At 35.5% G+C, this 72,089-nt stretch overlaps 1 protein-coding gene across 1 annotated transcript; it reads left to right on the forward strand.

Annotated features, from left to right (window-relative positions):
- The first annotated feature begins 27,519 nt into the window (after positions 1 to 27,519).
- On the forward strand, positions 27,520 to 50,893 carry LOC149413415 (von Willebrand factor-like). Its single transcript, XM_089645306.1, has 3 exons — positions 27,520 to 27,574; positions 29,084 to 29,249; positions 50,782 to 50,893. Exons 1-3 carry the CDS (start codon positions 27,568 to 27,570, stop codon positions 50,843 to 50,845), a joined length of 237 nt encoding a protein of 78 aa, XP_089501432.1. The 5' UTR covers positions 27,520 to 27,567; the 3' UTR covers positions 50,846 to 50,893.
- Positions 50,894 to 72,089: the final 21,196 nt, after the last annotated feature.

The following is a 72,089-nucleotide window of genomic DNA, read 5'->3' on the forward strand; positions in this document are numbered from 1 at the left end:
TTTACAGAAGTTAAAAATTTTGTTATTTATAAAATATATAAACTTCAATTTGAATCGAAAAATAATTAATGGCCACACAGCGACCAAATTTCTGAGAAAAAAATGAAAATCTTCAGCACAACAACCACACAAGAAAAAAACCCAGAGTCATAAGTCGTTGATCTACGGAACAATTAAGGTATTTGTCGAATTACCAGTGGAAAATAAATAAAAAGAAAATATAAATCTCACTAACTATCACGCCGTTTTCGCAGAGGTAGGCGGATAGGACGAACCGCCAAACAACTCGGTCTTGGCATACACTTCCTACCACAACACAACCTCTTCTATTATTCTGACTTTTGACATGGTCTGACTAAAGTACCTGATTCACCTGATCGTGCCATGTCTTCCTCGGGCGTCCTTAACTTCTATGTTGTTATTTTGACACACTTTTCTTCGTTCATTCGCTCTACATGTCCAAAACATCTAAGCGTCCCTTTAGATCTTAATCATTACGCTTCACCAGCCTTGCATTCTTTGAGAATCTCAATGAATTCAAATGAATATACATAGTTTTACCACACATACGCCTCAGGGAGCTCATTTCTACAGCATTTAGTCCAAAATTAAAATTACGAAAATTTGTGATTAATTTATACTGAAAAGAAAAGTATTCAATATATATATATATATATATGCACAAGGATTATATTTTAGGACGCACTTTGTTTGGTTTTAAAGGTCACTTCAATAAAAAAACACTGCGGGTTATATAATATTTGTTTTAGTTTATTTACACTGGTACAATTTACACGATGATAAGGCGCTTTTGATTTTCTACCCGGTTTCAAAGGACGGCTAGTTCTGTGGCGAACTGCTTTGTTCCGCTGATCAAAATACAAGAAGTAATTCTTAAAAAAGAAACCAAAAAAATCGTAAATGTGTTAGTTTAACCCAGTAAAAATTCAATGACAGAAGCCTATTTTAGGTAACTTCTGATTAGTTTCCTACCTTATCAATGGAGAAAACTGCTTGACCATGTAATCAGTGTAGTTTAATTAAGACGACAGAGGGTTCAGCCGAGCTTCAAACCTAATTCTCATAATAAGGTCAGTAGTAGTTAAACATAATTGATTGCTTTTTTACATTAGCTCACACTGTGTTGAGGGTATTTTAGGGAAGGAGAGAAAGTTCTAAGAATAAAAAATGTAGAAGGTGTAGGTAGGAATGTGAGAGTCAATGTGTCCAGGAGTGACGGACGTATGCATCCACACTTCCCACTGTGGTGCAAAGTGATGGGTCAAGAGAGAGTTTGGCTGGAGAGATCAAAGGTCTCCCTCAACTGGTAGGTGGGCAAACGTATCCGCCACCAAGACCTGGTCAAACCTCACTCCATGATTCTGGGTACCCTTGCTAAGCCACCAAACGTAGCGAGCACTTGGGGTGACCTAGTAGTGGGGTTGGTTATCCAATAAATGGTTCCCCATACCCGCCTCCCAAATTGAATACATACGAATCAATTTAAAAACCATAATTAAAATAAATATCTCTGAAAGAAAAACCTGCATACATTGACTCACCTAGAGCATACCTTTACTGCCCAGTTTCTAGAGCCTGGTCTCCGCTCTCTGCTGCCACTAAACTCTCTCGTGCGGTTATCCCGTGGACATAAAAGTGAATCCATTACTATAAGCCCGGCACCCTTTATCTTCGCAGGTGCAACCAACTGCCTCCTCAGATATGTGTGGTGTACTGAGTGGCCAGTGAAATCTTAATATTTTCTGATTGCGTCTCACTTTGATTTTTTTGTCATTCCTATCAACCTTTAAACATATTTCCTTCCCAAAACCTCCTCTCTTTCATTTCTATAAAATGCCTTCATTTCAAAATACCCTCCTGTGTAAAGCGTATGTAAAAAAACGTGATTTTTATTAGGTGTTTTTGGAAAAAAACAGAAATTCTAGTCGTCAGTTCAATTCACGTAAAATATTTAACGTCATCTGAAAGTGTGCACAGGTCTTTCGCGGCACCCGATACGTTGCAGAAGAGATATGAGAAGAAATATTATAGGAAATGAAAGGACTTTATCAGACGGGAGGGCTAAATATTAAAGTGCCGGTATCCTGGACCCAAGAACTAGGTACCGGAGAGCAGGTACAGTCTATTTAAGAAACTGTACAATTTTAATACGTTGAATTCTTATTTTTCTAATTACTCTAGCAAAACTGGAAAGTCGATTTTGGAACAAATTATTGTAGATTCAAATGTAAGGTTATGTTAGACTTCCGAATTGACATTGGACACAATGGAGAGAAAGCAATTACGTACACCAATTTAATTTAAAGGTTTTTTTGTCTTTATTTTTCTTTGCAAAATAAGTTTATCTTGCAAAAATAATTGAAGAAGAAATATACGAAATAAAAATATATAAATACATTTCAGCCTTATAAGCAGGTAGGTATTTACTTCTTTGTCGATATTTAAATTAAAAGTTATAACTTGTACCCCTCAAAAAGCTGTGCTTGTGTGTATGGGGGGCTGTACTGAAGGGTTGTTATTAATTTAGGTACTTAATAGGTAATTTTTTAAATTGTGATTTAACATCCGATGAATGATTAATTTGATCTGTAAAAGTACATTGGAAAAATATAAATGCTAAAAAAAAATAAAAGTTAGATTTTTAAAAATTATTTGCATCTTTAGAACATGACGTAGAATCATCTCCTTCAAAGTACAACTAATGTCTGAACTCCATTTGGTAATAATGTGAAAAATATTCAATGGGATCAAATGATCTTTTAAAATAATTTATTAATTTTATTTTATCTATTTGTACATCGAAGTTTACACAATGTTAGGTCATGTCATGTCTAATTCTTACATTATATTATTTTATTCCTTTGTACAGTAAACAATTTTGTGTATTGGCTTTGTCCATTTTTGGTAGCCTAATTTCATTGCACGTTCTTGTATTATGTCTGTAAATGTCCTTGTTGTATATAATTTGGTTTGAAAAGTATTTTGGTAATACGTGGTTTATTATTGTATGTATAAATATCATCATATTCAAGGTTTCACTGTTAGCCAATATAGTTAATTGAGTATTTAAAAAAATTATTATTTCTCTCTATTTTTGAGAATTTGCAATTTATTTTGAACTCTGTCGTTAAATAATAAAAGAAAGCAGTGGTTAAAATGTTAGGAAATTATTAATAACATTATTTTACTTTTACGACTGTTTTTGGATGCATTTTCTTGGCAGACTGTGGCGGTTTTCAGGATACAGGTTTTCCAGGTTTAATAGAGTACGGAAGGAAACGTGATTCAGAGGATGAATATTTAAGGATGCATTAAAATTTGATTTGATCTTCTATGGGGGCATCGATCGTTGCAATGTTTCATTTTGCAGGAAGTGTAATATGCCGGCAAAGGAAATAGGAAGGGGATATTGGAAGGGTTATGCAAGTGGACGTAAAGGGATATGGGATAGGTTATGCAGGGGTTATTGAAACAGTTCATATTGGAGACTGAGTAGCAATTTTCTAAAGTAAGGCATAGTTAAGATGGAAATGAAGTTTAATATTTTTTATGGTTTGTGTTTTAATGACAAATGTTGGGACAGAAGTGGTTTTTTATGCAGTATATATTGCATGTGGTATTAATTAATGGCAAACATGCAGTGGCTTATTCATATAAGAATATGCAGAAAATACCCATAGGTTTTGTGTTTTATGTGACTACGCGAACTAGTCACAACTACTCCCAACCGTCAGAAGATAGTGAGATCTATCCAGTATCTCCAATAAAGGTATTTTGTGAGGCTGGGAAGGAGGGGAAGATTAAGATCTGGTCACCAAACACGGCTAAAGCCATTTCAAGCAACGTTTCGATTCGGAATAGTGGTATTTCACCAGGTCCATAATGATAGCATTTACCACTCTACGTACCTACTGAAACGTGCCGCAAATGTACCTAACATATGTTATTTTAAATGGATAAAATGTGAAATAATACAGTTTATTCAAATAAAAATTTACTTAGGAACGAGGGTATAATAATCCGCCACTTCCGGATTCGTAGCCAAAGATCGTAACTACTCAACCACGGAGACTGTTAGCCGTGTTTAGTAATCAAATCAGAATACTTTATTATTATTCTACTTATTCTTTTTAATTTTTATACTTTTTAATTTTAATATTATTTAATTTTTAATTTTTTATAATTTTTAATTTTTATACTTTTTAATCTTCATACTTTTTAATTTTTATACTTCTTGGTTTAAAAAATTCTCTCTGCTTAAGTATATTTTATATACACTTTTTTTCAGTAATGAATGAATGCACATCTTGGAAGCGGAAATTAACCCGCTTCCCGACATCCGATCGAGTTGAAACTGGGCAGATTGAATAGTTGTCAATAAAAATGCATTCTATAAACTTTTGGTGTGCAATCACGCATACCCAAGCGGGTATACATTTCTCTGAAATTGGAAGATATTACAGCAGTTAATATTAGAAATTTGCTTTATAATTTTTGCACTTCACTCTTTGCGCCTTTTATACTTTTGGTGTACTTTTTAATATTATTTCCTTTTATTTTTATTTTAGTCAAAACAACAGTTTACAATATATATGGTTTATACATGTGTAATTTTTTTCTCAGTTAGGTTTCTAACTGAGAAACAAACTTTGTTTTTTATCCCATTAAACATATTTTTTATTACATTAATTCCACACGGGAGGCCCGGGGAAAATAAAATCCCTCAGAGACTATATCATATTTGGGAAAGCTGTGTGGAGGGTTTTTTAAGAAAAATAAGGAGAGGAAGATGGGAAAGAAAAAGGTATTAAGGGTGGGTAGGAATCTGGGAGTCATTGTGTCAATGAGTGACGGGCGTTTAATTTCATGAACCCGGGCACCCCTGCTAAGTCACCAAACGTAGCGAACTACTAGGGGAGAAATATAATAATAATAATAATAATAAAAACGTTTATTTGACAATAATTTTTTACATGTTTGCATATAGTTTGTATACATACATTTAGATGATTATATTGTCAAAAGGGCAACTGCTCAGCTGTACATTCCGGATTTCTCCGGGAATGTAGCTGGTTTTCAGCAGTGCCTTTAATATAATGTGTTATAAATCGATAAATACAAATTTCTTTAAAATAAAATAATATATAAATTCAGGATTAAATTTACATAAAATACATAGATAAAAATAAAAAAAAATAATAATCACAAGTAGGTGTCCCTTTCATTTTAAATTCGATCAATGATGATGTTGTGCGGTTGACTGTGCTGTCAGCAACCATTCGCTGCAGAGCTTCTTAAAGCACTGCAACGATGTTGTTGTTCGAATAGGCAGTGGTATTTTATTCCAAAGTTTTGACGATGAGTAGCTAAAACTACCCTCAAAAACAGCAGTTTTATGTTTGGGGAGAACAAGTAAATGGTCTCTTTGGCGTGTACTATGTGCATGTGAGTCACGGGACCACTGCAGTCTGTCAAACAGATAGGAAGGAACCTTTGAATTCATCAAGTTGAACAGTTGACACATTTGATGTAACTTCCTTCTGTTCGACATATTCAGTATTCGATGCCGATAGAGGTAAGGCGAGATATGCTCGCGTCTCGGGACATTATAGCAATATCGGACACATGCATTTTGGACTCGTTGTACTTGTTTTTGGGTTTTTTTCAATAAAGATGGACCGTAAACTGAGTCTCCATAGTCCAATATTGAGAGAACAAGACTATCAGTAATAATCTTGCGTAGTTTCACTGATATGTTATCTCTTATATTGTACAATAGACGAAGCCTCGAGTAGCACCACTGTGACCTGTTTTTAACATGTTCATCATACCTCAATCTACCGTCCACCATTATTCCAAGGTTGCGCGCAGCATCAACAAAGGGAACGGTGGTTTCATGTATTTTTACAACATGTCCTCCATTTTTTACGCATGATATTTTTTGCTTAGTTCCCATTAATAAAGCAACAGTTTTTTGAGGATTGAGAAGTAACGCGTGCTCCTTTGCCCAACTGCAAACTCTACGTAGGTCACCATTTACCATATCCACTGCCACATGAGTTTTACTTACGTCAAACGATAAATATAGTTGTGTGTCATCAGCATACATGTGCGAACCACAGTGTTCAATAGATTGCATCATGTCAGCGGTATATATAGCAAAAAGCAATGGCCCTAGTATCGATCCCTGGGGTACCCCTCTTGTTATTATAATGTCAGATGAATATTTTAGAGTCCCATTACTATCCTTGCAAACTGTGCGCTGAGTTCTATCTTTGAAGTAATTTTGAAACCATTTTATTGCTTCATCGTCAAAACCAAAGTAACGCAACTTTGCAATAAGTAATGGAATGCTCAGTAAGTCAAATGCCTTAGAGAAGTCCAGCAGAACTAGTATCGAGGCTTTGCCTGCATCAGTGGAGGCAAGAATATCATCTGTAATACATTGCAGAGCTGTTGTAGTGCTGTGGCCTTTACGAAACCCCGATTGATGACGAGGTATAATCCCGCATGTTTCAGCGTAGACTACTGTTTGCTCAAACACAACTTTTTCGAGTACCTTGGATAATGCTGGTAATATGCTAATCGGTCTGAGATCACTAATACTTGAAATTGGTTTCTTTTTCGGAATTGGTGTGACTAAACCATTTTTCCACAGTGCTGGAACTATACCTGTCCGTAATGATTGGTTAATAATGGTTGTTATAGTGCTGAGTGCATACGGAAGTATGAGTTTAATCATTGAGATACTTATTTTATCGCAACCGATAGCGTTTGATTTGATAGTATGAATGTGTTTTGATATTGTAGTTTCATCAACTATTTGAAGTGAAAATGATTTTGCTATAGAGTGATTTTGTGTATTATAATGGTTGACTAAAATTGGACTATGTTCTAGATTTTGACTGTGATTAATAAAATGATTATTTATGGCTTCTGGGTCATTTAAATGTGTTGGTATATCTCCGACTTTGTCTTTAACATGAAGGCAATTTTCTAAAGATTTCCAGAGTTTTTTTGAGTCATGTACATTATTATTGATGTTATATTCAAAAAATGCTTTTTTTTCTCTTTTCATGGAAGAGGTTACTAGATTTCGTAATTGTTTATAATAAGTGTAGTGTGAGTCTAATTTTGATTTTAAATACCTGATATACGCGCGATCTCGAATTTTCATCATATATTTAATGACATCTGTTATCCAAGGTTTGTGTTTGTCTTTAATGGTTATTGTCTGTTTTGGTGCATGCGTATCGTAGATATTCAATACGTACGCATTGAAGTGTGTGACCATACTGTCAACATCATTCAAAGCGCTTATGTGTTGCCATGGCCCGTTAGCCAAATCGGCATTTAGCCTATTCATGTCTATGTCTTTAGTGTTTCTGTAAGTTATTGTTTTTGGTATATATTTTGGTTTTGAAAATTTTAAGTCGCATATAACTAAACCATGGTCGCTTATAGTTTTATAATGGTAAATTTGTGTACGTGTAACTATTTCAGGTTTATTAGTGAATACCACATCTATAAGTGTCGAGGAAGTACCTGTTACTCTTGTTGGTTCGTTTACAGTTGGCGACATATTAAATGCTTGCAATGCATCTATTAACTTTTTTGCATCCGGTTCCTGTTTGTTTAATAAGTTTATATTTAAATCGCCAAGTAAAAAAAGTGTTTCACACTGAAACATGTGGTCAGATAAATTATCACTGATACAATCGATTGCGTCATTGACGAGGTTTTTACAAGTTCTGTATGCTGTGCCTAAACATATATCGATATTCGGAGCCTTAATTTTAAGCCACATTTGTTCCAAGTACTTGTTTTCGTGTGGTAGTATAACGCTTGATAATTCACGACGTACATAGAAACCAACACCTCCCCCACGTTTAGGACGAGGGGAAAGATATAAGTTATAACCCGGAATTGCTCTATCAGTTGTACCTCTGCTCGCATCAATCCAAGTTTCGTTCAAGGCTAATGCATCGATTTCGTGTTCTCTAATATAGATACATAGATCATCAAAGCCTGTACCAAGCGATTGTGCATTTAGAAAACCAATAGTCAGTCTACGTTTTTTATTATTATTTGGAGCCATTTATGTAATATGCAATCATCTTGAATGGTAAAGACAAGATATTGTAATATACAGTATTTGAACATAGAGAAGTTGAATGAAATAACAACATGGATAATTTAAGCAAACACAGCACAAGATTTAAATAATCTGGAGGTAATAAATAAAACATAAGGTTTTTAGCGCATGAGAAGTTAATGTAATGAACGTGTAGGAATTGTAAGATAAAGAGACATAAGAATAGAACAGAAAAAATAAAGTTGGAACTCAATACCACTGCCCGTCCGGTAAAATTAATAATATAATATGGTTGCCATAATGTCACACTACGCGCATAACAACAGCAATATAATAAATCGAGATCATCAATATTGGTAATACTTCGTATATTCTGGTGTACAATTTTTAGACTGTACGATTCCCAACAGTATTTATTTATGTCTTTAGGATTATCAACTACATAATTGTTGCATGTGAGCATAGATTCATCGGGAATTTCAAAAGAATGTTGGATCATTTTTAGAGTAAGTTATCTGTAAGTAAACCCACACGGTAATATTAATTTGGGATGGTAAATTTATGTTTTTGATGTGTGAACAAAGAGTACATAAGTTTGGTTGCTCAGTTATTGACATAAAATAATATACATAAATTATTGTAATACATAAATTGTGAGAAAACATTAGCCATTTCATGTTCTTCGAATGGTACAAATAAAAATTGCAATTGGTATTAGTGGTGAATTGAGGGTTAGCTAGTAATTTCTTATAATAAGGAAGTAAAGTAGCGGGGTCAGAGAGACACAATGATATAGTTGTAAATTTGTCATATAAGAATTTCCTGATAATGTGTGGGTAATATAAATGCACCACGATGTTAATAATTAAATTATTAATTGAAATGTCTGACATCGTGCTTATTTGGGGATTGAACAATGCAATATTGTAGTATTTTTTTGAAAGGAATAGAAATATCATGAAATATAGGAACACTCTGATTAACATTTTGAAAAGGGATACAGGTAGTATGGGTATGATTGCATTTGTGAGTCATAGTGCAAGTAAGATATTCTCAGAGGTGATATGTATAGCTCTCGATTCCGTGGTTTGGCGTATATATACTCGTCCCGCTTTTACCCATACGAATGCAAATTTTTTATCAATAGCCGTCTTCTTCGCTAGGTAAAGTAGGCGTTTATTGGTTGAAGTCAGGTGTTCCGATATATATACCGGCGTGCGCGGTCCGGAGAGTCCTATTGAGGTCGTGTTGAGTTTGTCTTCCTTAGTCACAGCATTCATATTGTACCTTTTTACATCGTTTAAAAAGACATCTCTTACGTGAACGTGCTTAAACCGCACAATTATAGGTCTGGTTTTTTGGGGGATTGTCTTACCCGGAGACCTATAGCTGGTCTCAATGTCATTTTTCGTAGTGCTTGTTTTTATTTCTTGATTTATGTTAAATAAAATATTTGCCAAATTCTCACCTTCAACCTCCGGTATACCTCTTATTTCAGCGGCAAAATTTTTTTGTTGCCGATCTTGATCGTCGATCTTTAATTCGAGCATAGTTAGTTTTGCCTCGAGTTCTGTGTTTTTTTTTTGAATGGAGTCTATGCTTTGTAGTTTTATCAGAGATTTTTTAAAGTCTTCTTCAAATCCCTCCATTTTGCTATTAAAGAATGTTAGCGAGGCCTTGAAGTCCTTGAATTCATCGAACATTTCGTATAATTTCGTCTGGACATTCTTGAATCCCTGTAGCTCAGTCTTGATTTGACGTAATTCATGTGTAATTAGGTCGAGCTGTGTTTCACCTACTTTAGTGGTGCTGGCCGCTGGGGTCTCCTTACTGGAAATAGAAGTAGAACGCGCCGTACTGCGCGTTTCCGTCTTGCAGCCAGTGCATTTGGTATTATTGCGTTTTTCTTGGGAGAGTTTTCGGTAATGACCTTCACTTACGCCACCGCAGGCGAAATGTAGACTCTCCTTGCAGGAGGAGCACCAGAACATTGATTCCCTCGTGAGTATGGGTTCCGGGCACTTGCTGCAGGTGGTGCTCTCCATATTGCAGGGAGTTATTATGTATTACACTGAACAATCGACACAGAAACTGAGTTGTAAAAAAATTATATTTTAGTATTACAGTTTTGAAGGATTTGTATTAGAATATTATATTTAGTTTATTTTGTTGTTAGATTTAATATCACATTTATTTTTAAAATTACAGTATATATTTGATTTAGTATTGGATTTATTTTGTATGATTTATTGGATTGCCATCTGTTGGACAAAATGTAAATCAAACTTCACAACGTAAAAAATAAAAAATAAATGTTTACTCTGGGTTTCGAACTCACGTCCCAGGAAGGTAGATCGGAATGTGTCGGCGCCTCTCACCACGCTGCCAAGTACCGATACACAATTAGCGTGCTTTAATCCAATATAACTGGTAGACTTGCGAAATAGTCGTACAAAAGGTCTAAATTGTGGTTTAGTTGTTTGACACTTATATAACGACTGTTTTTTTTTTTAAATAAATCATGAAATTCACGTTCGCGCACAACGGGTTCACTGGTTTAGTAGTAATTATTTTTAATGTTTGTTATTTAGATTCACTTTTCACTATGTTTATTACGATTGTTTGTTACCTTCTTTTGTATGTCAGAAGGTGTTGATATAAAACACAAATTTAATGTCGGTTTGTCGTTTTTTAGAATAGCGCAGCTCACAGATAGTGCGCAAACGCAAAAATGATTATATTCACTTGAATTCTAACTTTAATTCTAACTTTAAGATTGTTTTATTTTTAAATTAGTTTATAGTAAAATGAAATGCGACTGGTCGGTAGGTAGTATTTTTGTATGATGATGATATATGGCAGAAGTGTTGATTATCCAATTAATGGTTTCCGGGGCGGCGTTACCCATACCCGCCTCCCAAATTCAAATTAATTGATGAATTTAAAGTGGCACAGGTAAAAAAATGTACGTTTACATATTTAAGAGTTAGGGTATTTCACATATACAATACATTTAAATAATTACAAGTTTTTAATTTTTCTTTACTTCATACTTTTACACTCTTTCTTTTTTAATTTTATTTTTATTTTTATATTTTAAAAAAAGAAAGACAAACATTACAATCAGTTACGAATAACCTGACAATATTTGAAAATCTTCTACTATCACCGCAGTAAGCGGAAAATGTTACTTGTGTTGTGATGGAGTGTCGCGCGTCGGACCTGGGGGGGCCCTGACTTTCCCTCGGCCAGCTCAGAAGCGGGGGCATGAGACGTCTCTCTCATAGTCAGGGTTCGGGGTCAGCGCGAGGCTCAAGAATCCATATCCCACCGTCTACACAAAACACTCCCATACAACCGCTATCCCCAAATGAAAGAGGTTAGGTTTTTATAAATCAACATTGTATTTGAGCGGCAAAATGGACATTACATGGGTGAATGACAATAGAATACAGGTTGTTACATCCTAACTAGAATTATCATCAAAGGGTTCCCTAATCTCTCTCTGGGAAATAATTAACAGCTCTCTCTAGACCGACAGGCAGCGTGGACGAATTTAGGTTATTAGCGGACACATTCAAGGGTAATAGGAAATGTAAGAGACTTACAGCATGGTGTTGTCGGGGTATCCTGTTGATTGCAGGACGGTGCGCCGTGTTTCAAACAAACGGTGCCAGCCTGTCGATGTTCAAAGCGCGACATTGTCGTACATTTGGCTTCTCGACCGAGCGGTGCGAATTGGAACGCGGGCGCCGAAACGAACACACGTCCAGCTAGGTCAGAGGTCGGCGCGTAAGAAGGAACGAGGAGGTCGGTCGCCGGGGGTGGGGGGAACTGTAGCGGATCTTTTGCGCGTTACGATTGACCCAGCAACTAGCCTGATAATTCCCGCTACTCAAGTTGGCAACTGTAGGATCTTTGCGCCTGAAATCTGTTATATGACACCTCCCCCCGCGCTCGTAAAAAAAGGCGACGTGGTAATGGAGCATCAGGGTTAAAAGATCCTCTATGTGCCTCCCTTGGGGTTTTTTGACAAAACAAGAGTTGCCCTTAGTTTGAGAGACTTGGATGGCCAGAGAGATGCCTAGCTAAAACATAATGACTAGCTTATGCCATAGGCTAGGTAACAATATTTGTGGGGAGAAATGAGGAAGGGTACATAGCATGTTTGGAGCAAATAATTTTGGGGAGAGAGCAGGTGTGGAAACAACAAGTAAAATTATGCAATTAGAAAACAATAGACATGGTTATGCAATTGAAAGACAAAAGACAAAATTATGCAATTGAAAGACAAAAGGGCATGGTTATGCAATTGAAAAAAAACAATAGACAACATTATACAATTGAAAAACAAAAGGGCATGGTTATGCAATTGAAAAACAATAGACAACATTATACAATTGAAAGACAAAAGAGCATGGTTATGCAATTGAAAAAACAATAGACAACATTATACAATTGAAAAACAAGAGACGGAATGTTAAGGTGTGATTCTAGGGTTTCATTGGTCTGGAAGCTAAGTTTGCGTTGCGTTGGTTTTTTGGTTTCGAAGAGTTGCGAAGGAAACGAGATTTCACTGACTCTAAAAGATTACATTATCACTGTAATCTGACCCATTGAGATAACACTCAGGAGTACACTTAGGCCTTGGAAAGAACACTTTGCTTCGTTGTGGGCGTTGATGTTTGCGAAGTGGGGCTGTGGTTTGCGGGGCTGCGGCTATGGTTACAGTGGTCATTGGAGAGAGTAGTCCAGGTTCCGTAGTTATGCCAGTACGAGTCCTATGTGCTATTATGGTGGGCACGGATCGTATGTGTTGGTTATCGGAGCATAATGTAGCTCAGGATAACTTTTTAGAGATGCGCAGTTTGTGTTTACTGGAGGGGCAAAGGGTAATTATGTTTCACCCATGACCTGGTATGTGTCACTGCATGACAGAGCAAGAGACGGTATAACTGGCATTGGCATTGAGGGCAAGAAATTTGAACTCCGGGACTAGCGTGTCCGAAAGGTAGTTCAGAGTGTCATAAAGTATAGTGGGACAACTCGGCTTGCAGTGGTGTGACAAACGTCATACATATGAGTGGTATTGTCTGTGGTTTCAGGAACAAGATGGAACAAGTGTGTAGCGAGTAGTAGTCGAGGGGCCTTTGTAACCACAGCGCAGGCTGCTAGGAGGTGAGGCTCAGCTTGGCTGTTGGAGATGGCATCCGCCTGGGCTTCTTTTTAAATCCGGGGGGAATTATTATTAAAGCAAATTTCTTGAAGTTTACCTGCCTAGGGACCAATGAAGAAAAGTTTGGAGAGAAACAAAATGTGTCCAGAAAAAATAAACAAACGGGGTTTAACTGCCGGTCCGGAGAGTGACGAAGAGTGTGAGAGAGAGGTAGAGAGAGGTTCCTAACTAGTTTTGATTACATAAACATTATCCTTTATTAGGATGACTTGGCGTTTGCCGAATGACAAACTGTCTTGGTTGAAAAAACAACCGGCCTTCTTTGGCCTATGTTAACATACAGGTGGTAACATTTTCGTAGGATTTCAAAGAACAAGACAAAAAAATTCGTGAACGAGTCACGGCAACAGCAGGGAAACTAATTCATGAATAAAGGTTGTCAGAAAAGACAGACGATACGCCAAGTGCGTATCATACATATTCAAAATTCATGAATGTGTTTCGTTGAGGAGAGAAAAAAAAATGACAACATACGTGAAAGGTGAGGTAGGAAGCCTGTTGGTGACCGGAACAATTACCGATTCGAACTCGAAGTGAGGGCGAAATATGGTCGACAACAGATTTTCCACTTCATACATATGCCTGAGGGCATGGGGGTAGGGAGGGGGAGGAAAAAGGACGGGAATTGAGTTACGAAATTTGCTAGAGACTGGACTAATTTCCAATTCAACCTCTATGTGAGAGTGAAACATATTCAACCAGCAGATTTCCTGACTCTTTACATTTTAATAAAGTGGATTAATTTTAAACAGTATTTGAATACACATTGTACTAAAGAGGCTAATCTTTTGCGTGTATTTGGCAAAAGATTAGGGGTCGTTTTAAACTTCTACATGATTGTGAGAAAAGACAGACCCTAGTTCCAATTTCACAAACCTGGGATTCTTCTTATTCGTTTCCCAGACGACGAGTTTAGTGGTTTTGTGCCCATCGATTAACTCCTGCGGCACTATGCCCCATAATTGACAGTGAAGCTGAAAACTAGTCCTTTTGGGATAGTAGATATTCCTGGGCTTCTTTTCTTTTTGGAAAGCAGCAAAAACAGGAAGTCCACGGGCATTGGCGTTGAACAAAGAGGTTTCTGTGAAATACTTACGTAGTTCACATATAAAGGTTTGATATTATTTCGTTCGCACGATTCATGGTGAGTATTGTAACGTCTTCACGTATAGTGTACGAGTATGCAGTATATGCAAGGTACAACTCAATTATAGACAGAAGTCAAAGAGTGTAAAAACAGTTCCTTAAAGGAGATGACGATGTCGATATTATGTCGTTCACACGAATCACGGTAAGTATTATTATTACGTCTCCACGTCTCGTGTACAGGGTTGTACACAATTATACACAAAAGCGGTTCTCATGACATGTTAATGACACACGACCAGATTATACACAAGGGCGGTACTCATGGCAAATTAATGTCACACGACCAAATTATACACAAAGGCGGTACTCATGGCAAATTAATGTCACACGACCAAATTATACACAAAGGCGGTACTCATGGCAAGTTAATGTCACACGACCAAATTATACACAAAGGCGGTACTCATGGCAAGTTAATGTCACACGACCAAATTATACACAAAGGCTATAAATATTAAGTAATTGTAACGAACTTCTCGTGTAGTGGTGGATTTTTTAAGGATCTCTCCTATCGCGTGACAATTTTTTTACATTTAAATATAATTCAACAAAAGCTAGCAGTATCATTTGATACTGTTTGCAAAGATTTGTTAGATTGACTAACTCCGTAGCCTGGAGAGGCGTACGATGGAACAATAGAGAAGATAAACAATTTCAATGTTACTTCATTTGTTACAAGGTGCAAGATGATGGTAGGAGGTATTTCTACTTACATCGTGCGAAGGGTGAGAACAGGCCCATAATGGCTTTACATACTGTTCATTGTAGCGTGCAATTGGGTTGCAAACACTTGGTTAAATGGTGAGACAAAGGTTGGGTGTTTATATTATGCAACGATGATCGAACAAAGTCCTGTTGATTTACGTTGTGATATAATTATTTGCGTTCGAAGATCAGGATAACCGTAAGGTTTTACTAACCTGTCCCGTAGGGTTGAAACGTGAGGTACGAGACATACGTGACGTAACAGTAGAGAAAAGAAATCGAGATCTCGTCATACAATAAAAGACCTTAATGGGTTTTACATACTTTTAGTTGAAGCGAATCCAGTTATGGTATGTGGTTTTATAGGACCGACATTTGGTTTTCTTTTATAAATACAATTTCCCAAAATGGATGTGTCAAAATCCGATTTTTGGTAAATGTGAGCTTGGGTAGGACGCCATCAATTTTTGAAAGGAAAAAATTGAAAAAAAATGAAAAAAATTATATACATACAAAGAAGACAATTATGTGATTAATTGCTACTTGGTTTTTGCCTTTGAGACCACTATAGGGTTTTACATACTCAAGGTAACGTTGAATTGGACAAGAAAGAATTAATGGCTGTACTTGACAGGTTTTCTTCTTTTTTAAAAAAGGGTCGGTATTTAACACTTTGGAATTTACAAAATCCGAACTCTTTTGGATGGCACTCTTATGAGTGATTACCAATCGTTATTTTACAAGGAACAAAAACAAAAGTGGGGTGGTTCTTTCTAACACGACGAAGGGAACAAAATGAAACGAAAATGGGGTGACATGACATAAACATTGCATAGTGTAGAAGTTGAGAAGCAAAAGCGGGTTCGCGACTTTCCGGCGATTGTAACTCGAAAACGTGTCTCTATTCTAAAATGATCAGTTTCAGAACAGGTGAGAAAATAAAACGTAAAAAGGGAGAAAACGATTGTCGTGAGGGAAAGAACGTTATTACAGGAATAATATTTCATGGTCATAATATGTTAATATACATTTATTTACAAAGGTAGGTTAAACTCGTTTTTGACGAATAGGTTGACATGTAGTTGACACTTTACACGCCTAATTATGGTAAGACTTCATAAGCTTACAATAGTTTGTGATAATACACAATGGGTTAGTTTAAAGTTGCTGGGGTGGTGGGGCAGTTTCAACTGTCTCCTCACTTCCAGACTTTACAATGTCCTTAATATGGTAATTACCAGTATGTTTGCCAGAGGAGTCGGACAGGTAGTAAACTAAGTCCGATATTTTTCTTACAACCTTGGCTTTGACAAAACGGGGTGCCAGCTTGGCAGAGAAGTACAGGGCTCCTTGAGAGAGGGTGTTATTCCTTCTCCAGACAACATCGCCTACATTAAAAGTGATGTGTTTCCTACGTAGGTTATATCTGTCCGCACTTTTTTGGTGGGCCAGCAATAGGGCATCAGTAACTTCACTATAAATGGCAGTAAGTTCTTCCAAACGATGAGCGTAATCAACGGCAGGATTGCTTGTGGAGGTGGTTGACGTGGGGAAATTCGTGTTCCAGTGCAATGAACCATGTACCACCTGTTCCATACCGTGTTTTAAAAAGAAGGGGGTGTAACCAGTGGATAGGTTAACAGTGTTATTCATGGCAGCTTGAATTTTATCTAAATTCTTACACCAATTACGTTGGTCTTTGTCAACCAAAATGGCCAGAGCTGTGTTAATAGTCTGGTTATACCTTTCGACAGTGTTATTTTGGGGAGTGTACAAGGTATTATAATAAATATCTTTAATCCCGTATTTAGCAAGGAAATCTTTAAATTCTTGTGCTATAAACTGTTTTCCGTTGTCAACTATTACGGTTTTGGGTGTTCCGTAGGGTATGAAAATGTGTTTTTCCACAAGTTTGACAATGGCGGCGGCGTTGGCTCTTTTTAAGGGGAAGATCCAACAAAATTTGGTAAAGATATCCACAATGCTGAGTATATGCATGTGTCCAGAATAACTCCTGGGAAAAGGTCCGACGAGGTCCATAGATAACGATTGGAGGGGTCTATCAGCACGTTTGGGTTTTCCCATTAGGCCGGCAGGGGGTGCCGTACTATGTTTGTAAGCTTTACATGTTTCACATTTGGAGATGTAGTTGCGAACTTGCTTGAAAAGACCAGGCCAGTAATACTTCAAGGAAATCTTTTTATACGTCTTGAAGGTTCCTGGGTGTATAGAGTCGGGGGCACTATGATTGTTGATGATTACTTGTTTTCTCTTTTCGAGGGGCACAACGAGTTTCCAAGAGTAATCTTCAAGGATGGACAGTGGGGCCTTACAATTGCGATATAGTTGTCCTTTTTTTATAATAAAATTGGGAAACTTTTGTTGATTGTTTTTGCATCCTTCATAGATTTTGAGATACCATTCATCTTTTGTGGATGGGGTAGAGGCAATTGTATCGATGTTTAATGTGGCAAGTTCAATTCTTGACAGGGCATCTGGGACAATATTGTCCGCACCTTTACGGTGGATGACATCGAAAGTGTATTGGGACAAGCGAGAAGCCCAGCGAGCGAGTCTGCCGGAGGGATTACTTAGAGAGATCAACCATTTCAAACTACTATGGTCTGTGACTACAGTAAATTTGCTACCGTCTATGTAACCGCAAAAATGGTGAACAGAATCCAATACTGCCAGTAACTCTTTTTCGGTGATTCCGTAATTTTTCTCGTGTTTATTCAAGGTGCGGGAAAAATAGGCTACCGGGTGTTCGCCATCGGGGAATTCCTGAGTTAGGACTCCACCGATCCCTACGTTAGAAGCATCCGTATGGAGGGTAAAAGGTAGTTCAAAATTAGGACAATTCAGGACAGGGGCTGTTTGAAGAGCATTTTTTAAAGTCGTAAAAGCTTCTTCGGCTTCAGTAGACCAACGAAAGTTGCTGATACCTTTACGGATACCAGTAATTTTGTTTAATGGGGCCGAAATAGTGGAAAAGTCTTTAATGAATCTCCTATAGTAACCTGTAAGTCCAAGGAAACCTTTGACTTCTTTCGCGTTTTTGGGTCGGGGGAAATTTGCCATTGCTTCCACCTTAGTAGGATCTGTTCTCAGACCTTTTTCGTCGACAATGAATCCCAAATAACGCAGGCGAGACTTACAAAATTCAGACTTCTTTAAATTGATGGTTAAACCAGCAAATTTAAGTTGTTGAAAAACTTTTTCCAGCATTAACAGGTGTTTTTCGAAGGTGTCACTAACGATGATGAGATCATCAAGGTAGCAGAATAGGTTGTTGTCAACTTCAGGGCCGAATAGTTTGTCCATCAGCCTCTGTAGTTCGGCGGGGCTATTTTTTAGACCAAAAGGTAGCCTTTTAAAGTGGAACATTCCCCTACCAGGTACAACAAAAGCAGTTTTTTCGCAGGATTCCGCATCTAAAGGTATTTGCCAGAAAGCTTTGCTTAGATCAATGGAAGAAATGAATTTGGCATTGCGTAATTTGTCTAAAGTTGCGTGAACGAAAGGCAGTGGGTACGCGTCGGCTTCAGTACAAGAGTTCAATCGTCTACTGTCGAGGCAAAAGCGTGCAGAGCCGTCTTTTTTTGAAACCAAAAGGGTTGGGTTGGTCCAAGCACTTCTGCTGGGAACTACCACTCCCATTTTCAACATTTCATCAAGTTCATTTTCTAAAAGTTTCAATTTTTGGGGGGCTAAATTGTAGTAGCGTTGCTTGATTGGTGGGCCGTTGGTTTTGATGTGGTGTTTTACCAAATTAGTTAAACCCAGTCCGCATTTTTCGAAAGATATTGATTCAAATTTGTTGATCATTTCCTTTAATTGGAGAGCCTGGTCAGTGCTTAGGTTTTCGTGAGGAATTATAGTGCGAATCTCACCAACTTGAGCGACCGGAGGTTTTTGGCCAAGAGTATTAAATACTTGTGGAGCAACGTTAAAAGCCTTCCAGAAGTCAACGCCAAGGATGAAATTCTGGGATATAGAGGGTACTATTAGAAAGTTAATTGTAACTGTGTTATTGTTACATTTAATTGGTAATTGCAGAGTACCGATGACTGTCTGGGGAGCATTGTCCGCAGTTGTCACGAGTGTAGGTTTGGAAAAAACTTTAAAACCGTTGTTAACAAAAGGCAGGTGGGCATTGTTGCCAAGGCAACTAACAGATGCACCACTATCTAGTAGTCCAGAGAAGGGGACATTGTTAACGGAGAAAAGGGCATAAGGTCTTCCATCTTTAGCTTGTTTGCAACAAACCGAAGAAACATTTAAGGTCTGGTTAAAATATTTAATGTGTGATAACCAATCAGTCCATTCCTTAGACCTTGGTACAGAATGAATACCTGAGAGGTTATTATTTAGTTTTTTGGTTTTCTTGCGTGAAAATTCGGTGGGGGTTTAGAGAAATCCACTTGAGGTTTAACAAAGTGAGGGTCTTGCAACCTTTCCATGTTATTTCTTGATTTTTTGAAAATTTCACGCAGTTCGTCGCGTGGAGGAGAACGATCCCTGGAGCGATGTCTCTTTAAGGTTCTGGGTTCTTTAGCTTCCAGAAATTTGGCCTGCTTGAAACAAGTGGTAGCTAGGTGACCTACTTTTTTGCAAAAGGAGCAAACTTTTTTGTTGTCAAATTCTGGTTTTAATCCAGAAGGACGGCTTGGTACAGTGATATTGTCCGTGGTGGTTTTGTTGTTTTTCCTGTCTTGGTGGGATTCCAAAATGAGGCAAACTTCGTTTAAATGGGCCAACGACACAATTTTCTGTGAGGTGATAATGTTTTCATATCTTTGTAGGAGGCCATCAGTTATAACTGGTAATAATTCGGCTTCCGAGACAGGGTGGGAAAGTTTGATGTTGATGGATTCGGCCCTCTCTATGAATGTTGCCACAGTTTCGTTTACTAATTGTTTAATGGATAGTAACGATAATTTAATTCTGTGTTGGGCCTCTGATTTGCCGAAGCTAGTGATCAGGGCTGATCTGAGTTTATTCCAGTCCTTGCATTTTGATTTTTGTATTCGGTGCCACGGGATTAATTCTGGAGATATTAGTTCTATAAAGTTTTTCTGCAGTACGTCAAATGGAACATTTTTAATTGAGGCCGTTTCTTCGATTCGGTCAATGAAATCCAGTACATCAGAAACACCGTTATATTTGATCTTCCAAGGAGTGAGATCGTATGTTTTTTCTTGTGCCGTGATGGGTGCATTGTCTTGTTTTACTGTAACATGTGTCCTGGTTTCTTTGTTAGAAACGGGGATTTCCAAAACTGGGATATTGGGTGCCTTGTCTTCACTTGCAACGGATAGGTTTATTTTCCTGATGAACTTCTTGTTGAATAACAAAGCGTATGCTTTCAATGCTGACTTTGATTTGTTTAGTGGTGATATTCCTCTGTCTTTTAAGACGGCTTGTAGGTGCACTTTGGATAAGTTGTGTACATTGGGAATGACACCCATGTCCAAAGATGTAGCCATTTGATTGGAATTCATTGTTAAAAATGGTTTAAAAAAAGGAAAAAAAAAACTCCGAAATTCTTCTAAGTCTTTTTGAAGAAAATTTGCCCAGGGGGACACTTTAGGATTTGCATTATTTAATTTTGTGGGCACTATTCGCACTTATATTCACTGCACTCGAGGAAAGGCACGAAAAAGGCACAAAAAACAGCACTTTAGAAGCGAAAAAAAACACTTTTGATGGAAAGATTTTATATTTGCTTCATTTACTGGCACTAAATCGTGAGATTGAACACACGTTCTTATTATTGCGTCGAGAAAGCACTTCTTTGCAAAAAAACACTGCACTTCTGAAGTTAATTTGAAACAATTCACTTAAAATCACTTTTATAACAGTCAATGCTGAAAAAAGAATATGGACAAACACCGTACCTATATAATTAATCGGGATAAAGAATTATTTGTGTTTTACAGGTTGTAGCTGATATACTTTTAGAAATCAGCTTCGATGGGCCGTTGGGTGTATTGTGCTTTTTTTTAAATAAAATCACTTCCGGTGTAAAAATTGGCTTCACAGTTCTAAATCCTGACTGTTATTATTACGGTGCAATTTGTGCCGAAATTAAAACAGTGGGTTTGTTTTGTTTAAACAAAGAACACAGAATCTATGTTATTGAAGAAACATTATGTTCAAACTTTCGTTATCACAGCGTTTTGGCGGGAATTTCGTGCGTCTCTTTTATTCGTTCGAGAGGATTCCTACCGTTATTTTTTCGCGGCAAAATGCGCTTGGCAACAAACAAAAGTTCTCGCGGCGAAAATGCGCTTGGCAACAAAATTGCATAGTACATGTTTTCAAATTGGGGGCAATCGTAAAGGCAATTTTGTGCAGTCGGGAAGGATATGTTTAAAAAAAAATTCTGCCCTAAGTTGGTCGCCAGTGTCGCGCGTCGGACCTGGGGGGGCCCTGACTTTCCCTCGGCCAGCTCAGAAGCGGGGGCATGAGACGTCTCTCTCATAGTCAGGGTTCGGGGTCAGCGCGAGGCTCAAGAATCCATATCCCACCGTCTACACAAAACACTCCCATACAACCGCTATCCCCAAATGAAAGAGGTTAGGTTTTTATAAATCAACATTGTATTTGAGCGGCAAAATGGACATTACATGGGTGAATGACAATAGAATACAGGTTGTTACATCCTAACTAGAATTATCATCAAAGGGTTCCCTAATCTCTCTCTGGGAAATAATTAACAGCTCTCTCTAGACCGACAGGCAGCGTGGACGAATTTAGGTTATTAGCGGACACATTCAAGGGTAATAGGAAATGTAAGAGACTCACAGCATGGTGTTGTCGGGGTATCCTGTTGATTGCAGGACGGTGCGCCGTGTTTCAAACAAACGGTGCCAGCCTGTCGATGTTCAAAGCGCGACATTGTCGTACATTTGGCTTCTCGACCGAGCGGTGCGAATTGGAACGCGGGCGCCGAAACGAACACACGTCCAGCTAGGTCAGAGGTCGGCGCGTAAGAAGGAACGAGGAGGTCGGTCGCCGGGGGTGGGGGGAACTGTAGCGGATCTTTTGCGCGTTACGATTGACCCAGCAACTAGCCTGATAATTCCCGCTACTCAAGTTGGCAACTGTAGGATCTTTGCGCCTGAAATCTGTTATATGACAGGAGGACTTGGCCAACTGAGGAATTGAACACACTACACCTGTGTGGGAACCCAAACGCGATGCCGATTCGGCTAATGACCGGTAGTTCCTTGCTTTACATTTGTTATTTTTTGAGTACCTACATGTTCTTACTTATATAATGCTTTGCCGTAAATGTGAAAATCTATATAAATAAAAAAATTATGTTCGTTTGTTCACAATCTTAAATCTCCCAAAGTTCTTCACTGATTGCTTTGAAATTTTGACTTAACGTTTTTTTTTTATTTTTATTTTTATTATTTTTTATTTATTTAAATTTTTAAAGATACAGGTATATGCAGTCCCACAAAGCTGTCACACATGACGGCTTGTCTGTAGGTTCTACAAATAATATATATAAAACATTTTTAATTTTTAATACATGTATGACACAAAATTATACAATAAACAATATCACAAAATAATATATATCAAAGTACCTACCTATATACAAATTATTTAGGCAGGTACGTTGAGATGTTCAGGAATACATCAATAATAAAGTTCAGAGATACATTGATTCGTCGCTTATTAGCCAACGCTTAGTGTTTTTGGGGCAGGGTCTCTCATTATTCTGAGGTTTAAAATAATTATTAAATTCATTAATTTCATTTGAATACGTGCGTGTTTTTGCATACATACATCATATAGATGTCACCTGTGACAGGTAAAAAAACGCCATCTGTTAGACGTGAAAGCAACACGTTCTATTGTTTTTCTATTATTATTATTCTATTCTACACAGATATACTGAGTCACAGCACCGCGTGGCGGATTTCAGCTAGTATAAAAATAAATAAATTTCTTTCAAAATGTTTCAGCTTCACTTTTGGTATTTGCCTACCTAGAAACGTAAACATAATAAATATTGAAGAGACAGCATTTAATCTTTGACTAGAAAATGTAATGATAAATTAAAGAAGTTGAAAGTTTCATGAAAAGAAAAGAGAGAGGGCTATTCTTTAATGGTTTATGTCTCCAACTTTAAGAAGACATTAAACTTTATTCTTCCACCTGTGAATAAAAGGGACTTACGACGGACGCGCGTCCAGAATATGTATTGAGAAGCAATTGTTATTCAGATTAAGGAGATGGTCAATAACTTGGTTGGCTGGACGCTAACTCTGTGACCCCCAGCCTTAATTCAAATTAACAAAAAAACTTTCCGTTTTTTTACCGATATCTAAAGATTTTCAAAGGCTTATGTTATCTTTATATTTATTCATGTTATACAGTAAAAGATATTAAAAAAACGGTTGCTGTGCGTTAGGTTTTTTCCTTATGAATAAATAATAACCCTTTGATGCCTATAAAACATTAAATTCTAATCAGAAAAATTTTCGAAAAATAATGCGAAGCTGAAAGGGTTTACAGTGTAGCAAAGAGGTTCCTATTATTTCTGACAACGTTTTATTTGAAATGTTTAAAATTATGGTATTCAATTGTTGGGTATTTCGTAATCTATATAAATAATTATTAATGTTTGTTTGTTTTACCGTATATACCTACTCAAAAACTACTTGACCAATTTCGTTGAAAAATTCAAAGATTGTTCTTATTAGTATCAGCAGTGTTTAGAGAGTTGTTTAAATGGTGGAAAAAGTCCGGGACGCCTGATGAAGACTTAATACATTAACTTTGCATTATAATGAGGGTTCCATGATAACTCAACACAGTGACAATTCAACACTTTTTTAAATGATATAAAGTCATTAGAAATGATGAAATTTTTTTTTTTAACCTAACCTATCCTAACCTAACCTATTTAACCCAGTTAATAAAGTTTTTTTTCATCACTTTCCATGACTTTATATAACTTTTTAAAGATGTGATGAATTATCATTGTGATGATTTATCCGGTCACCTATAATGAGATATGGAGTTGAATACTCCATAATGATTTTTTTATTAATAACTATATTCTAAGAAGTCAGGGACCCCCGATAAAGACTTGGCACGATCAAGTAAAAAAACTCTTACTAATAATATTATTTCTTCCTTAAAAATGTACCAAGTTAGGTACATTAGAATTCACAAACTTAAAAATTTACTTTGAACTATTCATAAGTCCCCGAGCAATGCCGGGTAAACATCAGCTGATTATTGATAAATTCCACTCTGTAATATAATGAACAGTGTAAATATTTTGGGTTCAATATCAGGTGTGTCAGTATTGGTAGTATTAAGGTAAGTGTATACCTACTTCACATCGTGCATATTAAAATGTCATATCTTAGCCGAATAGTTTGTTCAGATGTATGAACATGGAAATTATTGACCTTGTTGAGAACGGATCAGGGATGTGCTATAGTTTACTACTGGGAAGCGAAATTACTATCTAATTCCATGTCTACCTATAAACGGTGTCCGGAATCTCGTAGTACAAGCGGGAAATTGGTGAATCTACATCAAATAAGAAAACCCAAAAAAACCTCTTTTTACTTGAACATTTTTCTATTTTTTTGTTAAAAAGTGTTTTTGTACAATATTAGTCTACGCTTCGACGCATTTAAAAAGACATAAAACTAATATTTACTCCCTAGCGACCGATTTTTTTCAAATTTGATCAAAAAAATTTCGATTTACTCGGAAACGAAAGCTCAAATTACAAAACGTTACTAAAAAAAATCGACTTCAAAGTTAATGTGATTTAACATTACCCGCTGGTACTTCGAGTTTCCGCATACCGTCTATATAAATTTGTTTACAATATTCATCAACTTTTTTAAAAAAGGAATTCCATCTATGTATATAAAAATTATGTTTGTTTTTTTATTTGTCCCATCATCATCATCATCATCATCATCACTTTTGGCTCTACAACCCCTGGTGGGTCTTGGCCTCCTCAAGAGTCTTCCTCCACTCATCTCGGTCCCGCGCCAGCTCTCTTCAGTTTCGAAGCTCCAAGGCAGACAAATCTTTGAGGACGTTGTAGCTCCATCTTAACCTTGGCCTTCCCAGGCTCCTTCTCCCTATCGGTCTTGAGCTCAGCAGGGACTTTGGTTCTTGATGCTTGGTCATTCTCTCCACATGACCTAGCCACCGAAGTCTTCCCAGTTTTATGAACTTCTTTGTCCCATATAGACTCAAAAACTATTGGACGTATTTCGCTGAAAATTTAGTTCTTATTAGTGTCAAGAGTGTTTAGAGTGTAGTTAGAAAGGCCGAATAAGTCGGGGACGCTCGAGGAAGACATGGCGCAATCAAGTGAAAAAAACTTATAAAAAGTAAACTTTTAAATTGTTGAGAATAATATTATTTCCTCCTTAAAAATAGACCTAGTTTTCAGGTACACAGAATTCACAACCTCTAAATTTTACTTCAAACTATTCCTAATCACGAGCTATGCCGGGAACACAGCTAGTAATGAAATAAATTTTAACGGTTTGGTTTTATTTTAATGCCTGTATTAAGCTCACTTTGAAATGTGGTGCAAAAGAATATTTACATCAGATGACGTTGCATTGTTGACATCCTTGCTACGTCCCTCACAATTATCCATGGCCCTCCTTCCGCAGGCATCCGATACTCGATATATAAATTTAAGGTTTGTACACATGAAAACGTTGCCGACGTGTTGTAAACTCGTTGGCGACGCCAGTCTCTCGTGACCAGCCGGGCGAGGCTATTTCCATTTATGTTGTGGTAGATATTTTGTAACAATGGGTGTTCGTTGGTTTAATGCTAGGAACAAAGCAGTCAAAAAAGAATGACAGGATATAAAAATTACAGTGACAGCAACCGTTTGGTTTTGATTGATTTTATGAAAGCATTCTAGTATTATATAAATCAACGATGATTGGTAGCGACGCGCGTCTCGTGATTTCAGTGTACGGACGTGTACGGACTGCGAACTACAAGTAAGGCCCATTGTCCACACAGTCGCCTTTTGTAGGATGCATGTAACCTACAAATGAAGATAGGCGTATTTTGCATATTTTTTATGTCCACGCTGCTTCATGCAACAGTCAGTCACGTTACAAAACGTCTCAGTTTTCTTTCAACTAGCATCGAGAAAGCACATCTTTTGTTGTGAAAATGTAAAGTGATGATGATGATGTGATTATAGCATGTAATTTTATTAGAAGACGATGAAACAAGCGAAGAAAGTACTGGATTCATCCATACATCGAAAGAAATATAAATTGTAGATTGTTTGTTTCTGCCAGAGAGTTATCAGAAGATGATTCTGTATTCCAATCATTTTACCGAATGACTAAACATGCGTACCAAAATTTAGTCTCTACTGTTGGACCACTGATACAAAGACAAAATACTGCAAGCGTCCGTCGAGTAGTGACATGTTGTCGCACTCACCGCATTACGAACGCATGACGAGTGGCTGACGCGACGTTGCCGCTTCGTGGACACAGATTTCATTGTTTCTACGCAAGATACAAGCATTCGTCTTGCAATCGTCAATTGACGAAAGCGTGCGTATGACGTGCGGTTACGTGGACAATGGGCCTTATTTGCGACGTGAATACACTACAAAAATATTGGATATTTGCGTATCCCTATGGAAAAAAGGTCTACGACAAGTTCGATACAAGCTTGTGGCCGACTATACTGTTACAAACTCTAACCTAAAATGGAACTATGCTGGGCATCTGGTACGTATTCTGGTGGCATCCTTGGTTGTGAAAAGAAGTAGAGGTCACTCACAGATGAGATAGGGTGACAATTTCTGGAGAATTGCAGATTCCACGTGGTAGAGTAATCAAATTAAGTTATCAAGGATCGGCAGTCATGGAAAAAACCAGGAGGCTCCCCAAGAAACGAAAATAAAGTTCTTCGGGGCAGTATGACAACTACTGTGTTTATTGGAATGACAGCCCTGATTAATTGAATAATTGATTGATTAATTAAGGAAACATTTATGTTCTCATTATCAAATTACCGTTAGTGTTTCGTAATCTCTTGCGGTAAAGTATTCATCTGAAAATATAATTATTACATGAAATGTGGGCGAAAAAATATTTTTTTACTCTGCTGATTGTCATCGTTTTTATTTGCGAAAATATGGGTAAGTTTTGCATATTTATTATGATTTTATTATCTTGTATATATTAATTAAACTATATTGAACAAACAAATTTATTTTCTTGCATGCTCAATGTACTTTTACCCATTTGGATGGGCAATGTGGCTGGCCAGGCCGTATTAGAGGTGTTGGCTATCAAACTAGTTTTATACAATGGCAGGTGTGTAGATAGTGTGTATGAACATGTCAGTATGTTTTATATGTATATATAACGTGACAAACACCTGTTTGCGCGTACAGTGCCGATGGTGAGTTTTTCTTTTTCCGCCAGAATTCTGGCCAAATCGAGTGAAGTAAAAAGTTATCACAGTATTCTCTATCACAATTCTCCAACTTCTCCATCCTCTTCTTGCAACCCAAACAAGCTATACATCATTTTTCTTAATTTTCTTTTTTATATTATAGTAATGTACAGATTCTATGTCCGCAAACTGTAAAATTCACCCGCCATAACACAGGGTCATCCCTAGCATGGAGGGTGAAATATCACAAAAAACCACATGTAATCTCTAAATCACGGATCAATAAAATAAATAAATACAGGTTTTTCCAATAAGCGGTGTTATTTTGATATTCAATTGTAAAAGATCAATGGTTTCGTTGCTTGTGTGGCACGTAAAAAAAAAAGTACGTAAAATCTTGTTAAAAGTAAACGCTATCCAAATCAATACCATCCAATTACGGCAGTGAAAAATCAATAATCATCTCTCGATAGCGCAATCCATTCACCGTAACTGTTGCTCCAGCCTCATTTTCGAAAAAGTAAGGTCAAATGACTTCGCCGGACCATAAACCGCACCAAACAGTCACACGTTAAGGATAGAGAGGATTTTTTACAATAACTCTTGGGTTTTCCGAGCCCCAGATGCGTCAATTTTGCTTGTTGACGAAGCCACCGAGGTGCAAATGGACCTCATTACTCAAGATGATTTGCATTTGATTCACACAAGTGAATTTTAATAATTTAAATGCGTTGTTGAAGCGTGTATCGTTCCATTTTTATTAATGACATAGTTTCTACTTGTCAAATGTTAAAAAAATGAGAGCTTTAAAAGTAACATCTACCGAAATAGCGGGCTATTCAAAATAACACCTCTTATTGGAAAACCCTGTAGTATACTGTTCGGTAAAACGATACTATATCCAAAACCACTCGTGTACTTTGATTCGATTCACGATCAGCATCTGGAAGTTTTCAGGTGTAAATAAAATTTCTTAGAAGGTAGTTGGTATCCTAATAAAAGACCAACGAGAACAGTCCTTGAAGTTTTTGTTTTATTTTTTTAAATTCTACCATTCGTCGCAGCTCGCCGAGTTGTATACTATATTGATACCACTTGCCAAAAAATCATGGAAAAAAATCTCTTTTGATAATAAAAATGGTCTAGCCAGGCCAAATTGCCCATTAGAGGGTTAATACCCAGCCTTCAAACATATAGGAGCGCAAACAGAACACTTATATTTGATTTATTTACTAGAAACATGAATAATTCATATTCTTGTTATGTGAGAAATGTGACAAATGTCACAACATGGAGATTCAAGGTATTATGCATATTTTTAAATGAAATCAAAGAGAATTGGTTATTATTTTGTTTTATTCGAGGAAAACTTCTTGCAGCTGTTTCTTATAAGACAGCATTGAAGAATATACATATTTTGCTTTCAGGTTTTGTGATAAGTCCTCTCTGCCCGCCTATCCAGGTTTACAAGCTATGCAACTCCCCTTGTCCTCAAACCTGCAGAAGGATTGTTTTCCCGGCGACTCCTTGCGGTGTGTCCTGCGCAAGGGCTTGCATGTGTTTAACCGGATTCAAACGGATGGACAATGGAATGTAAGTATTGTATATTCTAATAATTAGATTTGTACAACATTTTTTTAAAAATTATATTTTGTTTAAACCGAGAACTCCACGGAAGAATGATTACATTGATATTGTGAATACTTAAGCTGATTAAGCAAATGCATAAATTATGATAACTCATTATTTACATTTTTTAAACAGTGCTGAACTAATTTGGTTTTATATGAGTCAAAATTTAAAACGAAAATATCAGCGACATCTATGTATTCTCTCTATAACAGAATTTAACTCAAAGTTATTGCTGAGAAATAATATTAAGTTGAAAAATGTGGACAGTCGATATAAGAAAAAAATTGTGAATGAGACAATTTATCACATTCTCTTTCCCGGAAATTAAGTCAAAAAGCGACATTGATTTTACATAAGGCCGATTGGAGCCATCGCCAAATTACGAAGTCTGTGCTGTCGTCAAGTCAACTTGCTGTTCAAAATCTAATCATTCTGTTTATTTAATATGTTTGCGGTAAAACAGCACGTAAATCAGCTGTAACAATGAGTATCAACAACAGTCGTCGCCATTTGCCAACTGTTGTTGTTTGATGTCACTGACTTGATAGCTCAAAATCCATGCATAAAGGCATGTTCTGTAGCTACCCTTGTCCATACATCACCCTCTACCTCAGATCATTTTAATGTCTATAATCTGAACACTTTGCACACCGCAAACGCTAACGCGCACTGTATGTATCGAGAGATATGGTCGATTTACGACTATTTTTCTCCAACAAATAAAGAAGGAGGTAGCTTCTTTAAAAAGACCCACCGCTCAGAATCCCTAAAGGTGATAATATAGACGGTTCCATGATAACTCAACACAGTGACAATTCAACACACTTTTAAAAAGTGATATAAAGTCATTAGAAACGATGAAAAAAAAATAACCTTACCTAACCTAACTTACTTAACCCAGTTAATAAAGTTTTGTTTCATCACTTTCCATGACTTTATATAACTTTTTAAAGATGTGATGAGTAACATTGTGATTTTTGTTGTTCTAATAATTATATTTGTTTTTGGGGTGCTATGCCGTGTTGCGCTAACTCTTTCTTTAAACAGCAACATGGCATAACACCCCAAAAACAAACAACAAAAATGCTTTTGGCCGTGAAAATCTAAAAACTTACCTATCATTGTGATGATTTATCCGCTCATTATTATAGACCCTGAAGTTCCATCAGGACTTCCTAATCAATAAAAAAAACTAAGTTAGTGATTGAATCGATGAGGTACTCTGACTGTCGATAAATCATAAAGATCGGTTCGTATTTATTTTATTGTTAAATAGTTCGGCTACATCAGATTGGGTTAGATTTGAAATTGGTTTATTTAGGTAGGTTCAATTAATTTTAGGTTTTGTTAAAAACATGTCGAAATTACCATAAAATTGTCTTAAATACTTACTGAACGTAGAATTTGTGAGAGCAACAACAGTATCGATCCAGACACCGCAGTCTTGACTAATGACATTGTTTCTGAATATTATCACATATTATGCGAACTTGAATAAATTATTTTCGTTTCTTCTGATAAATTTGGAGTGCCACAATGTCATTGGATCTGGACTCTGAAAGGAAATATTGTAATCTAATAAAATGACAGAGCACTTCATGGACAGAGGAAATAGCATATTTTTCGCACTTCTGCGTGAAATTGGAATAAATTCGACATACAACAAAGTATGAAGACAGAAAAAACTTTTGACATCTTTATTATTACATGAAACGCTTTACCCACATATAAAATAAAGAAGAAATTCGAACACAAGCGAACCCTTCTTCCCGTTCCATCAAATAATCTGTTGTCAAGTATGTTTCGATACTCGTTATGTTGACGGAATAAGAAACTAGGTTCCATGATATTTCATCAAAATGATATTTTGATGAAACGTTGGTATTGTTAGCATCATGTTTATAATTATGTATACTTTTAGAATGTATATTCTTAAAACAATTGTAGGTATGGGTTTTAACAATTAGGTCTCATATACACCGCATTTTGTCTATCATCTGCCATTTCCTTTTTATTTTTTTAATGTGATACCGCACAAAAGTCTCAAATGCTTCCCACCATCTGGAGCCACTTAGACCATGGTTTTCCCAATTGGGGTATCTTGTAAGGCTGAAGGTTATGGGGAGGGAAGGAGAGGGGGGAAGGAAGGAAGGGGAAGTATCTGGCTATTCAGATTCGGTCACTAACTAACTAACCATCACGCCGTTTTCTCGCAGGGGTAGGCAGAGAGGACAGACCGCCAAACAACTCAGTCTTGGCACACACTCCTTGCCTCATCCACATTCATACATACTCTTCTATTATTCTGACTCTTGAAATGGCCCGACTCAAGTATCTGATTCACTTGGTCGTGCCATGTCTTTCTCGGGCGTCCCCCACTTCTGCTACAATTCACATTTGAATCGTATATTCTCCTTACACTCCTTTCTTTGCTCATTCGCTCTACATGCCCAAACCATCTTTGCGTCCCTTTCTTGATCTTACTCATTACGCTTACATCAGCCTTGCACTTTTTGCGGATTTCCACATTCTTCACACGGTCATAAATGGTTTTACCACAAATCCGCCTCAGGGATTTTATTTCAACAGCATTCAATCTACTTTCATCCTTTCTTTGCCAGTTCCATGTCTCACTTCCATACATCAGGGTAGGTACCAGCACTCCATTGTGGACTGCTAACTTCGCTTCTTTGGACAATTTTTTGTTAGCGCCAACTGCGTTCAGTCCTCCATTAATGGAGTTACCTGCATTTAGTCACTATATATGACCACTATATTCGGTCACTATATACGGCCAAAGCCATTTCAAGCAAAGTTTTAAGTCTGAATGTTGGTCTTATACCATGGCGATACGAAGAGTGTCTCACATTCTGGAAGTGCCGCAAATATACTATATACTATTTCAAATGTGTGATTCGTGAAATAACTAAAAATAATCCAATAAAATTTACATGCGCGACCTTTAGCTTTTCCCTACGACGACGGAGGCTGCTAAGATCCTGATTCTTGATCTCATCGCCATACACCAGAGTTGATACCAGAACTCTATTCTGAAATGCCAACGCCATTTTATTTGATCGCGCCATGTCTTTCAGTCGCATTCCGGATTTCTTCTTCCATGTACTTGCGCATCAAATGGATTATTAGAATACTTCTATTTCCTCATTTATTTCCCCGATATTTTATATACCTGAAAATGAAATGGATATCAATTAAAGATCAACATACTAACACATCGTATTTATGCGCAAGTAACACATGTATTGAAATCACAAATTGTCACAGGACTCATGTTAAATCCCTTTGACACCTCGTTTTCAAATCGCTCAAAACTATCGATACTTTGTAGCTGACTACCCCAACTTCCACCACCCGTCTACTTCCTCCCCGAATCATCCCTTAACACCGGAACATTTCTTGTATCCCTCTTGACGCGTGTCTCAAGAAGGGTTAAATTTACGGGCGCCAGTTTTTAGCCCTAACCCCCCTTCTCAACCCCCCGAGTTAGTGACACATTGTCCCGTAGCATTTTACAACTCCCAACAATTTATTTCACCCACTGAACAGAAAATTCCGAGAAGTGAAGGTAATCTAAATGGATTTGAAAGAAAAATTATGTTGCCAATTTGCATAATTTCGATACGTAAAATGTACGGTAAGTTTCAAAAGAAAGGAAAAATTGATAAAACGGAACTCAAATAATTTTTTTTATGGTTTAAAAAATATAAATAAACATACCCTTATTCACATAGATATAGAATAAAAAACGCTGATTCTGAAAATATAAGTTTTACTAGAATTAATAAATCGTAACTTAAAATAATTACACACGTAAGATACTTAAACGCTCTGTGATTGGTCGGCGGCTTTTGATATAACTTATGCCGATACGGGTCGACGCCACGCGCCCTAGGATGCGGACAATCTTGTGTAAAGTTACGCTGCGTAACGGGGTACCACAGCAGTATTCAAATTATTTAAAAATAATTAATATCTCATTTTTTAAATCTTGCTAAAATTGGGATTTATAGATTTCGTACCGACATGAGTGGGATTGACATTATTGTTAATTGACAAAACCGAGGTACGTATGACGTCACGCGTGCCCAGTCAGATATTGATCGTATGAAAAATGTAAATTTAAAAATTATTTTGGCTATGAAAACGACATAAAGGACAAGGTTAACTTGAATAAATATAATTTTTTAATTGATTGGATTTCATATTCTATTGGTTTTTTTTGTCTTCTGTCTTTGGTGTTTTTTAACACTTTATAACCTCCCACAATAATTCATTTCATCTGTTAAGAGTTTTTTGTCATTTTAAAAAGCACTACTATCTCTGTAGCAAACTGCTACATATTTGTGTGTATGTTTAAGCCTTTTCCTCGTTTATTCGTAACAAGATTAATTAACTAATTAATTAATTAATTAACGCTTAGACATTTTGTTGATAATAGGAAAAAAGTAGATCTAGAAGATTGTACGAAGTACAAATAAATGGATTAAATATTGAAAAAAGGTTCAGAAAGACATGATTTGATCAAATAAATCAATTTCTTAGTAAGATGCTTAGTTAGTTGGTTATGTTATTTTATTTCTATACTAATTATTTATAAAATCTCAAACGATGAGTAAACGTACCTATTTTTTGCTCCCAAGATGATTTACATAATTGGCTTTTGAGTTTTCTCATAACGTTTTAAAAATGAGTTTCAAAATTTTATGAAAATGTATTTTAGGCATTTAAAGAGTTATTAACGACATTATAATTAGTTTTTCTATTCGAGCTTTCAAATTGAACATTTATTTTTTGTATCTTACTTACACATAAAAATTTTTATGAGATAAAACGTGATTTTCGTGAACATTGGCAAAAAGTATGTTATGGTGTCCCCTGAAGCCACACGCAGAACAATTCATAGTTTGGATGGCAGTGCTGCAGCAGAAAGGCGCCATAGAATAATAAAGAACACACTGTAAAATACATTGTATATGTATTTAAAAAGTAATTGTTAAAAGAACCCGTTGGCAAACTGATATCAATCAGTTTAACTGGACTTAATAGTAAAAAACTGTATTTTTGAAAGTTAATAAATAAAAAAATGAGAATAAATAAATAAATGCCTCGTGTGCCTCAACAAATACCTAATCGATGTTTAAAATTCCAATAAAAAACCATGTTTACGAAATTCAAACTCGATGGAGATCAACGATGTCAGGCGAGTAAACATACAAAAATTAACTAGATAGAATTATGGGCTAAATGTAGACAAATGCAAAACCCTGACTTTCTGCAGAAATAAAAATCCTATTTTATTTGAATATTCCATATACAGCTTTAAAAGAGTCACGGAAATGAGAGATCTCAGAATTATTTTGGATGAAAAACTAAGTTTCGCCAATCATATCCACCAAATTGTAAACAAAGGCATGAAAACACTAGGCTTCGTATTAAGAACAACTAAAAACTTTAACTCCATACCAGCCATTAAACTGTTATACATATCTCTAGTTAGAAGCATAATTGAATACAACTCAGTAGTTTGGTCTCCCTCTTACAAAATTTAAATTAATAACATTGAGCGAAAACAATTTTTTTTTACGTTTTATAAATTATAAATTAAATTTCCTATTAGAAGACTTATAATATCATTTCTTATTAAATACTCTAAAAATACACACATTGGAAGACAGGCGTAAAATAAACGACTTATTTTTTATTCAAGATTCTAAACTCTAAATTCGACTGTTGCGAACTTCTGCAACTCATAAAATTACGAATATCTACAATAAAAACACGACAAAATACACTATTCCACTGCAACACACATAAGTGCAATTACATTACGAACTCCCCAATACAACGGTTTCATATTATGGGAAACCAATACTTAGGTGATGTCGATATATTTTATATTAATTTTGTAGATCACGTAAAAGACTTATTTCAACACTATTCCTAAATCGAAGTTATATTTTTGTAAACCAGTCAAATCGCTGTATTTTTTAATTTATGTTCTTGTTATTTTTAATTTTGTTTGTTGCATACATTATGATGCATCTTTGTCATGTTTCAAAACCGTTTGTCATTAAAATTGTACCACCTACATGTAAAAGCCCTATGGGCGTTAAATAAATAAAATAAAATAAATGGAACTTTTGTATCCATTAAATTTTGTATGGAAGGCCCTTCGATTTTTTTCTTTATTCATCACCTGCTTTTGGACCGGCTCAAAAATCAACATTTTGATAACTTTATCATCGGTCCAAGTAGGTATTTTCCAGTAAAAAAGTTCTATCTTAAGAATACTCAAATGAATATGATACAATTGTAAGCAAACATGAAATTTCATTGTAAGAGACGACCTCGATAAATAGTGGACAGTTCATCGGAATGAAGTGTTTGTATGAATATAGAAGGAAGCTTTAAATAGTGATTGCTAAAACAGAGCTTTATGGCTAGCCAACTTCGGGGTACCCCAAGGCACTGTCCTAGCCCCTTAATTGTTTCTCTTAAACATTAATGATCTATGTAGTTTAATTATTGATGAAAAAAATCTGGCAAAGATTTATAATGTCATTACGGTCAGGCCGCTTGCCAATCTCATTCTCGCCGGAATTGCCCCGTGATAGTGGGATAAACTGCCCTCAAAATGCGGGCTTATATAATTTATTTGGTTTTTATTATACTTACGGTTCTCTGATGTGTCTTTATTTTGAATTGCTATAAATGTAAGTATGCATAAATTCATATTTTGTAATGAAAAATACGTATGCAAGGTCATTAGAGGGGCTGGTATCGTTTTAAAAGTAAATGTAGCTTCCCTTTATAAAAAAAATTGAGTCCTGATGTGTGCGGCTAAGAAGGTTAAACAATCAGTTTCTTCATACAGTCATTGTGAAAGTGGTGGAATCACTCCAATGATGGAAAAATCGTAAATTTTGCAGACGATACGGTACTTATTCAGGCAATTGGAGAGACACGTACAAATGGCTAGACATCAATTGTCTTGTATTGAACACCAGTGAAAGTAAATAGTGAAATAACTTATAGTATTAATATATTTGTCCAACCTAATCAAAATCTTGAAAATAAAGGATATTAATGTTTGTGTAATGATGATGAATACCGTCAATGTCCTGGCCTAGATCGAACGGACCATGTTAAATACTGTCAATGTCCTGGCCTACATCGAACGGACAATGTTAAATACTGTAAATGTCCTGGACTAGATCGAACGGAAAATGTTAAATACTGTAAATGTCCTAGACGAGATCGAACGGACAATGATTAAAACCGTCAATTTCTTGGTCTTAAGTTTGATGCCCATTTTAAATGGAATACACACTGAATAAACATATCACGAGAAAACTTTATTTCTTTAAGAATATTAGAAACATTCTCGACTTAAAATGTACTGTGTACTATTCTCTTTGCCAATCGATCTCAAAGCACGGAGAAGTGCAACATTACACGGATCCACCTATTATTCTATTTTACTGTGAGGATAAAATGTGGGTTCGGTTGGTTAATAGTTATATTAGTTAGTGATAGTGAAAAACTTCGCCGATTTCAGTGGAGTAGTTTCATTTGGTAGTTGGCAGTTCTATTCAAGTCAAATTAAAACCCAAGTGAGTACTGAGCAGCAGTAGGTGGGGACTCGTTTCCACATTAGTTAGGCGGCTTTGAAACTTTCCCCGTCACGTTGCGTTGTGAGGAAAGTTGATAGCGGGCGTCGACATGCGGGCTGTTTAGGTTAAACCATTATTAAAGTAGGTACTCTTCGTTTGCTAAACAGGCATGACTTTGTCGGTGTGATTTTAATTATCGCTTTTACCAAATTTTATTTGTACATTTACAATGTTTTTTTCGAATCAAATCTGTAGCCGAGGATAAGAGAAATAGAAGGTCACTGGTTCAAATCTTGGCGTGCGCAAGTAAGTTTTATTTGATAAAATTTAGTTACTTCAAAAATGAAAAATTAAAAATAATATATATAGTATATTCGCGGCTCGTTCCTGAATGGAAGATTCTCTCAGTATCGCCCTGGTGTAAGACCACCATTCAAAATTAAAACGTTGCTTGAAATAGTTTTGGCCGTATTTGGTGACCAGATCTGAAGCCAGGTACTTCTCCACCTTCCTCCTCCTTCCTCCATCCTTCCCCTCCCCACTACCTTCAGCCTCACAACATACCCCAATTGGGGATGCCATAGTCTCACAGGCTCCAGACAATTGGGAACAGTTCGTATGGTAATTACAGCGGTTTATTTTTGGGGTATTATGCCGTTTTCCCTACTTCCTTATTTAGCCAACGTTTCGGATAGCATTACAGTGGCCATATCTGCCCTAATGATGGACAGTGTAATGCTGTCTGAAAATTTGGCTAAAGAAGGAGGTAGCGCAACACGGCATTTTACCCCAAAATAAACCACTATAATACTTTTGGACATGAAAAACTCAAATTGTAACGTTTGCATGGTAAGTTCGTGTTTTTTGTGTCAGCTTTATTCGAATTCTTCACGGAGAAAAACAAGTATTGCTAATTTTTTAAGAATCTATTGAAATATAATGAAATTGATAGTAATAAGGTTAAAAACGGGATTGTAGACCTATAACAAATCAATTAATAGAATCAAGCAATTAATAGGCCCTTAAAAATGAATAAATTAATTTGAGAAAAAACGAATATATGATGTCAAAATCATAATATTTTTGCATTTCGTCATTTTGTATTATCAAGATGCATGTGCATGAACACGTGTTCCGATATATTAGGATTTTTTTAAAATTTAAAATTTGTGTTTATTTTATTTTATATTATAGAAACAAACAGTACATGATTTACAGAGATGAAACAAAATACAGTAATAAGATATTTCATGTTTGGTACCAATGATATGTTTCCTTGTAATGTCTGTTAAGTTGTATGTATATTCCTTAATTACCAGGTGACGTGTGTAGTGTATAGGTGTGTGTGTGACATGTGTAATGTATGTGTGAGTGTTTGTGTGTTTGTGTCTGTATGTATATATTGAATATTTTAAATTATTGACATGATGCCACGTTTGAATTTGGGCAGTGAATCCGAATAAATGTCAATGTTAGAGTTAAGACAAATATTATTTATTATTATTAATATTATTTGGAATTTACTAAAAGTTTATAAGGAAACGGCCTGCAATACCGTTTTTGGCTGAAATACCAATAATTTGAAGCGATTCTCAATCAATTAGCAAAACTGATTTTTCTCCGTGTAGGTTTAATTTTTTTTTAAATATTATTGAAAAAAACTAGATTTACTATTGTCATATGTATACGGACTTAATAACAAAATACTTTCATTAGATAGGTAGGTACATAATTTAATAAAAATTTTAAATGGCGTTCTGTATATATAAAAAAAGTAAAAATCGATATTACATTGAAAGGGTTAAGAAACGGACCTGTACAAAGGGTCATTTTGATTGTAAATGAACCTCCCCTATCACCCCACTTTGTTTGATCCATAGCTTACTGGCCACCCTATTGGAACTGATGGGTGAAGATTTCAGACAAGCGAAGTGTATGTCTACCTGTATAATACATTATTTTAACGGTCCTTTTCATAATTGTTAGTTCAATAAACACAAGGGTTTAAATTATATTTTATTTGGTTTTACGCACATGTATTTTAAGAACAAAATATACCAAGTGAACAATTGAAAATTATGCACAATTTTTTAAAAGCATAGAATAACGTTAAACTGATAAACAAAATATAAAGATAATATAAATAAAACACGTAACAGTATCATAAAATGAAATAGAAACTAGAGAACAATACTACTATAATTTGAAGGATTCAAAAAAGTGTTGGTATAGATTACGCTTAGTTCTATAAATGGAGTCAATAAATATATCAATAGTACCCCCAAACTTGTTGCCCAGATCATGCATCATATTGGGCAGTGAGTGTGTCTCATAGTTGGTTGTGTATGTATTGCAGAAGAGTGTTACATTTGTCTTGTGTTCCTAGTCGGCACATGGAATTTAATAATGGAAACGATGGTATCCGATCCGATGGTATGATGGTGGATGGCTGTCAATTAAGCTGTTATACGATAAATAAGGAAGTTATTTAGGCACAGAGAAGAGTTTAAATTTCTTAAATCTAAATTTAACATTACGAGGTACTGAAGAATTTAATATTTTCCGTAAAGATACATACACTGATATTGTTATAGATAATTCATCAAATCATCCTTTTTCTCAAAAAATCGCGGCATTCCACTCTATAATTCATAGATTAATTACTATTCCTTTGTCAGTACAAAATTATACTTTAGAATTAAATCTCATTAAACAAATAGCATTTAATAACGGTTATTCTAATAAATTGATAGTTGAAATACTAAATAAAAAAATCAAACAAAATTTCTTCAAACGGTATATTTACCTTATTTCTAAAGATAGAAATAAACAATGGCGTAGAATTTGATTTGTTGATAATGATACTTCCAAAATTATAAATAAAAACATTCCTTATACTATTAAACCGGCATTTTACACCAATAACAAAATGAAGAAATATATTCTTAATAATAAAGATAGCGATATGCTAACTAAAAAATCAGGAGTTTATAAACTCAATTGCAATGATTGCAATTTCTTTTACATAGGTAGGACCAATAGAAACTTTGAAGTTAGAACTAAACAACATCTCAGAGCTCTAAACGGAAATTGTGAATCTGAGTTTGCAGATCATCTTTTAAATAACGATCACACATTTGATAAAAACTCGGGTCTTAAAATACTACACACAGGATATAAAGCTTCTCAAATAAATAATTTAGAAATTTTAGAAATTAGAAAACATGTAAATAAAAAAAAGACTTGATTAATAAGCAAAAAAAAATTATAAACCCACTTTTAAATATTTTTCCATTAAACTGGTCTTTCCCGTCTAACAATATTGTAATTCCCAATTCTGAAAAACTCCGCCCACTTTTACCCCTCCCCACTTCTTCCAATGTTCAATTGTTCTCTATATATAATTTTTTACTTTAGTATATACTTGCTCCTGATGATGTGAACATTGTTCATGAAACATGTAGAGGTTATATATATTAAAGTGATGTAAACAAAGTTATTTGTGTATTATTCTATTAAATAACGACATCACAAAGGGATAAGCTTTCAGAAAAAATTTCCTTCGAAAAATTAATTGTTAATGACTCTCAGGTCTACACAACAGGTCTGACATACAAGTATTAAAAATGATTATAGGTAAAGAAAATAATGATGTCATAAAGGACCACAGTGCGGCGTTCTGCTAGTCTATTTGAATTCTTCTCACCATCAGTTAAGATTTAGAAGACACTTAAATTCAAAATAAATTTGTGTTTATTAAACCAGATTAAACGCAGGACTGACAAACAGCACATACAACCGAAATAAGTAAATTTGATTAATACCTTCTCATGTTGTCTGAATACCCTTTTTTCTCTTGTTGTTTTCCAATGCTCATAGATTTATATTTAACAGGACGTCAATTCAAAGGTGAATAATTTATTATTGAACAAGAATATAATACTAATAAATTTAAACGAAAGATGAAACAGAACAATACACATAAAAATAAAAAGGTACCGTGCTCAACTACAAATCGAACCCAGAATATCTGTCTTACAGGGATAACGTCTCTAAGTACTCTTTATTACATTGATGGGTTTAAGCCTGTGACACACCAAGCAATATTCTCGTGGATTGGCCTATTTCAGAATATGTTGCCATACATTCCCATTGGGATTGTATGGCGAGCGATTTGCTGAAATAGGCCAAGACATGATGCTTATAGCGTAATTTGTCAACCCCATTTACATTAAAAATTACTAAAAAGGAAAGTTATTCCAACTAAATTGAATATTCATTTAGACTTGCAGATAAAGTTATAAGATGTCACATATACGTAAAAATCGGATATGTTTATCCGAGCAACTATCTAGGTTACAAACCAATTCTTTAGAACTTTGTAATCATTCAAAAAGATAGCAGCAAAAAATATTAGGAAAAAGTAGTTGAGGAAAATATTGTTTATTCTGAATTTGAAATATGAGATCGAAAAAACTTACGTAAAATTAGGTACCAACGCCTCTAACAAGTGGTTAGAGGCGTTGTCCCGATAAGACATAGATCCTGGGGTCGACTCCAAGATGAAACCGTTACCTTTTAATTTTTCTGCATCTTGTTCTGTTTCATGTGTCGTTTACATTTATTAGTATTATCTACTGCTTCAATGATATATATAACATTGATGGTATAACCTTCAATTATATATTACATTGATGGTATAACCTTCGATTATATATTACATTGATGGTATAATCTTCAATGATATATTACATTGATGGTTTAACCTTCGATGATATATTACATTTTTTGGGATCTTGTGAGAAGGCACGAAATGAAAGACGTGTCGTGAAGGTCACAGTGTTTATTTGTGAGTAAGGTAGCCGTGATGTGAGTTGACGTAGGACAGATGTAGTATTCTCCGGATGCAGGCTGTGATGTACTGGTCAAGCGCGGGTAAGTGAGTCGACGCCGGACGCTGGTGACCGGACTCGTTGACTGTCTCCAGTGCTGACGAGAAGGCCGAAGGTGCGGTGGACCTTGTAGGCGGTTGAGCGGGAGCTGCGTAGACAAGTGAGGATGCTGCGTGTCCTCGTGGTGGTCATGGTGCGTGGATGAAGCGCTGATCAGAGGCGCTGGAACCAGGGCGTTGTAATCCATTGTAGCGCTGGCCAGGGACGACGGCCGGGGCCAAGGCGCTAGGATGATGTCCCGATGGAGTCCATGAGCAGAGCCGGGAATATTGTCGTCCTAAAGCGCGGGTGATCACTCGTTGAGCCTTGTTAACTGACGGCTGGATGATGACTGACTGACTACTGACGAGTTTCTTCACGTTGCCGCTTTTATAAGGTGAAGAAACTTCTCGAACATTTGGTTGCTATGTAGATATTGCCAAAACAAAAATTAAAAAATAAAAGAACATCCAAGAAGCTTGTTTGGAAAAAGCCGAAACTTCTAGAATGCCGTTCGAATCAAGTAGTGGCGTACCACTACACATTAATGGTATAATCTTCAATGATATATTATATTGATGGTATAACTTTCAATTATATATTACATTGATGGTATAATCTTCAATGATATATTACATTGATGGTTTAACCTTCAATGATATATAACATTGATGGTATAATCTTCAATGATATATTACATTGATGGTTTAACCTTCAATGGTATATTACATTGATGGGTATAACCTTAAAAGAAAATTAAATTTGGAAATCAAATATAAAAAAAGTTTTAAATATGACTAACCTTACGTTTTTTCGTCTAAACCATAAAACAAAAATTACTGATAGTGAAAAAAAACACATAATTTTCATAAAATTAAATAATTCATTGATATTTTTTACTATCCGTGCTTAGAGTCATAAACATAAACCGATTTTCGTTATCACCCCAACTCTTGGTGAACTAATTCGCAACTCCGCAACTGTTGAAATTTCCCAATTACGAATGAACAATTATGAGCGGATTGAACACCACAACAAGTGTTTGTTCAGGAGCCTTTCGGTTCGTTCGTGCGATACTTTCAGGGTGGAGGGTGGTTAAGTATAGGGGTGGGTCTGGGGCTAGAGGCACTCCCCTCCCGCCCCTATCACCGAGGCAGGCAGACTCTGCTTATTCACACATCCACTGTCAACCGAATACAGAGATATTATTTGCGAGAAATACTCAATTTTCGTTTAAACGACTTATAAAATCGTGCATTTCACTAAGCAATATTACACTGCCAGAATTACACACGGACCAAATTACACATGCTCAAAATTACACATTGAGACAATTACTCCCACTCAAATTACACTTACAGGAATTACGTACTTCAAACAAACCTAACCTGACATTACTTTTGTTTGTTTTTTGTAATTTGAAATAATTTATTTAGCACACAATTTTTAATTTATACCTAATCAATTTTTTTTATTCTAGTAGGTATAATTTTCTCCATGCATCAATTCATTCTTGTGTAATTCTGGCAGTGTAAAATTGGTAGGTACGTGAAATTCACGCCTATGTAATTTCACACGACACCTAAAAATATATGTTTTTTCGTGTTTCTGAACAAACTACTCGCAGAAATATGAGTAAGGCTTTTTATCACTATACTTGTCCGGGACGTGTTTGCCTGCATAAGAAAATACTGTAAATAATAAACACCGGCACACATCAGTTCTCAACCTGGGCAATGATTTAAGTAAAACACCGTGAGGTGTTCTATCCAAACCATCAAAAAAGAAAGACGATTCAAATCAAAATTCACATTTAAATTATTTATTTATTTATTATTACCCGCCCTAATGGGCTTTTACACACTACAAAGTTATATAAGTATCACAGTTATTATAAATTCTACAAAATTAAAACAATAAAGGAAACATAATACAACGAAAAAAGAAAAAAATATTAAATGTTACAACAAAAGCATATAATAAAATAAGATACATTAGTAAAAATGATAAGAAGTCTCACATAAATAGATATTCAAAATAATTCAATATATTATATATATATATTGCGGAAATCATAGATGTCTATTTGTGTCTCGATATATAAAAGAATTGAAATAAACAATATTTATTTTGATTATTTTTAAGATGAAATATATCTCCCAGATCAGGGTATTTATTTCCGAGACTGTGAAGACTTGGAGTCGGGGAATTTTGATAAGACATTGTCCTGGTGTTGTAAAAATAAAAGGGTAGTAAATTTCGGCAAGATCTTTTAGGTATGTGGATGCTGATTAATTGGAGTAACTCAGGACAGTCAATTTTGTAATGAAGTATTTTATGTAGTAATATTAAATCTGTGTTTATTCTTCTTTCAGAAAGTTTTAATAGGGACAATTTATCTAGTAAGTAGTTATAATCAATGTTTTCTACAGGAATATGCAATTTATAGTTTATATACTTCAGGAACTTATGTTGAATCTTTTCAATGTTATCGGGATGAATATTGTAAAAGGGAGACCATAACGTAGAGTTATATCTAGTTGGCATCTAACAAGGGTTTTGTACAACATGATATTAATTAGATGTTTTGTACTGGTATACAGAACGTACATAGGGGTGTAGCTTATAGATACTTCCTATTTCTTACAGCCAACCAAATTTACAAGAAATAGTTATATGTATTTCAATACAACTGGGTTTTAATACACAGACAGAAACTGAGACAATCGGAATGCTTTCAGCGATGATTTCAGTTTGGAGCACATTGTGCATCAGCGCGCCATACGATATAGCAAATAGCATAGGCGACTGCTACAGCAAATGGCCAGTAGTAGATGGCCAGCAGTTATTGGCTAGCCTTAGGTGGCCAGCATCAGTGGTCATCAGACGGTAGCCAGTAAGAATTGGCCAGCCTTAAGGTGATCAACAGCGGTGGTCAGTTCAGTCGGTAGTCAGCAGGAATTGGCCAGCTTTTAGGTTGTCAGCAGTTGGTAGCCAGCAGGAATTGGCCAGCCTTTAGGTTGTCAGCAGTTGGTAGCTAGCAGGAATTGGCCAACCTTTAGGTTGTCAGCAGTTGGTAGCTAGCAGGAATTGGTCAGCCTTTAGGTGGTCAGCACAGGTGGCCAGCAGTCGTTTGATTATAAGGGCCGGCACACGGAGACGCCCCACTATTGTAATGTCTTGAGAGAGATGCGTCCGGCTCAACTGTTGGAGTGCCGGCAGTAAATAGCTCGCTGTACGTAGTTGTAATCTTTAAAATGATTGTGCCGTGATGGAGGAACTGAATTGAATGCAGCTTTCAGTTTGAGAATCAGGAATGGTAATTTTGAGTTATAGAAAAAGATTGTGTTTTTTTTAGATGTTGTTTCGACGAGTTGTAAATATTGAATATTAATAAATATTTTGTTAGTGAGGTATTTAAAGTATATTTTACAGGTGTTCGTTTGACGTCAGCTTCAGCTTGCAAAAACATGCTTACAGTTTTTAATGCAGGTGTTACAATTACGTTATAGTATTTTTGGTTCACTCTTGCGGCTTGAATCGCCTGGTAACAAACAGCCTTTCATCTTTATCAATATTATTATTTTCTTATGGAAAATAGGATCTTCGAACTCAGAGGTGTGCGAGTTAGCTGCAAGCATCATCTAGTTGATATTTCAAATAATGCATTTTATTTTATTTTAAATGCAATGATATTATGCTTCAAGTTCGATATAATACTGATTTTCTAATAAAATTTTAGTCATTAAGAATATTAAAAATATATCTGAAGACGTGTTCAATGCAGATGGCCTTTTCCAAACAAATATAGTGGACGAGATGCCAAACTATGTTTATTTTAAAGAACACGTGTTCCGACTTCCTAATAGCATATTCGTGCTGTAGTGTTGTTTTGTGATGAAATTTGTCAATTCATTCGTTGTAGGTATCCAGTCCCGATTTTTAATAAATTAACAATAATTCATACCGGCAAGTTTTCTCGGTGTGAAAAAATTAAAAAAGAATCATAATATTTTATTTTATATTTAATATTTTTTTGCTACATGTCAATAGATTAGTGAATAATGAATTAGATTTTTAGCGAAGGTATATTTAAGGCGTTCCAAATAGTTTTTTGTGACTTTCTGCAGATTTACAAAAAAATCTAGAGCGGGCTTTGCAACTGTACAATTTACCCGCCTGGATGCTTAACTTGCCAAGGTCATAATAATTTCGATTTATGCTAGTCGATAATCTTCATATAAAATCGAGATATGCATGAATGCTATGGCTAACGTTAGCATTAAACGAGATATGCATGTATGTCATGGAAACGTAAGCATTATACAAGATGTGTGTAAATGTTATGGCACACGTTAGCATTAAACGAGATGTGCATGAATATTATGACAAACGTTAGCCATAATAAAAACAGGTCATCAACAAATAAAACACTGAACATTCCGATAACACACATCACACACGGACAAATACACTTTAAATACTACGCAACCAAACTTTTTAACAGTATGCCCATTACTTTGAAAAATTAATGACTACAAATACATCTACAAACTTTGTCAAAAAATATATCGTAGGCTGGATAAAAAATCAAGATATTCACTTTATTCAAAAGATTATAATTCCAAACCAAACATAACCAAAATATGACAAGTAAAATTAAATATTATACACGTTCTTCAAGATTTACCCAAAAATACATACACTCACATATAAATGTGTGTTTTCATGTTTCAATATATGTCTGTGAAAAAAAAAAAAAAAAACTTTCTACTACAACTCATAAATACCTGTCACACTTAACCACAAACACGTTAACACCTCAGCACAGGTTCTCCTAGTGAGGTGTTCACGTAACATACAATATCACCCACACACAGTTTTACCTATATCAACCTATGTTCTTTATTTTTTATACCTTTTTTCTGTACTTTTTTCTCTGTACTACAATATAAACCACTGTAATCATTTGTAAAATGTGTATTCAAGAATAGACATAAATAAATAAATAAATCGAGATTTGCATGAACGTTATGGCAAACGTTAGCATTAAACGAGATGTGCATGTATGTTATGGCAAACGTAAGCATTATACAAGATGTGTGTAAATGTTACGGCACACGCTAGCATTCAACGAGATGTGCATGTATGTTATGGCAAACGTAAGCATTATACAAGATGTGTGTAAATGTTATGGCACACGCTAGCATTAAACGAGATGTGCATGAATGTTATGGTAAACGTTAGCATTATACAAGATGTGTGTAAATGTTATGGCACACGCTAGCATTAAACGAGATGTGCATGAATGTTATGGTAAACGTTAGCATTAATAGAAGCGCTCCCTTTTTGATATTTCACAAAAATGGCGATGCATAAATAAGCAAAGTAATGCTTTAATAAAACACTTTAAAACTATTATCATTATTTTATTTTTGACCGTTACTGGTTTTAGCTTGTCGTAGATATCTATTTCCTTTAACTATGGTAGATATGCAAAATGTCAGTGGTGGTGTTTTAAAGTTAATTTTAATAATTTTAATCGGAATTGTTATATCCCGATTTTAAAAAATATACTCACATTTTAAATTTGGGTGGTGTGTGGCCTAGGTGTTAACTATCCAATAAATGGTTCCCGGGGCGGCGGTTCGCTACGTTTGGTGACTTAGCAGTGGTGCCCGGGTTCATGGGGGTCAGGTTTGTCTAGGTCTTATATAGTCATAGCCCTGCTCCCAGACCCCTAACCCTCATACCTGTTTCCTTCGCAGAACTTCTTCTCCTTGATTTCCTTAAAAAGATCCTCCACTCAGCATCCCCGAAGATGACAAAGGCCGTGAGGTTAATTATTTTTCTGGGGGCTTCCTGTGTGGGACTAGTGAAAAAAAAGATTGAAGATGGCTGTGGATGAAACCGGTAACGATCATAAATAAAAAAAGTGGATAAAACAATTTCAATAAATCATATTAATGGAATTTCACCTTGATTTTTTGTCAGTATCAAAATATAAATATTAATTATTTTTTGTAAGTAGGTATCAAAATATAAATATTAATTATTTTTTGTCAGTATCAATTAAATTAAAATAAAGTATAAATTATAATTATTTAGTCAATTATTATTATTAGTTTCTTACAGCAATGCTCACGGCTCACCGTATTAAATTCAGAATTTGCAGATATTTCAGGAAATAACCTCAAGTCACAAATCTAACCTTACCAATTTCTACGACTCCAATGATAACAGATTGTAACAATCTATCATTTACAAAGGATTTATTCGTGATTGATTCATACCTAAGAATATTCAAAGAAAAGAAAACCAAAAGAAACAGATTCGTGCGGAACCTTTATGTAATTTAACATAAACTTTACAAAATAAAGCATATTATTTACAATATTTTTGTTTTATACGACAAGGGCCTAGTAGACATCCCAATGCTAAGAACGACCACGGCTACGATCACTATTTACTTATACAGGGTTTTCCAATAAGAGGTGTTATTTTAAATAGCCCGCTATTTCGGTAGATGTTACTTTTGAAGCTGTCATTTTTTTAACATTTGAAAATTAGAAACTACGCCATTAATAAAAATAGAACAATACATGCTTCAACAACGCATTGAAATTATCAAAATTCACTCGAGTGAATCAAATGCAAATCATCTTGAGTGATGAGGCCTATTTCCACCTCGGTGGCTTCGTCAACAAGCCAAATTGTCGCATTTGGGGCTCGGAAAACATAAGAGTTATTGTTGAAAAGCCTCTCTATCCTCAAAGTGTGACTGTTTGGTGCGGTTTATGGTCCCGCGGAGTCATTGGAACTTACTTTTTTGAAAATGAGGCTGGAGAAATAGTTACGGTGAATGGATTGCGCTATCTAGAGATGATTAATGATTTTTCATAGCCGAAATTAGATGGTATTGATTTCGACAACGTTTACTTTCAACAAGACGGCGCTACATGTCACACAAGCAACGAAATCATTTATCTTTTACGATTGAATATCAAAATAACACCTCTTATTGAAAAACCCCATATTTAGGTGTAAAAACAAAATGAAGGTAACAGAAAAATTAAAATATGAACAATTCAAACAGAAAATTAAAACCCTGAAATTGGATAATGATATATTGTACCATTAAAATATGCATACAATCTATACTATCTAGCATTAAAAAAAACCTTTGGCTATTTTAATAATACTAACTCTCTAAAATTGTGTATATTGAATTATGTTTGTAGTTAATTTGAAGATTGAATTATGTTTGTAGCTAATTTAAAGATTGAAGTGTCTTTATTTGTATGTTGACTTTGAATACTGTTTACACATCACCTTTCAAGCATAATTTTTTTTCTGTATATACTAACTCCTCCCAAAAACGCGAGCTCCTAGATTCCACCTTATGATGTAGTAGAATAATTAGGAAAAAAATGAAGTAATTTTGCATACTGTTATAATTTTCAAATCTTGTACTATTTGGTTATAAATAAATAATAATAAATTAATTAATTATCTTGTCCCGACGTTAGAAGAAATCAAACTACCTTCAAAACCAGGAGTGGAACGTTGTTTTTTAATGACGATGAAATTAAATTTCCTGTTATAAATATTGCAATATATTTAAAATTAAACCCCCTTACTTACAAACGCGGTGTAAATATTACGCGGCGCGTAAGGTCAAAAAAGTGAAAAACTTGACTTATTACCATAATGCTTGTTTGGTTAAAGCGGCCTTACCAGGCTCAAGGCCAGCTTTATCACACCAACGTTGAACGGGCGTGTAAAAATCTAATTATTAAGTTTTTCCTCCATAGTTTGAAGGCCACTGCCTTATGGGCGTTTTACACGAACCATTTTTTACATACCGATCCCCATATGAAAAATATATCTGGACACTTAACAAAAAATATTTGCTTTACACGTTCCTTATTTTTCCTAATCACAAGTGCCTACTATTATCTTTCGACACTTTTTAAGAACGGTACTAAATCGTGGAACAATGGCAACACCTTGAACATAATCATAGATCACAGAAAAAAACACTTTGTAAAGAATAAATAAAGACGGTGGGTATATCAATTTTACTGGTAGTAACAGATCTTGTCTTTTAAAGGCATGTTCATTGATGCTATATATAGACGATGAGTATATCAAGTATACTAGCAGTAACAGAGCTTGCCTTTTAAAGGCATGTTCGTTGATGCTAAAAATGTCGATATTTGAATCGATTCTATTCATAGAATAAAGAAGAAAACTAGAAGTGTCATACATATAAGTATAGACCATTTAGCTCACGGTCAGTCTCTCTTGCACTTGCGTGAAATTGTATATCGCCATCCATTTGAATTTCGTAATCGTTGTGATATCCAGTTTTGTATGGAGTTACGTGCTTAAATTCGGTTTATATTTGGATCATGAAACACGCCCACAAGGCTTTTCTTGTGTTATTCTTTATTCTATGATACCGTTCAATAGCAAGATTGCTGTCCCCACCGGCATGACAATTGGCAAGTTAGTGATGCAGGATGGGAGATAGAACAGTCTAGACTATCGGAGATGGAGATAACCATCTGTAACTAGAAATGAATGCTCTCCATTATATGTAGTACTCAAACCATCCACAAATCAGTATGCCTCTTGCTGACCAGTAGACATAGTTCATTCCGAGCACACTGAAAAGAAAGTCAGTTACGGATAGTAGCCTTTCAATATGTCTCTTTTTTGTTTCCTAAATCCACACGAAAAGACGACCCATATGGAAACAGGGCAGAAAAAAAAGCAGCGTGTAAAGCACTCATAAGTCTATTTATAATGTGTTGCTAATGTGCCCGATTAATATAGATATTATGACGTGTATTTGTGTGGTATTGTTACATAACCTGCTACAAAGTGAGAATGTCTATTTTTAAGTGAATGTCTTATTTTCAGGTATATCCAAGTAGGCGTTCCAGTCCCGGGGGTGCTGTGCCGAGCTACCTGTCAGCCCAACTGAATGCGAAAAACGTTTTGCTACACGACTTACCTTGTGACACTACGAGTCTACATTTTTATGTTTACATGTCATGTTTTCACATATTTATAATGAAATATGTCACACTGTTGGTAACTTCTTTTATTTATGTTAAGTAGAAACTTGTATTATCCATAGTATAAGCCTGGCAAATTCTTTGCTTATATGCAGAACCGCGTTTCATCATTAAATGTTCATTTTGATAAAATTCGATGGCATTATACGATGTCAAGAATAATGACATATTAAATAATACTTAATTCATCTAAGATAAGATAAATGTAAAAAAGACAGAACGCGTGCTAAATGGGCTAGAGCCAAATCGATATGGAAGGCGTTTCTAGTGATCTTCTTTGGCCTTACTAATAAAAAAATACTTCCCAACCGTTAAATGGTGTTTTAGCCACACTTGAATAAAACTGTACAAGCTCGATTTAATCTGGAAATTTAATTTGAAATAAAAATATTTACAATTTTGTAAATCAATGCACATTTCAGATAAAAAATAATAAATGTAAATTGTCTAAAATGTAAATTTAATGCACAGTTTTTTTATCAATCGAATATAATTCAAACCTTTTATTAGTAAGATTGTAAATGTTTGATTTATACAAGAAATTAACGATGGCATCTAGGTATACTCGTATGTGTATAGATTATACAAAACCTGTTCGATCCCATCAAATCCTAACAAATAATTCGAAATACTCGTACGTACCATCATTAGAATAAATATCATTTTGACATGTTACCTTTAATTATTCCAGCCACTGATTTGTATTAATATGGTTAGTGATTTCTCCGCTTTTATGAACATTGTTTTATGGCCAATAAGCCGTGAATATAATGATATAATTTTTTAAACGTTTTCCGTCTTTTCCTCTAAAGTGGAACGCATTTGGAACGAGCTACCGGCATTCTCTCATGTTCCTTCATTCAAGGCGATCTACCTCAATGTGTAACATTTGGAATCCAGCGAATTCACGTACTCCTTAGAGTGAGTTCTCACGAAGCGGTTTTTTTAGGAGTTAGTTGACGGCTATCTGCTAATCATTTGTGTTATTTTAAAACATTTAATGACATTCGCGGTACATTTTATCACATGTTAAATGATTCTAAATTAAATTATACGTAGTTAATATACTTATTACGTATGTCCCTAAGAGTCCAATAGTGGGGACAAACAAAAGGCTTTGCCTTGCACAAGGTGAAGCAGTAGGGATTTTGATAATTTTGGAAAACCAAAGTAAACACATTTCTACACCACCAGGACTGCAGGACTAGGAAGAGGTTGAGAATATTGGCACATTTTTACATCACCAGGACCGCAAGACCAGGAGGAGGTTGAGAATATTTGCACATTTCTACATCACCGGGACTGCAGGACTAGGAGGAGGTTGAGAATATTGGCACATTTTTACATCACCAGGACCGCAAGACCAGGAGGAGGTTGAGAATATTTGCACATTTCTACATCACCGGGACCGCAGGACAAGGAGCGATATTGAATGTGCTTTTAGTTAGGTATGATTTGAGACCAAAAGGATTATAGTGATTTGTTTTTGGGGTATTATGACGTATTTCGCTACATCCTTCTGTAGCCACTCCTTTTCGGACATCATTGCACTGCCCATTTCCACAAATGGTTCCATTGGCCTAACTTTTCTGTACAGACAGGAGTAAATTTTGAGATTTCTCATTAAAATATATTTCTATGATGTGTGATTTTTTTGTTTTTATTTGAAATAAAGGTTTGCTAATACACAACGGAGTTTTGATGTCAGTATTAATAATATACGCAAGCTAAAGTCCCCGGTATTGCCCAGGTTTTATACAGAGAAATAGTTGAAATTAGATGTAGACAATAGTTATTTTACTCTTATTTTGAGCGTCAAGTTTAGTATCGAATTTCTCATTAAAGGGTGAGAAAATAAGAAGCAGTGGTTTCAGAGTATTTGATATAGAAAAGTGACCGTATTCTTGTTTTGAAGGTCAAGTGTGCAGAATTTAATCGAACTCGAAAGAAATCTGTAGATTTGTTCAAAAATTAAGACGATGCCTGCTACATGCAATCTTCTTTATATAAATTTACATTTGAAGCAAAATGAGATTTATTTATTTATTTATTGGTAAAGGTAAGAGACAAAAATTATTTATGGGTAAAGGTAAGAGATATCTGAATAAAGTATGAAAGGAAAATGCTTTTTTTTAAATTTAAATTTGAAAACGAACTTTCTGAATACTTGTACTAGAAGACATAAAAAGTTATAAGAAAGGTGTAAATCTTAATAATAAATAGAGAAAACTTGGAGGTATTTTTCCATTAATAAGAAGTTAAACAGGGTCGAAGAAGGGCACTTTTAACTCGGCGCAATCACTCGTGTTGAAATAATGAACCTTCCTCGGTGTGAGTTTCCCGTCACGAGACGCGGTCTCCCCCAGGCGTCGTAAATGTGACGCGTCTCGCAGCGCACTTAAACTGTTGGCTGCGGACTGCGCCTGCGCCGATCCAGGGATTCAACATGGCCGCCGATCGCCCCGTGCGGACCCGTTTCAACATCTTTGTGTACAACTAACCTTTAAAACGATCGATTCCTTGCGAAATAATGCTAAAAAATAACAAAAAATGAAGTGTTATTCATAATTTATCCGTTAGATATTAAGTTTCTAAGACTTGAAGTGTTTAAAGATAGATTTTTCGTGATTTTTAAGGGTGTGTTTCATGAACCGGTGGGATTGTTTACGATGTGAAAATTCGCTTTTAATTTTCATCCAAGACGAATGGGTTCTCATTAAACGAAAATGTTTACTTAAGTGAGACATCTTCTTTGTGTTTGCATTAAAGTTTTATGGTATTTTTAATAAGGTTGAATTCAATAACATTACGTGCAAATAATGACATTGACTGAAAGAAAGGTGTTATTTTTTTATGATAGTAGTTTTTTAAGAGATTCATAGTGGTAATGCAAGATTGATAATGAAATTTTTGAGTACCTCATAAAAATAAAGAACAACGTTTTCCAATATGCTGTGATGATTATGAACACAAATACTGAAGTAATTATTAAGTCATAAGTTTATTGTTTGGAGTAGAATCTGCAATTGGTAAGTCAACACATACCTTAATTTAAATATTAATGTATACTTTGCAATAAAATGTATTTATTTTCAGATACTGAAATACTTTTGGGAAAGTTAAAATATTATTTTTGATATTCAGTAATAATATTTGGCGAATTTATATAGCGCCGAAAAAGACGCAGAAAAATACAAATGGTAACCGTCTCAAATAGGAATTGTACACAGGATCTCTGCCTTACCGGCCATTGAGACATAGTTATTATACGTCGGTTTTACCGATTTCATATTTCAAATTCAGAAATAACAATATTATCTTCAATTAATTTTTCCAATATTTTTGGCTGCTATCTTTTTTTTAAAGATTTGAGTTCTTAAATTTTTTTTGTAACCTAGAAAGTGTCTCGGATAAACATATAAGAGGCGTTTTTTCTGTAAGACAGAGATCCTAGCTTCGATTCCCCGATAAGATCGTTACCTTTTTATTTTTCCCTGTCTTGAATGTTTTACTTTTCGCTTCGATTTTCAATACATGGTGTACTTAATTATTGCTTTTCTTAAATCTAATAAGTCTAAAAAAAGAAAAGTAGAACGCACTTTGTATCAATCAGATAACAATGGGAAACTATTGCAGTAACCGAATATGGTAAATAATGCATTACAGCTGGTTAGTTAAAAAAACATAAAATATGATATCTTTTCTTCACGCTATATAATCACATATTATAAAAGTTTTTTTAAAATTTTCGTTTGCTTACATTTTAATTAAACCCAAACTGAGTACCTAAGAACATATCGATTGTATTTGTGAGTTAAGACAGTAAATATATTTTAATTTACACTGTTGCCGGACTGATCGCCTTAATTTTTGATAAAGAACACAAAATTAAACATTTCTATAATATTGCGAGACCTTTTGATTTTATTCTCAGTTTCTTCCGAAGAAAACTTTTATTCAGGTACATTAATTACATTTATTATAATTATTATTTTTTTGTATATATCTTATAAAGCAATAAAATTTTAACCTTTTATATAAAGTGTATATCTCTTCACAATTCTCATTCAAATCTCACAGCAATATTATAATAAATAAATCTCAAATAAAAAGCCGGATAACAAAACAAAGGAAGATCAGAAATTATAATTATGTCTGAAAAAAAAACGTTCCATAATATATTTAAAATTAATTCATTTTATTCATACTACCTACTAAATTTCAATAATATGTAAATGATATCCTCAGCACGCGAGATCCCAGTGAGGATATTATTGTCAATATTTGTTATTATTATTATATAATATTCTATTACCTAGTTACGAAAAATTGGAATTCGCAATATTGAGAAATAGCCCACGAAAAACCGCAAGACTTTTTTAGCTTTCTCAACGTTCATAGGGAGTTCCGATTTAAAAAAATACAATTAAACAAGTCGCTGTAATATACAGGGTTTTCCAATAAGAGGTGTTATTTTGATATTCAATCGTAAAAGATCAATGATTTCATTGCTTGTGTGGCATGTAGCGCCGTATTGTTGAAAGTAAACGTTGTCTAATCCATTCACCGTAACTGTTGCTCCAGCCTCATTTTCGAAAAAGTAAGGTCCAATGACTTCGCCGGACCATAAACCGCACCAAACAGTCACACGTTGAAGATAGAGAGGCTTTTCAACAATAACTTTTGGATTTTCCGAGCCCCAGATGCGACAATTTTGCTTGTTGACGAAGCCACCGAGGTGGAATTGGGCCTCATCACTCAAGATGATTTGCATTTGATTCACTCAAGTGAATTTTTATAATTTCAATGCGTTTTTGAAGCGTGTATCGTTCCATTTTTATTAATGACGTAGTTTTTACTTGTCAAATGTTAAAAAATGACAGCTTCAAAAGTAACATCTACCGAAATAGCGGGCTATTCAAAATAACACCTCTTATTGGAAAACCCTGTAGTATTCATACATTATGCAGAGTGAACTAATCAAACGTCTTTTAATTGAGTAAATGCAATTTCATTCGAGTGAAATATTGCGAAATAAGCCAAGCGTTCAAGTACAAAAATGTGTGGGAATGTACTTTTGTATGTTTAAAGATTTTAGTTTCTTTATAGATGGAACCTGTTTTTGTGTTTCTTCGTTCTCTAATTACGATTCGTATTTGTCTTCGTTAAGTCCATCCGCTCACGGGGCAACTGAAAAAAAACCAGACAACTCAAGTTGCTATCCTGTGTATTTCAATGGCGGTCCGCACACGGCGCAGCCAGTTTTCAACGGTGACGCAACCAGTAGCTCGCAACTCCGCCTGCACGTTTAAGTTGCCCATAGATATGTCAGTTTTCAAGAAATTTGCGATTTGTCCAAGCTTTAAGAGCTGTCAGATTACGATATTTCCGAGCAGGAAAACATTAAATTTGTTCAGGGTGTTGAACCGTATATTTAGGAATATGGGCTTCCTGATTTGCAAAAAAAGAAAAATAAATAATAGCGGCTTCACAACATTTTTTAACGCAGAATGATAGTGACAGATGACAGCTGAATACTTCAGCTGTTTCTCCTTAATTTGTTTTCTTGTTCATTCTACGGTTTAGCAAGCTTAGATAATTAGTGAAATCGTAAACTTGAGTTGCTCCGTGAGAGAAACTCGACAACCAGTTTCAGTTGACCCGTGAGCGGATGGCCTAAAAGTAACGAAAAGAGGCATTTGTTTTAACGTAAATAAATTGATACACTTAAAAAAGGCTTACAATCATCAAGTTCTTATTTAATTGAATTTCCTAACCAATATTATGATTTTATCTTCAACACGAATCTATTCAATTTCAAGACGAAATTAGCTTCGTTGGTTTTCAATAACTGTTAAATGAAGACGTAAACTTTCATATTCATATTTAACGAACAATTTTGCATGCCATGAATTATTTTGATGCGAGACGGTCATAAAATGAAACCGTAAAGCTAATAAAAATGCTATAGAAATGCAAATAGCCATTTCTTGATAGAATAAGTTGAATTTTTATTTAACAAGTAAGACTGTGCAGGGACTCGAGATGAGAAAAGGTTGGCAAATTCAAATGATTTATGTAAAAAATATACATGTTTTTAGTGATTTATTTTCTCCTTTTACCTCCTTCTTAAGCCAACGTTTCGGATAGTATTACAGTGTCCATCATAAGGGCAGATATGTAAACGAAGATTGTGGTGAAGTTATGTACATAGATGCGATACTAACATAGAGGAAAATACTATTGCGCTGGTTTAAGACTACCATTCAGAATTTAAACGTTGTTTGAAAATGCTTTAGCCGTGTTTGGTGACATCTGATTAGACAGATACATCCTCACCTTCCTCTTTCCCATCTCCTTCCTTTTTCCACTATCTTTAGCCTCACAACACACCCAATGATAATGAAATGCCATAGTCTCACTTGCTCCAGAAGGTTTATACTCTTACTGACTGACTCAAATAAAAAAATCAATGGCTATTCGCGGGCTACCGCCATTGTCTGAAAACTCCAATATAATATCTCACATAAAAAAAATACGAAATCGTAAAAACTGTCCATAAAATAATATAATTATTTTGTTAGTTACGTCAAAACCAATAAAATGTTTTTGATTACACGCGTGGAAATGTTATAAATTTTTTAATGTTTTCATTAGAAAGCAGCTCCAGAGGAGATGAAATTCAATAATGTATCTCGTTAAAAAATCTAAACATATTCAGTAAAGTTCCTCTAACTACAAACGAAGATTAAACACAATCAAAAATGTATTATTTAATTTTTAGTTAACGTATGGAATGGAAAAAAGTGATCCTAATCTATTTTTTAGTGATTAACTCATGCTGTAAATAATGTTGTTTATTTATTTATTGTTTTTATTTTAGTAATTTGTACATTTAAGTTTACAAATGACTAATTAATTATTACTTGCAATTGTGCGCTGAAAATAGTTTGATAAACAGAATCTGTTAATCTGTGCAAGTTTCTCAAATATAGAACTCATCGCTCGAAAGTTTTTGGTGATTAACTAGTAATCACGGGCGATCATGTCAGTTCACAGGCCGAGCGACTAGTAATCGCGGGCAATCATGTCGGTTCACAGGCCGAGCGATTAGTAATCGCGGGCGATCATGTTAGTTCAAGCTGCTGCCACACGCAAAGCTCACATCAAAAGTTAATGTACAGCGAATCATCTTTTCTACCGACACACGACGCTATCAAATATTTCTTCCTATGGTAGGAGAGGGGGTCAGTTGAATTCGAGAGCGGCCGAGGAACATAATTTCATCTGTCAAAGTGACAACTTTACTTACTGAGAGCTTGAGCACGTTTTCGAAATGGATGATACTTGTCGCCTATTGCTGGATCTGTTGGACAGCTCATCCTCAGATGATGATGCCGCCAACTATATAATTATAAATGTTATTTATAAACTTTTTAGATTTTAAAAAATCTGCGCGTAAATAGCGCATTTTCACATAACCTGACATAACCTCTCCGTCGAATCAGGAAATTCGCAGTTCGCACGCCGATCGACGAAAGCGACATATAATAAATTATTGTAAAATAAGCTCAAGTCGATTTCCAAAAATGTCGAAGGCAAAGGCGGCAAGGACCAACACCAGGGCAGGGAACGAGAAGAGAGCACGAGAGCTGACGAGAGCAAACCAGATTACCCAGGAAAACAATTGAAAACAATCAACAAACGAACAAACTAGAAGCTTCTCTATGTAGGTATCAGGCCGTCCAACTTTATCAAAAAACCGAATGATATTACCATATAAACATACTGAGTTAAAAATATGATTAATTTTGAAAGGGCGAAAATTTGTTTACTTCAAATTCAAATATTGATTATATTTATATTTTAAATATATGTTAAGTATGTTTGCCAAATAAAGTTTTTTTTATGTTTCTAAATTTACTAGCACACATGACGATATGAGCTAACATAATAAATAAGAAATGCATTATTAGGCTGCTTATGTCATGGCTGTCAAAGGGAACTTAGTTGGTAGCTCCGTAATTAAAATGACCCCCTCTCCTTTTACGGCGGAGAGGGGGACGCATAACTTTTCAAATATCGCGTCGGGAGCGGTTACGTAAAATAAATTCGGTTAGCGAAGTTCAGAACCACACTTATAGCGCGTTATCTTTTTACGTGTGTCGGGTCTGTATGGGATTGTATGGCGAGCGCTATTGTGCTTTATATTATCTGTTGATGTGAGCTTTGCGTGTGGCAGCACCATCACAGGCCGAACGACTAGTTATCACGGGCGATCATGGCACTTGACAGGCCGAGCGAATAGTAATCACGGGCGATCTTGTCAGTTCACAGGCCGAGCGACGAGCATTTCTGCATGAGATTTCACAGAGGTGCTCATCGCTAATCCTATGACACATGTTTGTCTGGATATGCTCACCCGCGAATATTTTTTTATATGTATTGTACCCCTGTGTAGGCTTTTACAAGCACGTACATAATAATTTAGTTAACAGTAATCAAAAGTAAATTTTTCGTTTATAATTATACAGAACTCATGCAGGAGAAATGTATTATGATAACCTTAATTGTACTTATTACTGAGATATGTTATTATAGCCTTCTTGTAACCATATTCCGTACAGTTGAACACATCTACAATATCTTCAAAAGAATTGCCAACTGCATACAATTTAGGTACAAGGGAGTATCTAAATATTTCTATTTTGAGACCGATAATTCGTGGTGGAATTCCATTATAATATATTATAATAAAACAAATAAAAAACTTTATTCCACTTAATTTTATTTTGACCGTAACCGGTTTCAGCTTGTCAAAGCCATCTTCAGATTGGTACACAAAATTAAACCAACACAAACTATTCACAATACCCGAGCCAAAAACAAAAAACTTCTTCAAACTCCTTTTGCTAAAACCTCATTCGGACAAAGACATTTTAAAAACATAGCTTGCAAACTATACAATACACTACCAACTACGATCAGACAATTAGAAACAATGACAAAATTTAAACACGAAATAAAGAAATGGATTGCAATCACAGGGCGTCCCACTATTGCAAGCATATGTAAACCAAATTGCACATAGACAACAAGTACTATTTACACACGACCAAATTCAAACTTAATTAAAATGATCTATTTATATTTTCCCACATACTAATAATGAACACAATCTTAACAGGATTAACCCAATCGTTCTTTTGATTGTATTGAAATTATTTTGTATTATTTTTATATTTTGTATTTACCCTTATTGATATTCACTTAACTATATGTATATATATATCGATGTACTCTATGTCTGTCTCGACACAGGTTTACCCTAGTGAGACAGGCATCGAAAAACCACTTATAAAAAACGTTATATAGATAAATAAATAAATAAATAAATTAAAAATTAAAAATACTTTTTAATCGATTAGTTCTAGTTGGTATGTTGAAGGTTTAGATAGACTCAATAAATCAGGGCTGCCTATAATTCCATTAATAATTTTAAAAGTAATAGTCGGAAACAAGTCTTCCAGTTGAGATTTTAATAATTTTAATTCTTTCATCATTGCATCGGTTTCATTTTACATTTCATTCATCATTGCATTGCATCGGTTTCATTTTACATTTCATTCATCATTGCATTGCATCGGTTGCATTTTTTAATTTCTATTGGGCTTATATGTAGATACCCGCTTGGAGAACAATAAAAATTATCTATTTTCTGGAGCTGCTGAGGGTCTTATTAAAATTAAATGATGTTGAGGGGGCTCTGGGAAGGGAAACGGTATGAGGGATGGTAAGATTCTAGCGTGGGTCCAGGAGTGGCAGACGTAAGGATTCAACCTTCACACTCAAACATCACATACGACAATAGGTCGAGAGAGTCCAGCTGGCAAGGTGAAAGGGTCTCCCTTAATTGGCCTCTCTGATCCGGCCCGACATTCAGTTGATCGGCATAAGCATCTGCTGCGAAAACCTGGACAAACCTCACCCTATGAACCTGGGCACCCTTGCTAATTCACCAAACGTGCGAACCCCTTGGGATGATTATCCAATAAATAGTTTTTGTTTGTTTCGGGTAAAATTATGCTATTACCAGAGCTGGTTTTATAAATCGTTGTTCGAGTGTACTTCGTCGAGAATAGACTCCCTGAACGTTGCCGAAATACCATACGGCCGATCGCCCAGCGTTCGGAAAGCACTCGGTAGTATTCGGTTATCTTCGTAAATGAACTAGCACCATCTTCCGGAATGCACGAATACTACGAAAATACAAAATAATTTTTAAAATATGTACGTGTTAAATATGGATGGGTCGTTTCGTAGAATTCGAAAAATTCATGAAATTTCTACGTTTATTTGCGAATTCTGTGAATGTCCTATTCAAGTTCTGTTATTATATCATTATAGGCCAGTTAGTTGACAGAACTGAAATAATAACAGAACTTGAAAATTAACTTTGAAATTTGAAGAATTATTCAATTCCCAATGTCCAAGGGTTTATTTTAGCTATTTCTGATGAACGTATTACTAAAATTTCAAATGTTTCCATAGGGATTCTTCGAGAAATTACTAAGTTAAATCTGGTGCTACCATTAATTTTATAGTTGGGAAACATTTTATAAAGTTTTCAAATCCTTTTTGCATAAAATATTTTAATGGTTAGATCCTGTTTTTTATTAATCTCAAATATAAATATCTTACACCCGACAGATTTCACTAAAAAACATTTGTTTTTTAGTAATACGTCCATCAAAAATATTTAAAACGTGAGCGTCGAACAAATCTTCTTTATTCGAGTTTTATGTCGCCAATAAACAAAATAAAAAAAGACAAAAAGTGGAATATGACAATGTTGAATGTAGTCAATCTATTTTTAAAATGAGTGTTTTGTTTTTTCATAAATTACTTTAAAAAAAAAATTTGTATATTTTCGGCGCGTCCCAAAGTGGAAGATTCTCAGATTAAATCGTTGCTTGAAATAGCTTTGGCCGTATTTAGTGACCAGATCTGAATAGCCAAGTACTTCCCAACCTTCCTCATTCTCATCTCCTTCCCCTCCCCACAACTTTCAGCCTCACAAAATACCTCAACTGGGGATGCTATAACTGGCTCCAGACGGTTGGGAGAAGTTGCGACTCTTGTTGTCGTTTTCACACGTGTTTTTTCCACCATTGGTTTCTTTTTTTGGTGCGATTATATTTTATTATATTTGCTCCACACACGAGACCCCGAGTGATATAATTTTCGTCATGGCTTATTTTTGAAGATGTCGTATGGAATATATTTTTTTTAAATAGGAAATAAAGAAGAGGAAGTTATGTCAATGAAAGACGTTGGTAGGAATCTGGGGGGTCATTTATGAATCCATTTCTCCCCCCGCAGGGTAAAGCAATGGGTCGATGGATACCTGTAAGAGAGGTCAAAGGGTCTCTCTCAACTAGTGTCTACCGATCCGTTCTGCTATGAAGTAGCTCGGTACAGACGCATCTGCCGCCAAGACTTGGAGAAACCTTGACACAACCTGGAAGCAACGAACAGAGCGGTTGACATATGGTAGAGACGTTTGTTAATAGTTCCCGGGACGGCGGTACCCATAACTGCCGTCCGATGGCTAAAATTCAAAAAAACCCTATTTAAAATGCTGCATTTCCCATGATACATACAGGCAGAAAGCAACCATAACCTACAAATATGACCAGCTTTCCGGGTAGGTGAATAAAATCTGTCACTTGATGACATTTTACCATCTGCGGTTGCTTTAGCAAATCTAAAAAAAGTTTAAAGGTTTTTCGTTGCCATTGAAAAATGAAAAACATGGATGGTTTTCAGCTACAAATAATGACTTCATCATAAAATCTGTTAGGTAGATACTTACTCCATTCGTCAAACATTTCATTTATCAGATAGGGACGTCATATGGCACTTCGAAAGCCGATTCTCGGTCCGTCAGGGTTCGGTCGAATTATGTTGAATATTATGCTGGACTGATGATATTTGATTTTTTTAAAATAATTTATTGTACTCCATTGGTCAAGTTCTCATTTAACATTGAAAGATAATATAAGTATCAATTTGGATGGCGGGTATGGGTCAATTTATTGGTTAATCAATATTTTATTCATAGGTCACCCCAAGTGGTTCACTACGTTTGGTGACTTAGAAGGGGTGCCCATTGTCATTAGATGGGGTGTGTTCAGCTCTTTGCTGCGGAAGCGCCTGCCGTGTGCGTGGTGGGCCAATTCTGGAGAATAGAATTCGACTTGAATTTAATAAGAATTCCATGGAAGCGAAGTTTTTGTAACATAAATACCACGTGCAAGTGTGGGTAAATATGCATCCAAGAAATTAACATTAATAATGTCTAAAATGTCAGTTTTTTTATTCCTCTCGAGGTTGTAAATAAATTTTTTATAATTTTTTATCGTACCAAGGAGATAAAAAAGTTACAAATTTCTTGCAAAATTTCCTAAACAAAAGGAAACTGTTTTTAAAATTTCGTATTCTGATAAATTTTTTGACTATCGTAGTAAAAACAGTCACACTGTTTTAGTCTTAGAAAAACGTGGTTTAAACATTAAAAACAGAACAGTAAAAATCTTGACTTATTACCATGGCGTTTATTTGGTTAAAACTGTCTTAAACCAGGCTTAAGGCCGGTTTTACCAAACCAATGTTGAACGGGCTTGTTATAATCTAATTATTAAGATGGATAGTGTCTAGTAACTAGATTGGAATACGCTGGCACTTTAGCCTCATTGTATTTTTCATGCCCTTCTACTTTACTTTATCGCTTTTTTTATTTTTATTCGGCTCTGCAAAGTGGGAGATATCAAAATAACGCCAGTTCTGGGACATTACAATTAAAATCATTCGTTTTTCGTACTTCAGAGCCCACCTGGTGTATTTTTTTACCTTCGTTTCTCGGTCTTCACAGAAGGTTTTTTTTGGTTTTATGGTTCGCCTGCGGCGCACGCGTCCCGGCACGCTCCACAGCCAGGTTACGTGCGTAAGAGAAAAAGTAATGGAAAATTCCTGCCAACAGTTGTAAAACATAGCCGCTTTAATGGTTAAGTCCCTCGGCTTGTGGACGACTGGGAACTGAACGGTTAAGGATCCAGAGTGATGGCGTATAGGTCGGATTAGAGTGGATTCTTTTTAATTGATCTGAAACGTAGAAAATACTGTTAAAAGGAAAATTACTAACAAGCAATGAAAAGTTGTTAGCATGTATATATAAAGTTACGTAGGAGTTACGTAGTACACTTTCAACGCTAAAAAATAGATTCAATATTTATTTATATACTAGCTGTACCCTGTGACGCATTGTTTTGAGTCAGTTTGTCTGTGCAGATAATTGCAGGAATTTTCAGAGATTTAATATTTTGAACAAACGAAATTTTTTATTTATGTTGTGTTCCCACAAACAGTTCTCCGACTCGACGTGGAAAGAGATTTTAGAGAACAAGTTCTTTGTGTTAAATCAGGGATTTATTCAATATTTCGAGTATTACAATAGTGACTCGATAGTCGGCTTAACTAGAAGCTGGCTAAATGAGATCTGCAAACACCATAGTTGTCTGGAAGCAGCCTAATTGGCCCTAGCGACTATTAACTGCCTTCTTGCGGACTTCCAAACAAGCTCTTTGCACTGCCCTTTATGAGTGCATCTGTGAAACTCTTGGATAACTCACTTCCCAACAATTTATATACAAGATTTATTCACGCCTTGGAGGTTTTTACATGCATTTTATTTATTTATGTCATCAAAATTACAGAATATATAATATATCATTAGGAAGTAAAATACCTATATGTAAGTTAGTAACAATGACATTGTTGAAAAACTAATTTTACAATAATAGAACAGTTTCTAATATAAATGAACCTGTGTTGAGGCAGATTTTCAGATAATTATTTCTCGCATTTTATCTATGGTTTACTTAAAAATGTTTACTATAGGTTCATATACAGCAATATATTATTTTAGGTTTCATTTTTATTAGCATATACACAATACAAATACAGCAAGTTTTATATACTATAATAACTATCAATGACAAGGCGTTTGGTTAGGTTACATTATTGTTTGCATATACACAATACAAATACAGCAAGTTTTATCACCATACAAACTACAATAACTGTCAGTGACAAGGCGTTTGGGTGAGGGCACCAGTATATGCTCGATCATTTGAATGAATCCAAATTTTAATATATTTTTTAAATTCTTTCGGTGTTTGACTCGGTTCAATATTTTCTGGGAGCAGGAAGCAATCTTCCGAACAGGCTTTCCATTGATATGCTCGGTGTAACTATAAGTGACCAGCTCAGGTACGGGGGCTCCATCGAAGCCAGAGTAAAGTTGGCCTCTCAGAAGCTGGGCGTACTGTACAGGGCCCGCAGATACTTTAATAATACACAACTGCTGACCCTGTACAAATCGCAAGTGCGCCCTACTGTTGAATTTGGCAGCCATCTCTGGTCCGGAGCCCCAAAATACCTGAAAAAAACCCTTGACTCTGTGCAGAAACGGGCGGTTCGTTTGATAGATTCCCCAATCTTAACAAACGGACTGCAATCTTTAGAGAACAGGCGTCAGGTAGGTATGCTGTCCTTGTTCTATCGGTATTACAGTGAAAGATTCTCTGAGGAACTAGCGTCATTGATCCTTTCGGCACCGGTGCGTAGTCGGAATACACGCCAAACGCACGCCCAACATTTTTACACGGTTGACATTTGTCACATGAGAACGTGTTGCTTCTACGATTCTTTCTTAGGTTCAACAGCTCGGCTGTGGAACGAATTGCCGGCCTCTGTGTTTCCTTCCTCCTACAACTTGGGACTCTTCAAGACTCATGTTCACTCCTTCCTCTCCACAAAAAGACCCTCCACACAGCATCCCCAAAGATGACATAGGCCCTGAGGGAAATTATTTTCTTGAGGGCCTCCTGTGTGGAGTTAATATAAAAAAAGATGAATATTTTTGTGGCAAAGTATCTAAAGGTACGTTGACCAAAGGTAGAAGAAAGTGCTGCATGTATACATTATTATAGGTTGTGATGGTTTGAACAATCACATAAATAAACGAAATGAATGTACTCCAAAAAAATTTTGTTTGGGCTAACAGATAAGATTTATTGACAGGCGGGCTTGAAGCGCACATGTTCCCACGGGAAGGAAGGGAGAGATCGCATGACAGTCAGTTCTTGAACGTGGATACGTTGACAGCTCCGAGAAACCAATACAAATCAGAAGTGTTGTGTGAAATTACAGTTAATTAGTGAATTCAAATGGTGTTAGAAAGTACTGTGGAATATTGAATTAAAGTGAAATATTATTGAACCGGTGTTTGTGTGAAGTGAAAGTAGTTGGACTCAGTGAGAATACAATTAATAATAATGACAATAATAATAATTGGATAATTTGTAGAGCGCCGTTTTGTGAAAAATCACCCCAGGGGCACTAAGGGTTGGGCGATCGCGATTATAATATAAAATGTGTTAAATTAAACGTGATTTCGTAAATGTGTAGTTAAAACTAAATTACTTGTCTTAAAAACATGAAAATAATAATAATAATGATTGCATTGTAAAACAGAGATTAGGGAGGTACAATTGTATTTACAGAATTATTTAATTACCCTTTTTTAGGCGTAGGGAGGGGACCAAAATTGAACAGATTGCAAGGATTTCGCTAAAATGAGGAAAGAAGCCGATAGGGAGGAGATCGAAAATTAAACTGATTTAGCTATATAGTGTAACCAGGTAAGCTTCACGCTGAGAATGAGAGATGACTAACTGGGTGAGTTTTTATATTATTTATTAAATTTCAGAGGACCCTTTTAAAAGACGGATACAACCGAGGTACAGGAACTAAGTTTACAACACCTGCCGCCCAAATAATGTTATCATTAAAAGGGATGTGCTAGGCGAACTGTCAATCAGCTGTGAGCGAGAGACGAGTCAACGACCTTTTCATATGTAGGCTGATAACTTTTGTTTTAGCGGAACGCCTTGGACCGAGGGTCATAATATCGAGAATTTACCTACCTGCCGATATGTTATTCTTTTAAAACATTACGAATCAAATCATGACGTTGTCCCTGCGGTAGGTATTGAATCGCCGACGAAACATAAAATACCTATTACAAATTAGGCCAACCAATATAAATTCGCAGTATAAAAATACCTATCTACAGGGTACCTACCACAACACTGGCGTACAATTGAAACAGCGAACACTATGAGGCCGAGAGGCGCGGTGTACAGTCAGTCAAAGGGGAAGTTTTGCTAGCGTATGACCGCCCGAATAGAAAGCGATCGGATGCAACCAGACAGAACAAAATGAATACTTTTCTTTTGTTATTTGACTTTCTAATTTAATACTTTTCATCTATTGTTTGACTTTCTAAGTTACGAATTGGGATGCACAAAAACAAATCTAGAGTCAAAAGAGGGAGATGGTAATCTCCGAAATAAAACTACCAACCGAACAACTTTTCTCAACAGGTACCTTTCGAGAGGTAGGCAGCCTCTTTAAATTAAATGCAAAAATCAAAACAATTATCCGTTTATACCTACTTGAGAGGATAGGTATTCAGTAGAAGTTACCCATACCTAATACACGAGGATGCTAATAACCTCATAAAATAATTACTAGAACCGAATATTAAAAAACAGACAGTCCTCATCCTAAATTTGGCATTTCGAGTAGACCTTACATATATCTCACATGATAATTGGCTGAATGGGTAGGCACACAACCTATCGCTAAAAAGCAGGCTAAATGTCGACAAGATCGTCGTGTGTTATCTATGTTATTGACCTAGAAAGGGATGTAAATCCCCGACGACGAGGGAGTTACAACGTTTTCTAGAAGTGGCACGTAACTTAGGACCTTACGTGTCACATTTTCGCGACTAGATTCGTGACAAGGGATGTCATGGTTTTCCCCTTCTACACTCAGTAAAGTAGATTTTCCTGGAGGTGTATGAGGTTGGGGCAGTTCTGAAATTGGTGATGAGACCTGGTTTTCTTTATTCTGGCGTGACGGTTGCCGATTTGGAACAAGGAGAGACCCGGCCGGTTGTGATATCCAGACACGCAGATATAGATCGCCTTGTTCAAATTATCATCCATCGGTTTTGTTTGGTAAAGAGGAGGAGCCAATCTTAACTTGAAAAAATTTCATTTCCTTTCCTCTCCTTCCCCTCCCAAAATATATACATGGATGGCGCCGACAACTAACACCATAAATTTATCGTATGTATATCACATATATAAAATCTAACACTTTATTATATTCACATTACCCTACGATAGATAGAATCGCGTAGCTAGTTGGGGGAGCAGGCGACTTAGAAGATAAGGTTTATAAAATGGCTTTAAAACACAGCGGTAATGGATTCAACTCACTCTATCTCAAAAGAACCAAGGGATACCACACATACATAGATAACTAGGTTTCTAAACCGAGAAACAAAAAACCAACACAACGTTCGGTGAAGCCTTTTTATACTGAACCGTCACGTGAAATGAGTACGTTCAAGGTCGTACGTCACGTAGACAAACTAGGATGTACACACTTGAAGGGGTGTGTAATAAAGAGAGAGGCAAGGGCTTGAAAGACGGCAGGGAGGACCTTCCTACCCCGGATATATACATAACCAAAGCCTTATGGAAAAGTTACCTATGGGACTTAAAGAAAATTTATCGTAGAAAGAAGAGAAGGAAAAAGTTTGAAGTAGAAAGGGTAGATCATTACAAGGTAAGCTGTTTGGTAGTACAATAATACGTGCATAGTACATAATATCATAAACTGAGAATGAACAATATAAGCAGGTACAATCCAAGTTATCATTATCATAGAGATTTCTATTGTTCAATAGAGTTTAATAATTGTATATGAAACTATGAAAGTAGTATCAGAGCAATTTGTAGTAGTAACTCTCTTAATATTTATAAATTACTTATATTAACAAATTACATATTAACAAATTACTCTTTTTGGTGTAAAGCCTGTTTTGTATTTAGCTAACCTTTATTAAATACAAAACAGGTTTTACACCAAATTACTCTTTTTGGTGTAAAGCCTGTTTTGTATTTAGTTAACCTTTATTAAGCCAAATTGGGTGTTTTAAAGAACATAGCTGTAGTAATACAGCGATATAGAAGTATAAAAGATGTAATGATTTAACAAAAGTAAAAGTTTGATATGTAGATTTTAGTAATGAAAATAACGTAGTTAAAGTTGGTTGGTTAAAGTAATTTTAACAATAAACATGAACAGTTGTTTGTAAAGCACGTTTGTAATTTTAAAAACCTTTATTATTATTATTAAAATAACGTGAATCAGACGCCATTTTGTTCGTGTCGTATTTTCAAAGTTTTTTTACATGTTTATGGAAAGTCTCAATATTGTTTTCTGTTAAAATTAGTAGACTTTACAAAATTAGTTTTACAGCTTGCGTAAGAAGCTTCATTAAATGGAATAAATTGCAGAAGAACAAAAAATACATTTCGTGCTCCTTGAATATAGGCAAATTACATAACACTGAAAACCATTGAATCTTGGTCTCAGTGGTCGAGGCTACTAGTAATCCGGAGGTCGCGGGTTCAAATCCCAGCGTGCACAAGTAAATATTTTTTATTAATTTGTGTCGTTCCACAATTTATTCACTAAAAATAATAAATCGGGGTAAGGTGCACAAACTTCGAGAGATGATTCTACATGATAGTAGAAGAAAAAAAAGTTTTTGTAAGATATTTTTGCTCGGACAACCTGTATAATAGAGTATAATTGCGGCACGTTTTAAAATACCACTTTCATCACTCAAGTGAATTACACTTAAGAATTGAAATGTTGCTTAAATTGGTTTTAGCCATGTTCAGTGAATATATTTGAATATCCACTATGTGAATCACACCAAACTATGTTAACACCGAAATTAAATGGTATTAAAAAATATATATTTCTTGAAATATTAACACGATCTCAATGATTAATAATTAGCGTTATCCGATTGACCCATAGAAATCCCTGTAGACCTTTGATTGGCCGCCGGCTGAATGGGTCGCTGATTGGCGGGGCAATCATTAGCCTCCACCGACTGCGCGGGTCCGCACATCCCCTGTGACGTTGGTCAACGTCCTGATCTGTTACACGTCATTAGGTAAATTGCAGCCGATAGACAAACTTTGAGGATTGCTCAAAATCAATTAATTACAAAAAGAGAAATGGTGTTCGTTGGAGAGTTATAAGCTCCTTGACTTTGAAAACTGGCATTGGAATGGTGAACTAACACTCAGAATCAAAGCGTGAATAATTGAATACTTTCCAATCATCTTTTCCACATCTACTTTTTGATGTTCTTTTCAGAACACACCCCATGAGGATGCCTAAGCTTACTGGCTCTGGACAGTTGGGAGCAGTTAGAAATCTGGTGCGGTATTCTCATAAAAATTGGACAAATCAAATTCTATTAGCTATTTGCACTATAACGCATTACCTATTAATTTAAAACTTCCGGCAACGAACAAAAAAACATTGGCAAAAGCTCTTAAAAGCTATTTCCTTAGCAGTTTCATTAATGACTAACACAATCTTTCTCTGAAACTCCATAATAACATCTGCGTTTATTTATTTTAATGTTTTTTTTTTTTTATTTAAAAAGAAAGACAAACATTCCCAGGTTACGAATAACCCAACAATGTTTGAAAATCTCCTACTACCGCCACAGAAAGCCGAAAATGTTGCTTGTGTTGTGATGGAGGACTTAGCCAGCCGAGGAATCGAACACGCGACGCTCGGGTGAGACCCAAGCGCTATGCCCACTCAACCACTGACCGGTCAATTGTATGTATGTGTATTTGTTGTATTTGTCTTGTCCTTAATCTAATGTTGTCTTTTTCGAAATGAGTTTTATAAACTCACTGGAAATAATACATTATGAATTTGTTATCATTTTGTAATGTATTATCTTGTAATAATAAAAAAAATATTTAGCAGTTAAGTTTATTCTAAAGTAGTGTCACGATGTTGGTTTCTTTTAAACAATTCTACAGATTACTATATTATCTTAAAGGATACTAAAAAGGCCTATATCATCTTAAAGGATGCTGTGTGAATAGAAATGAAGCAGAAAAAATCCTGGAAAGGATACATTTATGAAGGGTGAGGAGGAATCTGGTGGTCAGGGTTTCCACTCATCCCTCCAAGGTGGTGATGCAAAGCGATGGGTCGGGAAAGTCCTGCCAGTGAGGTCTAAAAGCCTCCTTCAACCAGTCTCTCTCGATATGGCCCGCCACAAAGCAGGTGGGCAGAAGCATCCTCCACTCAGACCTAGAAAAACTTCACACCCATGAACTCGGGTTCCCCTGAACGTCACCAAATTAAAGTGACCTATTAAAGATATGTTGGTTATCTAATAAATCGTTCCCGGGGCGGTGGTACCCATTCCCGCCTCCAAAATCAAATTGATGAAATTTTGCACCTTAACCTTCAAAACAGAAGGAAGTTTCTTCAACGAGATTCTTGATGAAATTTCGCACAGTTCTTGATGATTAAAATAAGATGAAAATTACTGTCTACATCTGATTACGTAAAAAATTGTGTAAAGCTCGGGCCATAATAAAATTAATTTATAGTAAGGGTACTTTCACCACATTACAGAGTAGTAAATACTCTCAGTATTGCATTGATGAACAACTACCATTCAAAATCCAGTGGTAAGTATTTGTTATCTGATTTTGCATCGCTCTGAACAGAAAATGAAACCAGTTTGCGTCAGCATATTTATAAATAATTGTTTGTAAAGACAGCTGTACAGTAATTTTTGACCAAAACATATCATAAAATTCATATTCTGATAAATATATAAACAGGTGTCGGAAACGAATCCCCAGAAGTCAGATGAGCAGAATAGTGGAAATTTGAAGGTGAAAGTTATTTATTTCTACAACGAATCTTTTAATAAACTCACTAAATTTGGAAGTACATCTTTATATATGCGTCGGATCACATAACAAAAATTATTGTCTCTCATTTCGTGTGAATTGAATAATTTTCTTTAAGACTCTGTTCCTGTGGACAGAATTATTCCAAAACATTTTATCCCGCAGAATTAAATAAGTTTAAACTTACCTAATTTAC

Source organism: Hesperophylax consimilis, chromosome 22 (assembly GCF_061612785.1).
Source record: "Hesperophylax consimilis isolate HC1 chromosome 22, BYU_Hcon_1.0, whole genome shotgun sequence".
Lineage (NCBI taxonomy): Eukaryota > Metazoa > Arthropoda > Insecta > Trichoptera > Limnephilidae > Hesperophylax > Hesperophylax consimilis.

What these genes read in the sequence shown, in the direction of transcription:
- LOC149413415 (XM_089645306.1), top strand. An exon ending in AAACGGATGGACAATGGAAT is followed by an intron (nt 29,250 to 50,781) that starts GTAAGTATTGTA and finishes TCTTATTTTCAG; the next exon opens with GTATATCCAAGTAGGCGTTC.